Source organism: Trachurus japonicus, chromosome 9 (genome assembly GCF_045865225.1).
Source record: "Trachurus japonicus isolate A0001 chromosome 9, Traja_1.0".
NCBI classification, from domain to species: Eukaryota; Metazoa; Chordata; class Actinopteri; order Carangiformes; family Carangidae; genus Trachurus; species Trachurus japonicus.
The window spans coordinates 16,972,512-17,044,133 of record NC_140915.1 but is presented as its reverse complement, the minus strand read 5'-3'; the positions used below and the strand labels follow the sequence as shown (position 1 = coordinate 17,044,133).

At 42.6% G+C, this 71,622-nt stretch overlaps 4 protein-coding genes across 4 annotated transcripts in view; 3 read left to right on the top strand and 1 right to left on the bottom strand.

Annotated features, from left to right (window-relative positions):
- Window positions 1-20,507: 20,507 nt before the first annotated feature.
- On the bottom strand, window positions 20,508-34,224 carry prodhb (proline dehydrogenase (oxidase) 1b). The gene is made up of 14 exons (XM_085786285.1): window positions 33,762-34,224; window positions 32,517-32,698; window positions 29,284-29,318; window positions 29,043-29,195; window positions 27,694-27,758; window positions 27,481-27,597; window positions 27,239-27,312; window positions 26,684-26,765; window positions 26,187-26,279; window positions 25,566-25,712; window positions 24,125-24,300; window positions 23,096-23,194; window positions 22,856-22,944; window positions 20,508-21,805 (listed from the first exon to the last, which is right to left on the bottom strand). Exons 1-14 carry the CDS (start codon window positions 34,182-34,184, stop codon window positions 21,615-21,617), a joined length of 1,926 nt encoding a protein of 641 aa, XP_085642411.1. The 5' UTR covers window positions 34,185-34,224; the 3' UTR covers window positions 20,508-21,614.
- Window positions 34,225-36,381: 2,157 nt separating this feature from the next.
- On the top strand, window positions 36,382-57,264 carry scarf2 (scavenger receptor class F, member 2). Its single transcript, XM_085786284.1, has 11 exons — window positions 36,382-37,157; window positions 39,600-39,658; window positions 39,749-39,850; window positions 40,694-41,213; window positions 41,753-41,971; window positions 42,191-42,319; window positions 42,685-42,788; window positions 44,152-44,266; window positions 45,037-45,134; window positions 51,131-51,286; window positions 53,172-57,264. The coding sequence occupies exons 1-11, from the start codon at window positions 37,048-37,050 to the stop codon at window positions 54,401-54,403; spliced, it is 2,844 nt and encodes a 947-aa protein (XP_085642410.1). The 5' UTR covers window positions 36,382-37,047; the 3' UTR covers window positions 54,404-57,264.
- Window positions 57,265-67,485: 10,221 nt separating this feature from the next.
- On the top strand, window positions 67,486-69,699 carry selenoe (selenoprotein e). The gene is made up of 4 exons (XM_085786283.1): window positions 67,486-67,691; window positions 67,924-68,000; window positions 68,261-68,339; window positions 69,351-69,699. The coding sequence occupies exons 1-4, from the start codon at window positions 67,584-67,586 to the stop codon at window positions 69,492-69,494; spliced, it is 408 nt and encodes a 135-aa protein (XP_085642409.1). The 5' UTR covers window positions 67,486-67,583; the 3' UTR covers window positions 69,495-69,699.
- A 386-nt stretch (window positions 69,700-70,085) lies between these two features.
- Window positions 70,086-71,622, top strand: part of LOC146981233 (transmembrane protein 17A) — a 2,027-nt gene continuing 490 nt past the window's right edge. Inside the window, exons 1-3 of the mRNA XM_085788141.1 lie at window positions 70,086-70,351; window positions 70,946-71,052; window positions 71,367-71,480. Of these exons, the coding sequence (XP_085644267.1) occupies window positions 70,222-70,351; window positions 70,946-71,052; window positions 71,367-71,480 (351 nt within the window). The 5' untranslated portion in view covers window positions 70,086-70,221. The remainder of the gene's footprint in view (window positions 70,352-70,945; window positions 71,053-71,366; window positions 71,481-71,622) is intronic.

Sequence of the window (71,622 nt, the reverse complement as noted above, 5' to 3'; positions counted from 1 at the left end):
GACAAAAACATTGAATGCATTTCCTTCATGATATAAAACAACCACAGAACCTCTCAGTCTATTATCTCAAACTCATCATGTTTATATTTTGGAGTTTACTTTGATGACTTTCCCACCTTTTGTGTGGCTCTGCTATTTTCCTTGAAATTGGTTGCTGCTTTTTATTCAGTTGGAATAGATATAAAATAAAATATATATTTAGATATATAAAATACTTCTCAGCAATGTAAAATACTCACATCACATCAACTGTGTCCTGACGATGGCCGCTCCCATGTCTCACCTGTGCCACTTCATCAACACTAAAGGTTTGGAAATAAACACTGGAAAAATGTTACTCTTGCAACCTGACTCTCCAGACTCCATTAAAAAAATGCCAAAATTCCTGCCGGTCGAAGGTTAAATGTCACATATTACTAAATGCCACCTGAAATAATTGAACAGAAGGCGCTGGTAATTTGCAGTCATGTTGCTGCGGTTCGATCCACTCCAGACAGGTACTGTAAGCCAGGACTGGTTCTCATGCAAACAGGATTTCTTCTCCGACCGTATACTCCTGACTGTTATAGCTGATTACAGGCACATACTTGACATACTGAAAATGCCACCAGTGTGTCAAGAACAGGCCACAGCAGAATACTTATGAACGTGGAAGTAATGATGAAAATTGGCCCCAGGCTTACCCTGTAGGCAGGAACATCAGACGCCGCATCTACAGTATTTCTTCCATCTCATTTATCTATTGAGATAGGAAAAGGGCAGAGTGGCGCTGGGAGAACGCAGTTAGAGGCCTCTGTTGGATCAACAGTGATTGACTGACTCATATGTGGCTGATTGCTTGGATGGTTAATTCATGTAGAAATTGAATAATTGATCTGTGGAGTAATTGGTTCATACATTTATTAATGATGTGATTTTTTTTTTTCTCACAACGATGGATATCAGGATTTTTAACCAAAACTACATGAGAAAAAAAAACCCATCTGTGCTGTTTACAGACAGACAGAGGAGGAACGACACTGAGATGTGCGATGCGTGTGTGATTGCGGTTCACAAAGCGGGGAAAGCGAGGTTTGTGTGTTGTCGGCGGCGGCGGCAACGGCGGCATCGCACCTCGGCGGTCACACCTCTTTTAGAAATAGCTACAATCTGACAAACCTTTTTCTTCATCCCACACCTAACCCCTCTCCTCCACCGTGTGATGAGCAATGCAGCACGATGATGATGATGATGATGATGATGATGCATCACTCTGACACCTTCCACAATTCAACGCCTGTATACTTTCACCCAGCTCAAAATGTTTTGCCACAATATGTGGCCTGGCAATGATCCAGTTGTGTGTGTGTGTGTGTGTGTGTGTGTATATATATATATGTGTACAAATGTTCACAGTTTAGCCCGAGGCTGGTAATGAGCTAGTAAGCAGCAGAATCCTCAATGGGGGAGAGAGAGGGAGAGAGACGAATCCCTGGACTTCCACACGGCTGCTGGATAAACCTGGCCTTGCTGAGAACTAAGAACACCCACTCACATCTGCACCATCTGCTTTGTGGCTCAGTGGAAATCCCTCCCACACACACACACACACACACATACCCCTCCCTCACTCCCTCCCTTCCTCACTCACACACAAACACACACACCCTCTTCATCCCTTTCTCTCGCCCACATTTGCACACCCACACACTCCTCCTGACACTCACTCCCGCTTCCACTGATAGTGTCAAATGCTTAAATGCCAGACCACCTTCCACCTACCAGCTGCATCCCACATGCACAGCGAGTGAGAGGAATACAGATATGCCATTGCTAAACACACGCACACACACACACACACACACACACACACACAAGCATGCAGGCAGACGTGTACAGTATCATACTGTGCTGGAGGACAGGGTTAATCCTTTGCTTGCTCTGCCTCAGACTGTTCTCCAGCTCAAATGTTTCTACTTCACTGAAGTTGAAGCAATAGATGACCTTTTAATCCGTATCACTTTTTTTTTCCCCAAGTCAGGTTATTTCTACATGCCACAGCTTAGTTATCCACCCAATGCTGGATCCCATAAACAGTCCGGGCAGTTTGTTCTTGTATCTGCAAGGACTTTTTTTAATTAGCGAGCTCCATCATTAGGGAGTTTAAGTTTCTGTTTTGGGTTTGTTAAAATCTCACCTCATTCAGCTGGGAATCATCTATAATGGGTAAATTAGATGTTTCCTCCGTCTTCTTTTCCTAGTCATTGTTGGGGCTGCTTTTTTTTTTACCCTTCTTTGTTTCTTTTTTTGACATGTGTTTACTATCCCGGTATCCTGGATCAAAAGAAATATGAGCTACTCCACTGAGAAGAACGAGGCTGTATTTGCATCTCTGCGGATGGGGAGGGGAGGATAAAAGAAACATAAACATTATAGATCAATTTCCAGTCGATATCCTTTTTATGCACTGTGCTGTGTGAGCATGAGAAGAAGCTGAAGAAGTTAACAGAACAAATGTGTGAATTAGCGGCGCGTGTGCGTGATTTCCGAGACACGCCACTCGTAAACAAGTTGCACCTATGTAATTAGCGAAGAAACAAACTGTAATTTAGTTTAGAAAATAATCTCTATGCCCAGAGCTACCAACAAGCAGCTGTTGTGGTATGCTTACACATTAGCAACAGATTTTTCTTGGCATTAATGTGGATGGTTCCCCCGTATTTATTTATATATCACGCTTGCTACAAAACGGTACATGCAACGTTGTGATGCCTCGATCGCTCTTCTGCCCACAGAAGTTTTCGTTTCTTGGAGTAGAACTCCCCTTCTTTGTCTGTCACTTCTGTTAACAGCAGATGCATCACGTTTCTACTTGAGGCCTTTGGGTATAGTCAGAGAGTACTCACTGATTCATTATTGCACTCCTGTTTGTTTCACCATAGAGAAAAGGGATCAAACTAATGTCACACTTTGTCGATTCTTCTGACAAACTGGCACCTACATCCAGTGGCGCCGCCAGGATTCAATTTCAATGTACGCACAGAAACGGCAAATAGGCTGCAACAATTTTTTTTTCGGGGGGGGGGGGGGGGGGGTCTCTGTGCCCATCATGCCACGTAGCAATGGGACTTGTCATAATATACTGCACAACTGAAAATATTGTTGCGACCCCGCAGTAATGTTGTTGTGATGTTTAAGTTGTGTGATTCCTGACTGACTGTGAATGTGTACGGGCAGGTAGGCTATGGTTGGATGAGAAGCTGAGGGGCCGGGGTGAGTGTGAGGAAGACAGTGTGTGTAGGTGAGTGAGGAGGAGCAGAGGAAAAAGTGAGAGAGCTGTCAGATAAGTTTGTGTTATGTTGTTGTAGTTACGTCGGGTCGGACGCTACAATATCAATAACAACATGTGCTTAACATAGACGTCGGACGCGAAATAGCCGCGGAGCGGAGCCAGTTTCCTTTCGGTGCCGTTAACCGACTGTGCCAGATGCGCCAGAGCGCGCACCTCTGTGCCAGGCTCGCGCTCTGCAGCGGTTTGTGTTGATTCATCTTAACAGAGCGCGTGAGAGATTAACACACACAGGCTACACACATACGGGTTACACATACCCACAGACACACAGCTGATGGGCCGAGGCTCCCCCAGTGGGGGCTCAACCTGGAATCGGCGCTTATGAGTCCATAATCGCGGTGCAGACGAGTGAGTTTGGAGCTAGAGAGGAGAGACCTTCATTATCGCTGCTCTGCTGCGTGTTTGTGATCGTGGGTTTGGATCTCTCTCTTTTTTTTTTAAATGCCTGGAAAAGGCTCAACTGTCTTTTTGACATTTCTATACTGGACCGGGCGTAATCATCACATAGCGGTAGTGTAATAGGCGCCAGAAATCAAAAAGAGACAGATGACATGATGTAAACGACAATCACTGGCTTTTACGTTAGGCTTCCACTGATTGGTTTAACAATCAATGAACTCAGCACGTTTAGCCTGTTACAAACAACAAGCGTCTTTATCACACCCGCTCAAAATAAACAAAATTGCTTCTTTTTTTTTCCACCTATGAAAAAAATTGTACGCACAGTGCGTACAGGATTCCGGCTGGCGGCGCCACTGCCTACATCGCCCACAATGCAACAGACAGACTGACAGCTTGGACGGAGATTTGAGTGTGTTACGCTAGGAGGAAGTAATAAAGCCACGTGTTGTTTGCCTCTTCCAAACGTCTCATCTCCATTCGAGACAGTTTGTATAGATGGACGTACAGTAGTTGCTGCATCCCAGTGGTGCTGATCAGCCATTGTCGTCTTGGCAGCTCCTGACTCCGCCTTAAGAATTAGTGTTGTAGAAACTTTGGTGCATGCCAGTTTATGGCAAGCTTACTCCCACACACCTCTCACTCATAGTAGCATGCCCTCAATTATCCAGAGCTGAGAGCCTCAAAAATCATTTTAACTGGTGCTTTTCAGAAAAATATATGGCTACAGAGCTATAGAGACCAAAACTGTTTTTTTTGTAAACATCTCTGCTTCTGATGCAAAGTTGGATTTTAATATAAAAGTCTGTAGTGAGTGGTGCACCTTTAGAGGTAGCCTCTGTTCTGTTGCCTCCATGTTGGTTTAACTTTTCAGCTGCTTAGCTGTGAGCTCTAGATGTGTGGTACATTGACTCCGCGCCCTTCATTTTTTTTCTGAAGTTAGAGTGGAATCCCTAAAGGTTTCATCCATGCATACTTTTTTTTTTTTTTTTTTTCAAAAAATATGCATTACAACTCCCCAAGCTGTGTAAACAGGCTTTGATTCATGCACTGAACATGCTAGAGAAATTGATGTAGCGCAGCAAATGAGCTGTGATACCAATTTGTTGCAGTGGTCAAACATGGTACTGCAACAAACACACACTCAGCACCCGAGAGCAAACAAGGAAAATTCCCTCTTTTTTTCTCTCTCTCTCTATTTTGACTCTGTAAACCATGAAGGTTTAATATTTCGGGAACCTTCCCCAGAGCCCTGATGTGCTGTTTAGTGAGTGTGACATTATCTAAATGTGGAACTGGCCAGTGGGCTCAGGAACAGAGACGCTGATTCACATCTGTGGTGTGGAGCACAACAAGAAAGCGAGAGAGAAACACCTCTGTTGTCATATACTACACTCCGGGTTGGAAGCCATCTCTGGGTTTTATGATCCAGTTCCTCATGAAAGACTCCACCAGATGCCAAGGCCTGTTTGTTTCAGGAAGCAGGATGACTGAGACATGTGAATCAATCTTCTTGGCTGAAACCCCGAAAAACTCTGTTGTATGTCAGTTCATGTTCCAGATTTGAAGGGGTTCCAGGTTTCACTGGGCAGAAGTAACCAAACAGGCCTAATTTACTTTGGCTATAGGAGGTAGAGTGAGTATCCTTCACAAATCGGAAGGTCAGTGGTTCGATTTTCTGGTTCCTTCAGTGCACACATTGAAGCATCCTTGAGCTAGATACTTAAATCAAATACACAATCCAACAACTCCAAAACGCTCTGGTGGACAAGTTGTGACCTGCACATTCACCACGCTGTGAGATAATAACAGAACGTTACAAGATGGAGTCGTTTTCGAGGTAAATGCAGAGAGCACTTGCTGAAAAACTGCCCCCAACGAGAACGTGCAGGTCACAACTTGTTGGATTGTGTATTTGATGAGTTTGATGACGGAAACCAAGAAATCCCATGAGCCTCCGTAGCGTAGCTCTGAGCAGCTCGCGGCACTGCTCTGCCGTTTTAAAAATAGCTTGCACCGACAAATAAAGGTAACGAACCTACTCCTAAAATATAGGGATCATGGCAATGGGCTAATTTGACAAAATGTTGAACTATCCCTTTAACCTCCAAATGCCCCGGATACATAGTGTCATAAGTGCCATATATATATGAAGAAAAGAAGTTTTGTATAATATGTGTGTGTGAATGGAGTGGTCGATAAGACTCACAATGCACTAAACAGGCAGAGAGTCCATTTACCACAACTTAAGGTAAGAGGCTTCTTTACACATGGCTGAAAATATAGAAGCTTTCCAGAAGTGGATGTAGCATGAATTACTGTTATGTACATGAACAAGCAATAGACAGAGGCAAAATAAATGTTCATCCGGAAGAAACGTATGCTTGTAATAGATTGTGGTAGCTGGTAAATGGTAAAGGGGAGGGGGACTCATTTCCGCTAGGTGTTACAAATGATGAGATTAGTGTGTGTGCGTGTGTGTGACATTGTGAGGTGGGAGATGGCATGGGAGGTGGGCAGATTAGAGAAAGCATTGTAGCTATGGCTTCAGGTGAGGCCAGGTTTAAGAGAGGGGGAAATTGAAAAACAAATGGGTGAGAGGAAGTGTGAGTTTGTGAAAGAGAGAGCCAGATAGGCAGACAGCTTTCAATATCTCTCTTTAACGCCAACTCAAGGTTGGCTGAGGTTGGGATTGCTCAGACTGGAATCTGCATCGACTACTGCCCAGCCAATATGTAGCTCCTCTTTTTGTTAGTTTTTTTTTATTTTTTTCTATCAGCGCTGTGTCTCACAATTCTCTGCAGTGATTAAGCAACTGAAAGGGAGCGTGAATTGGGATGATGGGATAGAGAACGAGATGAATTTATGTGTGAGCGTGCGTGTCGGTGAATATTTTTGGGGCAAGGAGGGAAAAAAAAGAAAAAGAAGCAGAGGCAGAAGAATCTGCAGACAGAGACAGATGCGACTCAATGGTCGTGAATGCCTCTGTTTACATTTAGAAATAGTCTCGTACACCTCCGGCCACACCTCATTTCCCCTTTCCCCCCACCGGAGCTGCAGCGGTGTCAGAAGACATTTCAAGCACAGGTTCTTCTTCGTCAAGGAGAAGTACAGAAGTGGGAAAAAGTGCTTAAACACATTCTGTATCAGCTTATCCTTGTCAAACAAAACTAAGATAACGACAATCATGAAGTTTCTCTTTGCCCTTTGGGTGGTTTTCAATTTTTTTCTGTACGACAAATAACAGTGAATTTGCATTTAAAGACCAAAGAAGGATCTATTTTTCTTTTTTTGTTTTTCTGCATTTAAAAGGAGAGCAGGATCAACTCCAAGAAAACTATCCCCCGGGGCGTGTGTTTTCTACACTGATCTTACCGCATGAGTGATTGAAGTTCATCCATCAGACTCTGAGCGTTACAGCGTGAAGTTTTCATCGGCTACAAGCCAGGCTGTAAAAACAGTATGTTTAACAACTCAGGTTCTCATTATACTATGTTGAAAGCACATGAAAAGCATTAGTAGTATTTTTCTGTCTTGCTTATGTGGGCTGCTCAGTCTTATTATTCCCCGGGCATGAAGCAAGATAATCAAAACTTCAACTGTTTGAGATGACATTATTCACAAACCCACCACTTTTTCCTCAGTCAACATTAAAATGTAGGTGAAATATGATTTGATGTCACTCATGAATAATAATACGCTTGTACTTTTACAAGCTATATTTCACCTCGCAATAAGAAGTAGGTGGCAGCTTTCAGCTTTTCAAGATTAGTTTTTGACAAATAGTGAAAAAAGGGGGGGAAAGGGTTTACTTTGTTTGTGTGACAAAAGCTTGTGTGGCATATATTTCAACTCTTCACAGCATTTTTGTTTCTTCTGTCCGTCTGAGGTAGAACTTCCAAGTCTGAAACTTTTGGGATTTGTTTGTCTTTTGTAGAGCCGCACCAAGATGTGTTAATGTGGTGAAAATAAAAACAGGTAACCGAGAGTGTGAATTATTCAATGATAATCATGAGGCTGAACTTTTTCTCCAGGGTGAAAAGGAGGTGTTTCGGATAACAGTATTTTATTTGTTTATGTAAAGCTGACAAATAATAGTAGTGGATATTTCCCTCCTAAATGAAACACAGCAGTAGGATAGCATAGCATTAAATGAAGAATAACTACCATGTAATTGTACGATAGCTACTATGCAGCTGTGTTTGCGAAAATATGAAAAGATACTTTGTAGCAGTAATGAAAGGCAACGCAAGCGAACGTTAGGTAGCTAAACCGTAATTTCAGGTAAAAGTTGATAGCTAACATTAGCATTCCTCCTTAGATAGTCTATATGACATACTACTGTATGTATGTGCTACTGTAATTCACAAAATCTCAAACTTAGAAGTGCTTAGGCAAATTAATGGAATACTACTTCTACTGACTTTTCATTGAGGTTTAAAGGAGAATTTCCATTTTTTTACAATCTGGACCTTATTTCTAGCATAAATACGATCATTAACTCACCCAGATAACTTTGGTGTCATTACAAGTCCTTCCGACGAAACTAGATCCAGCCGAGAGCCATGTATAATACGAGTACACGGGGCAACAGAATGCAGCCTCTAAATAACGCATTATCTGCCGCAAAACTCGTTCATTTCACCAATATTTTGTTATGATATGCTAGTGCTATTCCCCTCTGAGTCCGGAGTTACCTGTTATTAACATCCGGGGTCTGTAGGTTGACCTACTAACCTCTAATCTGGATGATATCATCGACTAGTGTCAAGGCTAAAGAAATGCTACAGTCCATTTTCATAGTGTCTTAAATTGTGTAAATATTACAGTATTTACAATTACAGCTGAGTTTCAACCACAGTAAAAAGCAGTTTTTACCTGTTTTGGGTAAGTCTTAAATGGAAATAATGCAAGCTCTTGTGCTGAGGACGCTGAGTTAGAGGTGCTGATCTTGCAGGTTGGTTTTCAGCCAGACACGAGGTGGAAGGCATAGAGCCTCCATTTTCCCCGTAAGTAATTTAACCATCACAATCACGAGGCTGTTTAATTAAGGTAAAAATCTTGCATAGTTCCTCTTTAATCAGGCACGTGAAACCTCTTCATTTCCCCACTGAGTTCCAACCCTGCAGGAAAATTATCATCATCATCACATCAGTGAAACTCAAAAAGAGTAAGACAACATGTTATCTATCACATAATTAACAGAGCCCACGCTGTGATGCTGCAACATTCAACACACAAAACATCCCCCTTTTCACATTTTGCCTTTAAAACGTTATATCACAGTTTGATTCTTTTTCATCATGACAAGAATGACATAGAAGAATAATTAAGTTCAATTCGCATATATGGTACATGCAGCACATATGGAATTTGCATTACAAAGCAATAGATTTCGTATCCAGCTTCCACTGGGGAACAATGCAGCCGGTGCAGAGAAAGTGAGATCAAGGGGTGAGCCGGCTGCGATGCCCAAATGGGACGCACAAGACTGAGAACAATGGGCGTGAGGGAGGTCTGTGAAAGTGAAATCTCAGAAACAGATTTGTAAACCGCTGGAGCAGCTTGTAAGCAGCTTTCACTCAGACAAAACAATACTAAATAGTGGCGTGCACGCTCGCCTGCTTTTGAGACTTTGCACTTTCCATGAATGCATGCGTTTTTAAGTTGCAGCTAATGTCGTGCAACTTGTATCCTTCCTTGCATGTGTTAGTGGATATATACTATAGGTGTGTGTGTGGCAGAGTATGAGGCAGAGTATCCCTGTTAGCCAGCTTCATTGCATGTAAAGCGTGTTGCCTTTAATGCCGGCTGCAGGCAGCCCACGGTGCGTCTCAGAGCAGTGTGGGTATTAGCGGTTGAGTTACTGTAGGGAGGTACAGGAGCCATGCGGAGCAGGCAAAGCTATAATGATGATCTTCACCGTGAGTGATAATGAGTGCTAAGGTAATCCTCGCCTGGGACCAATGCACAAACACACAAACTAACACACACACACACACACACGAGTCATAAAGAAAATGCCACCAAGATGCCTCACAAACACACATCTTTAGAAGCGAAGCGCCCCCCCATGCACACTTTGCCTGTGTGTTATCAGTCCGGGTACCAAGCATGCAGGGAAATCAGAGGCGCACAATCTTGCCCCCTGGAGCCGAATTTGTGGCCCCTCAAAGGCCATTACGATGATACTCCCCCTTGTCCTCCTCCTCTTCCTCTTCTAACAGCTTTATTCCTTTATCACACAGACAATCAGGTAGATAGCAGAGCTCTGAAACCCGTCCTCCAGCTCAGCGATGGGGACCGCCGACCAAGGGCCCTCGCTAATGCAACCCCCGAGCCCTGGGCTTGTTAGCTGGAGCTGGAGCTGGAGCTGGAGCCATCTCTGAAAGGAAAGAGGAGGGGGAGGCTACTGGAGAAGAGTAGGGTAGAGGGGAAGGATGAGGAGTGCTGGAGGGGTGTGTGTTTGTGTGTGTGTGTAGAGCAGAGAGAGAGGACAGTGGAGTGTGTGGGTGTTGTTACAACCACGTCTGTGTATGTGTGTGTGTGTGTGTGTGAGTGTAGAAGAGCCAACAGTAGCACTTCCGCAGATGAAAGGAAGGAAAAGCGAATCTCTCTCCCATGTGTCATAAGTCTGTCCCTTTGAATGAGAGTTAAATCCATCAAGTCAAAGTGGAAGAGCTCTCTCTCTCTCTCTCTCTTTCTCCCCCTCTCCCTCTCCCATCCCTCCACCCCCACTCCCTCTTGCTTATTCTCTCTCTTTCTCTCTCACTTCTCCATCCTCTTTGATCTGATTGTTTCTCTCTCTCTCTCTCTCTCTCCCTCTCTCTCTCGCTGGACCAAATCAATCTGCCACCCACAGATCGTGTCATCACGGAAAGAAGACGAGGACACACGTGTGTTTGAGCCGGCCCGCATGACACTTAATGGGTATTTGCGCATGCCTGCATGTGTTTGTGTGCGAGTGTCGCCTGAGTGTCCCCTCGTCGAGCGCGACAGCAGTTTTCCTGCTATGCTTATGAATAAAGATGATATTAATCCTTAAAACATGGAGGAGGGGATTACTGTGTTTACTACGGTGCATGTCTGTGGAAATGGAGTGCTCTCACCCAGTGATGGTGATGGTGGCACGTTTGGGCTTCCAAGATGCTTTTTGAAATAGCAGAAGAAAGAAAAGAGGGAAAGACAGAGTTAAAAACAAATAAAGAAGGAGGAAGAAAGTGCTGTGTCTGTTAGTGTGTGTGTATACACCGGCTGTGTGTGTGGGTGTGTAGCTGCCATATGTTCTTGAGGTAATTTATGGAAAATTAGAGACATGTCGGGGTATTATGTTTCTATTTTTAGCACCAGTCTCGAATCATCGCTCGTGCCTTCGTTTGTTTAAATCTGCCACAGCAACTTGCCAATATTTCCTCTGTCTTCTCAAAATCCTCATCACAGTATAAGACAGAGTATTGGGATGTGGGGAGTGGTGTGGGGGGGGGGGGGGAGAAAAATTAAGAGAAGCCAAGCAACCGATTTCCCAAAATAGGTTGGTTTGAAAGCACGATGAATTTTCATACAGCCTTTTAAAAAGTGCTTTTTAGGACTGAGGATTGTGGAGGAGAAGATGCTGCTGAGGATCTCTTTCTCACACACACACACACACACACATAGACTGCTGGGTCGAGGTTCATAGAGGGGCCGTGAAGATTACTATTGCCCCCTGGTGTTTGCCACTGGGATAACATGTTTTTTTCCCTTATTCTACTTCTTCTCCCCCCCCACGGGCTTGCATCCAGAGGCTCACCACAACCACTGCTGAGCATTTGGCAAAACAGAAACATGTGGGTTCAAGTTTCCTCATATAAAGGCATCATGATCACTGTTTCAGTCGAGCCGTGGGTGTTCCAAAACGCTGAACGAGAACAGATGAGATGTCCGTGTCGTTCCCCTTCAAACGCCCTCTTTCTGTATAGCTCGTACGAGTTGGAGCCCACACAACCATGAGGGAGAGCGGGGGAATCGATGAAGATGTGACTTGGTTGTCTTATCCAGAGAATCCGTGTGCCGGCGCCTCACGTTCAGCCTGAGGTTGTGTAAGAATAAGGAGGCGTTCACTGACTCATCATCCCGAAATAAAACAAGCAATTATTCATATCCTGTTTGGAGAAGGATCAAATAAGTTACTACAGCTGACGCAGCTCACCTCCAACTGTTCCTCTTTTCAACTCTATACAAAGTGTCGACCGTATATTATCTGTACGATGACTCTTCAGGCGCCAAAACCTGTTCATTATGGCGAACAGAACGTCTAATTTAAGTGTGTCCTGTGTCAAATTACTTCCATTCACTCAAGAAACCCATTTGATTCATTCATTGATTCATCGTGTTCTGCTGAGCAGCTCGATCCAATTGTAGTTTTACTCAAGCTGTCACTTTGAAACGTTATTGAATAGGTCCATGCAATTAAGCATATTTCACAAGAGAGGCGAAAATGGAGGAGCAAAATGGCAAACGGTTTAAAATTTTGTACTTCATCAAGTTTGAGAGTTATTGAATTGTACAGGCAATGACATGATCACATTGTGTTATCAATATTAAATTAAGTGTAAAAAAAAAAAACCAACAACAATTGATTAATTCAGGTTAAAAAGTTTGCATGTTTGTCTGAGGTGGAGTATGGCTGAAAGAAAACTGCAATAAACTGCAGTAGACATATCATTATGACCATTAAGCATGCAACTTAAAGAGGAACTAAGCAGGATTTCTCCCGTGGCTATGCTACATTTTTACCTTAATTAAAAAGCTCCGGTGTAATTGTGATCGTTAACTACATGACTTGTGACTTGTTACGAGTGAGGCTCTCTGCCTTCACCTGGCGTCTCACAGCTGAAAACCAACCTTGCAACATCAGTGTAGTTACTCAGTCGCTGACCCGGTGTCCCAGCTCTCGTCTCTGGGCACCGCGAACAAATGTGCTCCGTAACCTGTAATCTTTTGTTTATGACGGTTAAGACTACACAAACACACATGCCGTAACATCGTATATGTTATGTAATGTTATCCACTGCTCCATTTATTGATTTTTCGCCAGCTTTGTTGTAAACAAATACACATGGGCGAGAGGAGCGTAACCAAAACAGCGGAAAAGCGAGCGGACTTGCATAGTTCCCCTTTAATAGTAACTGAGGGTGTATTCAGACCTGGCTCGTTTGGAGCAGTTGCTCTGAAACAGCAATTGCGCTCGGATGCGGGATAAAACAAGCGGGTAGAAAACACCCATGTGACGAAGGGGCGGTCTCGGCTCGCTTCCATTTGAGCTCTGGAGCGGTTGGTTTGTAGTGAGAATATAATCGACTCAGCAACCTGACACAACAAATAATACGCTGCTGATGTGCCATGATTCTCAACAACCGGAAGGGTGGTTCAGGTCGAAAATAGATGACTCAGGGTTGGGTCTGGTCGGATTGGACCTGGGCATTGAGACCTCTATTCCATGGTTTTTGTTTTTCCCAGGTAACCTCCTTCTCCTCCTTCCCGACGATTTCTAACGAGATTTCTTAGGAGAAAACAGTGGTTTGCGCATGGCATTTGTTTACAACTTTGTACCGCTTGGGCACTGTTACCTTGTGAACACAAATGACCCAAAAGAAAAAAACAATTGTATAGTTTTTAGCCCCTGAATCAGAACAGAGCAAACAGGCTGTGAAGAACATACAATCTGTGTGGAGCCATGAGGAGACTAAACACCACATTCCAATCTGCTTCTACATTGTTTTGCACCATTCGAGGTCTGACTGGAGCCGTGCTCCTCTGCTACAGATAACTGGCACCCGACTGGAAGATTTGCGCTTCCAGCTGCTTATCTCAATAAACCAAATTTTTAATATTTGCAAAGCATTAATGAAAGGCAGCAAGCATTGATTTGCTTTTACTTGTGCACAGTTTGGATGAAGACCTCACTAATATAATGAAGCAGAGAATTATCAGGCGTCTGTGCCGTCCCACTCTAGAGTGTTTTAGTGTCTTTCAGCATGTGGCTCCTGTTTTACGTTACATCATTTTGTTTTGCTTGACTGTAATGCTCTCATTGCAGTTTTCAGCCGCAGCAGTTTGCTGGAAATCAGTTATTACAGGTTTAAAAACTCACAAAATTTGTCAATAGAAGAGTTTGGTGAAAGGTTCTATTCACTCTAAAAATACCATTTTTATATATTTTGTAGATATCTACAGTTGATATAGATTGTGTCCTGGTTTTGAGATTTCTTTTTCTGCAATGTTTTGAAAAAAACACAATTACAAATTTATTCTGAAAGGTTGGACAAATAAAACCAGAACCATGTGCATTCATTAATCATGATCAGATATGTACCGAGGTCAGTGAGAAAATGTTTTGTGATACAAGTGAACCAACCCTTTGAAGACACTGTAAGTAATGCGAGCCTAAAGCAAATAATGCATGAAGCTAAAACAAATGCCGGCAGAGAGAAAGACAAAGGGAAGGGAAAGGTTACAATCTGGAAGTGGGTCAAAACCATAACATTCAGTTTAGCACAGTTTACTTTGGGTTTAGCTCTGTTGCCTTCACCAAAGCACCTTGGCATTATCTCCAACAAATCCAAACATCAATCTGGTCGATCGCTGTTTGTCTGCTCACAGCAGAGCAGCGAGAAAACCAGGCCGGCTGCTCGGCTCTCTCTGCTTTCATCTCAGCATCACTGACTTGAATAAATGTTCCTCCTACTGTTCTGGCATGACAATTGGATCCCCAAACGGAAGAGCACCATATCGTGTTTCCCTGGTATCATGCTATGTTCTATAGGCAGACACACACACATACCTCTATATATATATATATATATCCACTAACACATGCAAGGCAATGAATGGAAATCCACAGGCGCACAATGCAGACATAACCAAGCGGGCAAATGCTCGCACATGATAGATAAACAACATCACACAACCTCTGCTTTTGCTTCTGCGAGAGGACATGACACACATCATGCACGCCACATGACAACATTGTGGGATAGATTGTGGTTCCAGCTGACATAAAGCCAACTTGTTTTGGAGTCTGCCCTTACATATTGAACACAGTACGTATACTGCATTGGCACTGAATTCACATATATTGAACATAGCTCCTAGGATTTTGTTATTATGATTTTCATGCACCTTTTTTATTGGTAGATTCTGTTCTTTTTTAATGTGTGTCTTTTTTTTGTCTATATGACTCCCAATCCATATAAAAAAGCCATAATACCATTCATTTTATTTGTCCCCAATCTACAGATGTGACCTTCTGTTAGTATAAACCAACATCAACACAGTCCGTGTTCCTGAGTTACTGTAACTCTACTTGCTGATAAAAATGATAAACTGGTCGATTTCCTACACTTGTATGAAGACTCTGATTTTATTTGGTTGATAATATAAAAGTTATTTTGTCGGCATTTTGTTGTTGCATGGCTTTGAAATTATCCTATTCATATTATAAAGCATTAGATTCCTGTGTTCAATCCTTCAAAGGCAAAGAAAAAATCAACACAGTGGATTTGAAGTAAACTGAAGTAATGTCAGCTTGGATTTCTTTATTATTTTATTTATTATAACTTGATATGTAATTGTATATTGTCTTATCTATTTTGATCCTTTGATCTATGCCAGAGCATCTTCATTTGTCACAAATAAAAGCGCACACACGTTCACCGCCCTCACCCACAGAGGCCTGCAGCGCTCTACTACCTGATATCTACTGTATTATCTTTTCACTACAGGAAGATGTATGTGTTACCTTTTATCCCAGTTTTGTTGTGTATATACACACAATATATACCCACAGACACCATGTAGGTAGAATTGAATTCCGGCGTATACACATGCATGCAGCCACCAGTAAACACTCAACCAAAGTGTGCACACACACCAACATGGTTTTCTTCCCCGGGCATCAGGTAGCCAATTCATCCTGTGATGAGGAATTGTTCTTTTTCTTATTAAAAGAACAGGTGGCCATGAGATAGCAGTCTCATTTTTCACTGCTGCTGCACTCCATGAGTCCAAACTAATGATCAAAACATTGAGCCGCTTCAAATCATCTCTCACCCCAGACTGATAGATATGGGAACTGATGGAAGGAAGAGAGTGAGAGTGTGTGTTTGTGTGCAGGTGCAGGTGTGTGAGCCATGAATCTGTGACCGTGCATCCAAAGCTATATGATCTCTCAATGTTTGCATGTGCATCCGTGGCTATGCATGAGCGCCGTGATACATTTGTGTGAAAGCTGTGTCTGTGTGTTTGGGCCAAAGGTGGGAAATCTAAGCCTTCAGGGCGGGTATTTGAACAAGGATGTTTGGCCAGTGGCTGTGACGAATCGCTTGCTCTGCTCTTTTCCACACTGGTGGCAGTTTCCTCTTCAATACACACGCGAAAAAAAAAAAAAAAACGCCCATCTTCTTCTTCTTGATTTTTTTTTTTTTTTTTTTTCCAGTCGTGGCTCATTCGTGCTGCACCATGCTTATCGCTTTCAAAGGGAAAACAGTATGCATCTCAAAGAGAGGAGATGAAAGCGGTTTAATGATCTATAATACATGGGTGCCACTGGCACAGAACAAAAGGTTCATGTGTTGAATGGGATGGGGGGGGCGGGGGGGTTGGTGGAAATGGAAGAGTGGAAGAAATCAACTCGTCCTCCTAAATTGGGTGACTTTAAAGGGTGAGGATTGGGGGGAGGCTGCTGTCACGGACGGCCTTTGTGGCTTTAATATTTCCTGGACAGCTTTACTCGCCTCCAAATGAGATTAGTAAGAATAAAAATAGTCGGTAATGACAGGTTGAGTGAAAGGGGGGAAAAAATAGACAATTTTGGGGGTGTGTGAGGGGTGTGAGGTTATTTGCATTTTCTTATTCAGCCCTTCCTGTCACAAAAAACCTGTGATGAATGACAGCACTCATGATTTCAGTGATTTGTGTTTGATAAGCCCAGTGGTGACACCGATGGAGGCGGCAGCACGATGTGGAGCATTTGGCGTCTGAAATGAAAGTGTTTTCCGTCACGCTCGCCTGACAATGCGCGGGACAGGAAAACACAAACTTCCCATCCCCATTCCACCCCTTCTTTCTTTCTCCCACACCCCCCTCCGCTTTTGATCGTTTGTGCTCTACGTTCTGTTACTCTCTCTTTGGACAGATGAGATTAGTCATCGTCTGTCCCATCTGTTGTGTTTACGACTCATTTGTTTACTCACTGGTTCACATCAGAGCTCGCCGCGGCCAGGGGGATTCCTTCAGCGGCAGGACTCGGTCCAAACTCTGAGGTCAACTTAGCTCACTGATTCATTACGTTTCTCACTAAGTAGCTATGATGAACAACACAGATTCCCTTCATTTCTCCCTGTAATGAAAAGCAAAGTAATGGAAAAATGCCATATGACAGAGCCAAAAGGAGAACTGCAGACCACTTGTGAGGTTTTGACAGTGCTGTTTAGTGAGGTCGGCCAACTGTGTCACCAGCGCTGGATCCACTACGTTGTCAAACAGGACTAACAACGGCTAATTCACCAGAAACTGTTCGACAAGTGAAGTAGTTTCTTTGCTACAGGGGAAATAAATGCAAAACATGGATAGCTATAGCTTGACGGGACAGGTGGTGATTTAAAGTAGGCTACTCCTGTAACAGTTTCATATTATGTTGATGAGCAAGACAGACGCAGCTGGAGACTTTTACAGTCAAATAAAAGTCTGCAGAAACCCAAACTTGTCCACTTGTCTCCATTTTTTGATACGGTATACCAAATGTTGTTTTTCACATGCTCATGACTTCCATCATCCACGCATGTTTTTTTCATACCTGTGTGCTAATTCTGGATCACAGGAAGCTTATGATAGATTGAAAAAAAGAAGAAAAAATAATAATAAAAAGGAAATAGGCTACAAATAATTAGCAAAGAGCTAATCCTCTGTCTGAGATCACATTCTTCAAAGCTCCTTCAGCTTCAGGCTAAAGCTGGTTTACAGGCTTACAGCTGCTCCTTTGACACACTAAAGAGAGTGAAAGCAAACAAGTCCACATGAACAAATAATGTTAGAGACCAAGGTAAATAGTCACAATACCTTTTGTCGGGGTGCACGTGTTCTAGCTAATTATCTGCAGTGTTGTAGCAGCCTTTCTTCTTAATTTCTTATAGCTACATCAAGGATGAATTTCCACTGCTCTTGCAATGGACGATAAAGATATTTTTTTTCTTCTCTAAATTTTGATTTCTATACTGACCCCTAAATGCCTCAATTATCTATTATCTTACATGAAGTAATCATATATGATGCTTCCAGCAGTGCTAGTCAGTTAGCTTAGCTCAACTTGGCTCAAAACCACTTTTACAGTACATGATGAAGACGCTAGCTAAGTTAGCACCAAGAAACCACTGTTTGTTTTTGCCAAAAGGTATATTCTTGGCCATGTGCCTCAACCTAAACTAACTGGTTGCTGGCTCTAGCTTCATATGTTCTGAACAAAAGAAAAATGCCTTAAACGTCTTTTTTTTTTCTTCGAAAGCATGCTTCACAATGTCTCATTTAGACCTTTGAATGTTTTATTTGTGTTTTTTCGGAGTCAAAGTAGCTCTACCCGACACCTCACATCTTGTTTCATTGATTGGACCTCAGGGTTGATAACCCCTGACTCCAATTAACTTTTGTTAACTCCATTAGTCGAAGTGCAGGATGTGTTTTAATGATGTTTTCTAATAAGGTCAAGAACAACACAATGATTTATGTGTTTTTATTTAGAATATTTTGTGTTTGTTCTTAATTCTTCATAATAACTTTTGCGACTATTTTAGGACAAAGGTTACTTAATTTTTCTTGCCTCTGTGTGTAGATACATATTTCCAATTATTTAGAAACTATTTATCATTTAATTAACCCTAACACTTTCTAGTAGTTGCCTCAGTTGCGCTTTGTTGCTTTACTTTTTCTGTGTACCTTTATTGTTGTGTTGTGTGGCCAATTATTTTCACAGAGGAAATGTCAGTGTCTTGCCAAAAGTTAACAACCCTTTCTCCTTGTTAGACATCTGGGCCGAGTTAGCCTCAGATGTTGGTATAAAATATTGACACGTCTTGCAGCATTTTCACCGACGCCAATATGCCGAGTTATACCGCGCTTGTCATTCTGACTGGCCATGAAGAAATGATGCCGAGATCATGTTGCAATGCCAAGAAATACAGTCTAACTTGTCTATTGTTTAAGCAAGATCTCTCCTTTTTGTATTTCCATCCAAACTCTGGTTGTATTTGAACAGGGGGAATGAATGATTTTTTTTAAAACAAAAAGCAGCCACCTGTTGTCATACAGAATACAGCTTATTATGGTGAAAATTGACAAAGCAGCAGAACTGGATTTCCCTGGTAGTGTTGAAGTGGAATAACAGACAAAGGTCAGTCAGCGGGTGGTTAGTTAGTGAGTAGTCCTCCTATCATTGCTCCAATAACATGTGGGAGTACACTGATGGACTCGCAGATGATTCATTCTGTGGTTCTGCTAAATTGCTGGGGAGATCAAATAACTGAGGTGAATGTTAAGGTGAGGTTACATGAAAAATTGTTTTCATGAATCACTCTACTACTGTATATAGCAAAAATGATTTCTCTAACCTTCCTCTGCTCTCATGGAGTGAAGTAAAGTTTGAACATAATCTCTTACAGTGGGTGTGATTGCAGCCATTCATTTCAGTGTCCAGACCTGTCTTTTTATTTTCATTTCTTTGTATCTCTCAATTTGCTGTCAACAGATGAAAACACACAATATTCCTTGCTGCCTCGAAGCCATCATGTGCTTAATTAGGAGATTAAACGGCAGGGCAATCCATTCATTGTGCTACAGTAGAAAACAATCTTTTCAAAATTTAGAAACCTGCAAGAAACAACGCTCAACATGTTTTCAAATCAGCGGCCTGTCACAGTGCTTTGAAATGCGCCGGGCTGCCGTGTGGTCTTGGTGAAAAGCACAAAGTCAAGGGCACAGTTAAACAAACAATCGGGAGACGTCAAAACGTGTGTGCGGTAAAGTAGCCCAGAGAAATCGGTTACGTATATGCCATCCTTCACGTCCCGGCGTTAATACAATGTCAACATTCATTCCATAAAGTAAATTAGCCTCGGCTGACTCTATTACGTGCCTGCGTTTGAATGTGGGCAGAAGTGTTGATAAGTCTCAGAGAATATGCTGAGCCCATGCTGGCACCGGACTGACTTTTTTGGAGCTTGTGTGGAATTTTTTCCACACTATAATGTGTCCTCTAAATCATCTTCGCAGCTGAAGCTAACCAGGAAAACTCCAGTGTCGTGTAAGAAGGGATTTGTTGGCAAATGTATACCCAACGGCACATCTCACATCAAAAGTCGACTTGATTCTTAATTAAACCGATAGAATACAGCAGCAGTGACAGCTCTGTGGCGCTTTGCCTCAGTAAAACTTAACAGCCACTAAAGTTTCTTCTGAGTAATGATTAATGCATCCAATTTCTGTGATCTGTACTGAGCGTAGCATCATTGGTAATTAAATGATGGTCTACGGAGCACTGACTGCTCTCATAAAATGACAAGGCCATAATTATCATGAAGCTTGGTTACCCTCTGACTCAAATACTAATTGTGTATCAATAACCAAGCTGGATATGTCACAGAATTAAAACCCAAAACAACCCAAGCTTGTACAAACAGCTCGCAGCCATAATATTCAAGTCAATATCATCAAACCCTTCTTTTAATTAAAGTCTCATGAACACTTTGGGTATTGATACAGCAACATATTTATTTATTGGAAAAATTTCACACGTCCATAAGGGCCAACAAAAATAGAAGTACCCTCTCCCAACATATTTACATTATCAAAAATAAGAATATTTATAAAACATCACAGTAGCATCAAATCAAAAGTCAACCCTCTCACCTATCATCTTGCATACAATCTGTCCTGAGAAAACAAAACAACAATCTGTCACACACGCATGCACCTGTATTAAAAAGAGATTCACCCGCTGAATACTCAACACTCGCTCGTAACACCTCAGTGACCAAGAATATAGCTTCCTCCGGTAAATACAATATCACTCAACAGTAGCACTCTGAGAAGAATTGGGATGTGCTGTGAGGAACCATTTATTCTTTCTCACAGATTCATAAACAGGCCATCTTTTTTCAAACTGGCAAAACAACCTCAACAACACCGCACACAAATATATGTTACAGAGAGGTCTCCACGGGATACTGTGGCGGCTTTCCGAGAGTCAAAAATAATAATATAGGCGGGGAATATTGATGTTTCCTTTACTGCCATTTAAATCAAGCCTGTTATTTTTATTATTGCTGTCCTTCTCCAAGATAAACAGGGTGATAAAAACAGATGTCTGCCCCAGTCCCGTTGACATTTTAGGGAGTCCTTTTGGAGTAGTAAAGATGTCCACTTGATGGATACCAGAGCTCTGTAGACAATGGGAAGACGAAGTGGGGAATGCTTATGGATGCAGAGGGAGATGAGGAAGGGAAGAAATAGAAAGAGCATGGGCAGTGCATGTAAGTAAGTAAAAAAAAAAAAAAAAAAGGTAGAGGTGAGGGTGGGAAACATCAGTCAAGAACAGTATGGGGGAACAGGAAATGCAGAAAAACAGCCGTGGGATGACAGACAAAGAGTGACATGCAGAAACGGTCCGTCAGCAAGAAAACCCTGGGACAGGGGGAGAACAGGAGATACACATCCAGGGAGTGCTGTACTGAGGGGGAGATGGAACAGACAGCCACAGCAGCAGCTGTCAACCAGACAGATATGAAGGAGGAGGGGGAAAAAAAAAACACTCGGCACGTTGACACACTCTCTTCGCTGTCTCCTTCGCTGCGTTTTTTCAGTACGCTGGTCTGTAGAGAAGATCCCCAGAGGCGAGTCTGCGTTTCAGCTCCTTCCACAGCAGCTCCCTCTCCTTCTGGGCGCCCTTCATGAAGCCTCTGTTCTCCTGGGCTCTCCGAGACAGGTAGGGCATCACCTCATTGACCGGCCCATAGGGGACGTACTTATAGACAGGGAAGCCGGCCTGAGCTGGGGGTGGAGAGAGGATGGGATGGGATTGGATGCAACAAAAGGGAAAAAAAACACACAAAAAAAGGTCTTAGAGGACTGAGAAGAATGGCATAGATGAGGAGGATAAACAGATACATCAGACAGGGTGCAATTCCTCAACGAAACAACCGAGGAGATTTCATCATGAGTGATTGCTACAACCCGTCTAATTAAGCAGGTTTTCAGCATACGCAGAGACATGCTCATTTTTCTCTATTTGAATTAGAAGAGCTGCTGTTGTCTGTCACTCAGTCTCACATCCTGTGGCTGCTCCGTCAGGGCTTACTCTTTTCTCTGTCTTTCCTTTTTAAAAAAACAAAAAACTAATCCACAGTTACTCAGAAGGCAACAAAACACGATAAAACAAAACAAAGTCATGAAAACAACACCCTGCACCACAGCATATCTGGAAATTAAGTCATGAAAACTTGAGTAGAGCATCTTTAAAAACCCATCTGTGTAGTGAGCAGAAAAGGAAAAAATAAAGATGTCAACTCTCACTCTTCTGTATTTCATAAAAACTTCATTGTTTCAGGTTTCTTAGGCTGCTGCGTCCCCGGAGAAAACAACAAAGAAACATATGTGTCTGTTTACATCAGTGCTGGTCAAGGCTGTTTCAGGTTCAGCCTCACATTGACAGAGAGCTGCCTGCTGCTGCCACGTCTGTCTTTGACTGACAAACAAAGTGGTGAGAGCCGGCAGCAGCACTTCGTTAAGACAGCTCGTCAATACTGAGGTGTCTCGGTTCATATGTCACGTTACAGGCCTCAGACTGACATGTGCACTCTGTGTGGTGTGTGTGTGTCTGTCTGTGTGTGATGCACCTGTGTAACTCAGCGGTATTAGGAGGAGACGCAGCTGGGAGTTCAGATAGAGGAGGATGGCAAACACTGACTCTGCAGAGGCTGCAGTGAAACTGTCAAATCAACAGCTTTGTGCAGGGGGCAGGAGAGATCAGTGCCTCGTCATTGTCGGGCGGTTTGTGTGCGACAGTGTGTGAGAGTGTGTGTCAGTGTGGTGTTTTCTCACCCAATGGGAAACTGATCTGATCACACATGCCCAGGAGTTGACCGAAGTACACCTTGTTCTCTGTGGGAAAGAGACCCAGCTCATTCATTCTGAATGAGGGACAGAGACAGAGAGGGGAGGGGAGGGGGAGGCGGAGAGGGACACATATATAAATAACTTTGTTTATCCAGAGCCTGCGCTGTATTAAAAAAAAATCAATTGTGTTTTCAACCGTCTGCTTTGATAGGATTGAAGCCGTACCTCTGTAAGGTGTGTTTCACTGTGTCTTCATTATGGGAAGCGACCATTACGTTGGCATTTCTGTTGAGTGCAATCTCATCCAGCACATAATCCAGACACCTACACAGCCACACACAGGGAGGAACTGTTGTCTGTCTGATGGAAAATACCACAATTGCTCTCTGCTAAACTACGGGCTGTAAAATTTAAAACTCTATATGTTTCAGTACATTGTGTGCATAACGCGGCATGCATAATTCTCACTACTCATCCATACAAATCTTCCTCATTAGCATGATTCATTGTGCGATGCAGAACTACCTCTGCACAACAAAACAGTAAAATTATCCTTAAACACTGTAGAACCAATGCATTCTGGGAGGCCATCTGTAATCTGTTTTCCTGCTGGTGTAGCAGTGGTAATATGCATGTACTTAAACACCATCAGGCTGAATCGTACCTCACGCTGTGTCCGTCCTATGTTGATGTTTACCTCAAAATCCAATCGAATGCTTGAGGAGTTTGGCCTTTTCTGCTGTTTTTGTGCAAAAAACATATTGATCTCCACAGGTTGATTTCTTTTTGAGCTTGCCTTAATCCGGGAATGTCAGAAAACGGTTACAACACAGCACCCCCGGAGAGAGCTGGATGGGTTTCAGTAACTTGCACAAGAGCAACTCAACAGGGTGGAAGCTCGCTGCTGACACAACACGATAAAGCCGTAAATACTCAAACTGAAGGACCACTTTCCTAAATTTAAAATAGCTGTGGATTTGTACCTATAAAGTGGGCAGTTTAAATCTGTGAACCACATGGGGGAATTGGAGTGGCACAAGTGGAAATAGTGGTTTTGCCTGGATTTGTTTTTTGTGCAAAAAGCTCAAGTCTAAATTGTCTGCTATCTTAATAGAAAACAGTTCCAGCCGTCACGATAAAGAAATGAGAGCCTGGCTTGGCAAAAAAAAAGAGATCAAACATTTCAAAGTGCAGGTTTGGAGGTTTGGATGGTTGTCAGCAGCTAACAAGGCAGAAACAAGCCTTGGCTCCCACCTGTGGTACATTCTGTTGGTCGACTCATAATCAGGGTTAATAGGGTCCTCGTAACCGATCTCATTGGCCCGCTCTCGCTCCTGATACATGTAGGCCCCGCGCACCAGCTTGGCAGCAAAATACCAGCCCTCCCGCCGTGACAGCTCCACGTCCATGGTCACATTGTCGTAGGCCTCCTGCAGAACAAGCAGATGAGACAATTCAGTTTTCAGAAAAAGGTCAGTCTTTCTGTTTATTAGGATTAGTAGGTCCTGTTGGTGCTGTTTTCCTAGTGTGGTCCCTTTCCTCTTGTGCTTGCTTGTCCCCAATGTTTATGTGTGTGTATGTGTTAGTGGGTGCGGCCACTCCACTTCCCACCTGTCTCCTTCCGCACCTGATATTCATCTTGCCATCGACACCACATGCCGCTGCTGTATAAAAAGACCAGTCAGCACACGTTTTTTTTTTTTTTTTGCCAGATGCTTGGGTCACCCACAGCGGTGCCTTGCTACTTTACTTTCGCCTGCAACTTTGCCCCTTCTCCATCATCCTGCCCAAACTTCTGTGCCTCCTCTCCCCCATCCTTTTCCACTGCTCTACTTCCCATTTTTGGGTTAGAAATAATAATAAAAAAAACGATTTCACCTTCAACCCTGGGATCTGCAGGTCCTGGATCAGAGATTCCTTACAGCTTCGAGTTCGGACGCAGAATTGAGCAATTTATCACATTTCCATTCTTACTAACTACCGCAGATCTAACTTGTCAGCTATTACAGAGCCTAATGAGGTGATAAAACACAATACAGTTAAATTATTCTTATCATGTCAGCCTATCTATTCTACCTGACCACGATTGCCTGCGAGCAAAAAAAAAAAAAAGACACTCTGGGACGCAAAGTCAGAGTGATCTTGTAAAACCATCGATGGGTCTCAATTAGTCAAACAGGATTGTGCTGACATCACTCTGTGGTTGTGTTTCTACATAAATTACTCTCATGGGGGATGGAGGGGGGGGGGCTGATTCTGATATGAGCAACATCAGCAACGTATCATTAACTACAGCAGCTAATTGTGACAAAGTGGGGCCTACAGTGTGCCTGTTATTATTCTATTACTTAAACGTGTCATTTTTTATTTCACGATAACACTGTATGTTATCTGATACGAATATAGCGAGGCCACGTCCTTTAAATAGCATTTGCAAAAAGAATGATTGACACTCCACTGCAACTTAGACAGCGTTTCAGTCGGAAGAGCAAATTGAAAATAAAAGTAAAGCACTACATTTCTGACCAACACCGTGTAATGTGATTGCAGAAGTTACACAGTATATAACAGTGTGGTCTTAATCCAGAGAGTTACAGCTGCATACTGTGATTGCATGATGTGTGTGTGTCTGTGTGTGTGTGCAGTCAGCAGTGACAGACTGGAACATCTGGTAGTTATTTCCAGCTGTTCTTACCTTCAGGTAGCACTGGTATGTGTTGAAAATGACAGGCTTCTCTCTGTTGTAGATCCTCTGCATTTCCACCGTCAGTCTGTTGATGGCTGGCTGGAGGTAGGTCTGCTCCGCATCCACCATCAAGCGAACGCCGTTCTCCAGGGCATGCTGGGACGAGGAAGAGCTCATTAATTTGGTATAAATCACGTAATCACGGCGCTTGTTAATCCAAAGTTTCATTAAATATAGCTGAATGAATGAAACTCTTTTTAACTAAACAAATGTGATCAGTGCTTTTATCCACACATACATGCTGATTTTTGAAATCCATATTAAAACTAGAGAATACATTTCCTAAAGGAAATACGGGTGAATGCTGAAAGAATAAATTATTGAAAACAATGCTGCATTAAGTGAAGAAATTGCTGAATCAATCATGAAAATAACACAATAGCTTACACTATTCAGAATGAATATATATACATATTGATAACTGTGTGTATACTGTAACATGCCAGCATGTTGATAAACTTGTCCCACAGTATGCGCTTGATTCTTGCTGATTAAACACAAATGTATTTGCTATGTACTAATTAGGCCTGCAGTAATCATTCCTCATGTTGGTAGTTGGTGTGATATTACCTTGGCTAAGATCTCCATACGCTGTAATATCCTCTTCAGTTGTTCCTCCTCCTCTGCAGTGAACTTCTCCAGCAGAGGCTCCAGCTCACCTTGCTGAGCAAAATCCCCAGGAGAAAATATACAGCATGAGATGCTAATGAACCCGGTATCACACAGCATGAAACCTGTCAGTGTTTCTTATTATATTCGCCCTTCAGCCGTCTTCAGTCCAAGGTCAAACAGATACGTCGAGGCCAACGTGCACAAAGTTTGTAGAGCCAATAATTAGCCAGTATCTACATTCATGCAGCATCACTGCTATGCGGTTAACTTCCCTGCCAGTGTTGTAAATTAAATACATAACATTTTTGGGGGAAAAAATCAACCAGCAAGTCGGTTGTCATCTCCATCAAGGGAGTTTGGGTCTTGAATCATATTTAAAGATTAAGTGTGTTTTTTTGCTGGCTGCATTTTTCATCTGGGTTATTGCCGCTGTCTGTCAGTGTTATGCGACTGACCTTTACATTCGGGACAACCAGGAGGTCTGATGTCTTTGTCCTGTCATCTATGAGGCTGTTCCAGTCGAGCATGTCGATGCTCCTGTCAGGGCAGAGGACAGACAGGTGGTGTGGCAACAGCATATCAGTGATTCTAAAATATTATTAGTATTATCTTGTTTTAAGGAAATGCGCTGGCATAGAAAAATAACTTCAGTATAACATGATAGTTTTCCTTACTTATAAAAACAATCAGAGGTGTTCTATCTCTATTGTCACTAATTACCGTATGCAGAAAAATTACTTCATATTTTAAATAACAACTATGATAATGAGCGATAACAAGAACAGATACGATAAAATATGTGCTTTGTTGTTGTTTTGCATGTTGATACAAAGGTGGTGATTTAATGGTGTTATTCAATAATGTCAAGTGTAACTACAGCAAAAAACATCTAAATCCATTAGGACACTATTTTATTGGATTAATTTTCCTCTAAAATGCATTGAATATAAAACATCAGCTCATTTGCGACACTCATGTTGTCCTGTGTATATTCCTGTGCTCTTTCTTACCCTGGTGTTTCCTCCTTCCTGCCAGTGAACCAGCCATGGTAGTCGCCTTTTGCACCCGCTTTGGTCAAGAATTCCTACATAGATATATAAAGATCTGAGCACTGCACTTCACGCGCACTGTAGTAACAGCTGTAGCAATGTACTCATACTGTGCATGTCATAGAAGTGCACTGTATATGATGTATCACTGTAATTAAACATCAGCAGCATAAAACTAGAGGACAGGGGGGAGAGAAAGCTACCTGAAGTTGTGTCAGCTCCAGCCGCTGCTCTAAGGCTTCCATGCCGTCTTTCTCCTGCTGTGACGCCAGGAAGGTGAAAAATCGCTGCCATTTCACCAGGATCTCTGAGAACTGGAGCTTTTTTTTTTGTATGTATATAAAAGCACAATGTTAGTGTATTCTACCGTGTCAGCAGGAGAATCTGTGAGCTTTTAATCAGGCCTCGGTGCCTACCAGAAACTCAGGTCGTCCTAGAGCAGTCATTTTGATTGCAGAGAAACCATCCATTGAACTCCCACCTACAGGATTATCATGACAGTAGATGCATGTTGGAGTAATGAGATTAGAATATTTAAAAATAGCCTATAATAAAATAATAATCTTTTTTTTACATAGCAATTGTTTCACAAAAAGTTTTTAAAAACATTCAGGTCTCAGAGGAGAGACACCAGATGGGCCCAATAAGACTGGGGTTTGTATCCAGTCAGAGCTATAATATAAGGCCATATGGCTAGTATGTTGCCTGGGTCAACAAAAGAAGACGAGTTTATTATTATTACCAAGCTGATGTCAAAGTCCAATACATTTTCTGTTTTCTCGCCTCCTCAAATTCATTCTCCATAGGATTTTTTTTATATTCTGCAGAGAAAAGAAATACCACACCAATCCTGATCGAGCCCCATGTTTTGAAATATAATTTGCCCGGGTCGTCTCAAAGCTGTAGGAGGAACAGTGAACTGAAATTTGAAGCTGAAGCTGAATAATGAAAGGAAGAAGAAAGAAGGAACACAGAGGATAACAGTGCCTTGGAGCGTTAGCCCCATGGTATTAATTAAAGACTTTCACAAAGCAGTTTTTAAGATGTGACTTAAAAGCAGTAACAGGTTCAGCAGGTAAACTGTTCCCCAGTTTAGGTTCTTGGTCTGCAAATGCTCGATTAGTAGCAAGACATGTTCTGGGATCGAGCAGCAGAGCGCTGCCTGCAGATCTGAGGAGATGGCCAAACTCATAAGGGATTAAAAAGGTCCTTGATGTAGTTTGTAGGTGGATAATGCAAGGCTTTGATTAAATACAAATACAAAAAGTAATAGGTGGCCAGCGGAGGAAGGCTAAGACTGGGGTAACTCGTTTTCTAGAGACCATGAGGATTCCTGTAACTGCATTTTTCAAGTAATTGCAGTCCCTACAGTAATCTAGCTGAGAAAAAAAAACACGGAGGACCCATGTGAATCATTAAAATATAAATCAATTTGAGGTGCAGGAAACATGAGTGGACTTCTTTCTTCACCTGGTCGTTAAAATTGAGTCAAAAAAAAAGGACACACATGATTTCTAGCTGTAGACATAAACAAACAAGGCTCCGAGTTGACTAACAATACTACCAGAAGAGCCAAGTGATGCGAACATGAGGATCTCTGTCTTGTCGCCATTCATTTGAGAAAATTTGGAGAAATCCAGCTCAAAATATCAGCGAGACAGAGCATGAGCTGGATGAAGCTGCCAGATATAAACCAGCATAGAGCTGACAGACGCATTGTAGACATGTTCTGTATAATAGATGTAGTTTACTCCCTGTTTATTACCAGATGCTTTGATGCATTTGATGAAGGTTTCCATATGCTGGTCACATTTGGCCTCATCAGCATGGAGATACGTGTGGGCTGCTGCGGTCACTCCCCCACCGTGGTCCCCAAACTGTTTATGTGCTTTATGTTTTGTCTCTCCGAGGTCCGTGCCTGAAGGTGAAAGCATATTTGTATGCTTATTACTTATAATTACATCATATACTGTACCCACAAATGGGAACAAAACAAGGCAGCTTACCTATGCTCTCTTTCTCTGCAGTGGCTGCACATGAGCTGCAATAGAAGAAGAAATGCAAGAGGATAAAGTGAATGAGTGTGCGCTGACTTTGGGAAATATTAAGATGTGTTTGTTGCATCATGATTACGGCAAAACGTCAAAACATTTTGAGAGTTCAATTTGGGAACTAATAGTTTGTTTTGTGAAAATGTTGGCCTTGTGGCAGCGGGATGCCAGAGGCTGTCTCTGTGTGTAGTGACGCTATACATGCTGAACTGTCCCGCTGTCAGCCTGCTGACCCTACACAGAGGGCAGCTGTAGCTTCACTCCACACTTGACATACCCCGGCCCACCCCCCTTCATCACGACGCACTGGGATCTCGTGTAACTATCAGATGACTGAGCAGGAAGCATGCGGGTCACCAGAGACCTCAGCAGGTTTCAAAGCCGGGAAAAACAAAGACAGTTATCTTCTTTGAACATTACATTTGTCAGACACTTTGACTGTAGAAATGAAGTGTGACAAAGCTGCAATGTCGTAAACACATTCTACTTATTTGCATATTCTCTTTTAATCTAAAATGTCAAATCGTCATTCAGGCAGAGGACACCTAACTGTTTTGATATTCAAATGACATTTAAAGTAATGTATATATGTATATATTCTATATATATATGTTAAAGTTAGGGGGACAATTTACAGCACGCACATGCCAGTGTCTTATGAAAAGCCCATAATTTCTGAGATTTAAAGGGACAACTAGAAGTTTTGGAAAGCAAAGTGTTTTCACACTACATTTCCCATGAGCCTCCGCACGCACGGTGAAATTCTTGGACTGGCGCAAGATGGACAAACTCTTGAAAGCATTTGCCAAGAATGTTTTCATTAATCAAGAACATAAACGATGTCAACTAGTGATCCGGTGGCATTATTCCCATGACCCGCCGGGCAGCGTCTGGGAAACCAAAACCAGGAAATGCTGGGCGACTCGACCACTAAATAATAATATCAAAATAACTATAAAGACAAAACAATATATTTATCGAAAATGGGCCATAATGTAGATTCATCCACATTAATATGAGACTCTTTTAAAACCAAAAGCAAATTCCTCGGGGTCTCTTTAAAATACTGGTCTGAAAAAAACATATTACAAAATGATAAGACTTTATGCTCTGGGAACATGTGATGGCTTCATAAATAATGAAATAGCTGTGAACATTTTTCATCAATAATGAAAAGAATCATGAGTTGGAATTGATCCAAAGAAGAAAGAAGGAAACCAATCTCACAGTTTTGAGTTGTATTGAATAGCTTGTGTTAATAACCCTGTTGTTAAAGCCTCCAGTGAGATTAGTATCAGGTATACACATGACATGAATTTTATTCCAGCTATTTTCTGTGTGTGTGACACTGCCAGGAATTACAATCAGGCCTGAAACTGTGATTTAAAAGATAATAAATAACCCATTATATTTGGTAATGAATTTGACTACCAGCACAAAATATTAGTTATTGACAGCTTTGTTACAGCAGTGTCAGAACCAGCATTAAAAAGCATTAATCAAGTATTATGGCCTATGAATCTGAAAGCTGGGACTGGTGAGTATAATGTTCTCAGTATCTCAAAGCCAGGCCTCTGTTCCTTATGTCTTCTTTCTGTTGCAAGGAACTGACTAATGTTGTTGTTGCTATCTTGACAGATCATTGGAGTGCCTGTCAAACCCTGCTGTCTGAGATCAAGCTGACTTAATATGCCTTGTCCTCCACCCTCCAGGTTTGAAGGTGTATGTTCGGCAAACAAAGGCTTTCTAGGCTGAGGTCTGATGCCTCTTTTGATGTTTCTGAGCAGGCAACTCTGAGACAAAGTAGATAAAAAAGCTGAACGCTGATATCTTGTTACTGGTGATATTGTAGAAAAAAAGAGAAAAAAAAACCTACACTGAGCTAAGGTACAAGAAGGGTCAAAAAAGTCATAGCAAAGGGCTTGGCTGGGAGCTTTATCGCATTTCAAAATGTGATAACGCTACAGTAATAGAGGATGTTCTGTCTGGCATAAGGTGACATTGCAGTCGGCTGTCACTCTGTGTCTGCAGACGGATACGTTAATATACTGCCTAACAGCTTTGTTTATTTACTGCATCTGGCCTGTATATAGAAACAGAGCGGTTCTGTGGTGTGTAAAAGGTTAAGGAGGTTATTTAAGGCTGGGTTTTATACTTTTGCTAAGTAAATCTGACAAGTGCACTTTTTTCACATCAATGAAATGGACGTTAAATAAATTCACTTTGGGAAATCTTATTCGCTGGTTTGACTGTGGGCCAACTCCTAAATGGGCCAAAATGTGCAACTTTTATTTTGGACACTGAGATGTCCTAATTACTCACAATGCATGAATGCCCATAGCACAGACTTAAGTAACTTTTCCACTGCTGCTGCTGCTTGAATGAGATGAGGTCTGTACTGCCATCCAAATTTACATCAGCCCACAGATCAGATAGCCACCGCCTTGTGCTCTGCATGTGATAGGATTCCTCACATGTGAGAAAGTCCCCAGAGCCAACCAATCCAGAACAGGGGGCCACGGCCGAGCCAGCAAATCATCTTGTTATAAAAGGAGTTAACGTCCTGGGTGGTTATAAAGGTAAATCTATTTTTGGCATCAAATGAGAGGAAAGTTTTAAACTGTGCCAAACACTGACAAGGCAGGCAGCTCTTTTACATGTTAAAGGGATAGTTCAACATTTTGGCAAATTGGCCCATTGCCATAATCCCTATAGTCATAGCAGTAGGTTTGTTACCTTTAATTGTTGGTGCAAGCTATTTTTAGAACAAGTTGTTGTAGAGTTGTTTTCGAGGCAAATGCAGAGACTGCTTGCCGGAAAACTACCGGAAAACGCGCATCAGCGGTTTTGCATGAATTTAACTCGAAAACAACTCTGCCTCGCAACGTTCTGTTATTATCTCATAGCGTGGTGAATGTGCAGGTCACAACTTGTCCACCAGAGCGTTTTGGAGTTGTTGGATTGTGTATTTGATGAGTTTGATGAGGGAAACCAAGAAATCCCATGAGCCTCCATAGCGTAGCTCTGAGCAGCTCGCGGCTCTGCTCCGCCATTCTAAAAAATAGCTTGCACCGACAATTAAAGGTAACGAACCTACTGCTATGACTATAGGGATTATGGCAATGGGCTAATTTGTCAAAATGTTGAAGTAACCCTTTAAACGTATGGTAATAACAAAAGTGTCGTACTCGCTGATGTCTTCCTCAACGCTGTAGTCAAGAACAGAACCGACCCCGAAGGCCTGATTCTTCTGGATGAGCGGTCTGATGGCCTTGGAGTCCTCACCAGCTACAAACTGACCGTAAAATGTCATCTTCATGAACTGGTTGAAGGCTCTCTGGCCCATGACCTTCTTACCAAGATCCATAATCTGAACAGAAAAAGAAAGGACATTATTACCACATTAGACAGGTTTATGATAGGATATACCTAATAATCCATATGCTTAATATCATTTGAGCCTCTTTGTGTGAGTCATAATTGCCCCAGAAAATATAGGTCAGGCCATGTCTGGGCATGTTTTGAAGGCAACAGGTTTATCTATCAGACTATACTGTAGGAAAGGCGACAGGCAGCAAGTTGATCTTTGAAGAGCATAGAATTCAAATCATGCAGGCCTCTCAACTCCTCACTCTGCATTCGATCTTTCCACTTGCTGTCTCTAGTTTCCACTGACTCCATGGAGGTTACAAAGTGTGGAAAGTACATGAATGCATTGCAGCATGGACATACGGTATGGGTTAAGGTGTACGTGTCTTGTTCTTGTATATACATTATTCTACAGTAAAAGGTTACTGCCACTGTAGCCTATAGGTTACGTAACTAAGGCCGCATGCTTGGAAAAACAGATTGTAACCTGAGATGTGGGTGTTACACTTGAGCCTGAGGCACAAACAGTGTCTGTGGCTTGAAAACACAGACTCACGGCATTCAGCAGCATAAGGTCTGTTGTTCAGTCTTGGCAAAGCAAATGCAGTTTCCTTCTGAATGCAACATATTATCCCCTTTCCACATGTAGTGATATCTCTCTATCAGGAAAGCTCTACCAAAATGGCATACTGTATCATGGTCTATGTAAACATTAGGGTTATTATCAGTTACAATTCCAACTGCCATGCATTTTATGAATTTGCTCTAGGTTATAAAGTCACCAGACAACTTTTCTAGTATTTTCTGGTTCCTTTTTTTGTTCTGGCACCTGCTTTTAACCATGATGTCAACCTCCCTCTATCCTCTGTGCTGTGTGAAAATGTCACACTGGAGTAAACAAGTGCGCTAAACTTTATTATTACACGGCCATTGATTATTATTATTATTAGGCCTATTACCGAGGAGTTTAACCTGCACAACTGTGCATTAGTAAGTGTTGTCATGGTTACTGTAGGGTACAGGCTGCACTGTTAAAACTAACGTGTGATGAATGATGTAATTACCTCTTTATTTTTATCAACCAGGAAGTCATAGGAGCAGAGTTTGAAAACCACCAAACTTCTGAGCAGCTCTAATGAGTCTTTGCTCTTATAGGCCTCCTGGCTCCGGTCAAAGTCCACCACCAAAGTGCCGGTGTTGGTTCCGTCTCCCCCTCCTCCGCCGGGAGACTCCGACCGAGCCGCGTCATGTTGCCGAGCGCTGCCCCGGCTGCTGCTGTCATGGTCCGGCTGCTGCTGCTCCGTCTGCACCGGCGGGGTGGAGGTGGAGGTGGAGGAGGTGACGGTAGACCGGAGTCGTCGGCTGGAGAGTAGCCATGATTTGAGGGAAGAAGTCTCCGCCGCCGACCCTGTCCGCGTCAAAGCTGGAGCGGCTCTGACATGAAACATCAGCCTGGAAGAGGTAGAGATACACCATAGATAGACCATAATAATATGACGCTGCTGACTGACTGTCCGACCGGGGACACAGTTACTAGTGTAAACACTCCTCCGCGTGCCAAACAGTCAAATTAGCATCATTTGGTTGGTGGAGAACCTGTGACGTAAGAGTTTAGTTTCTCACTCCCTAAACTTTTTTTTTTCACTCACCTGCACAGGTGCACACACTTCTTTTTTTCTCTTTAGATAGATAGATAGATAGATAGATAGATAGATAGATAGATAGATAGATAGATAGATAGATACTTGTACAAGAATACCATAAATAAATAGGGTGTCAATGACAATAGTGCACTGAATTTACACTTTGCTTTACTTTATATACCCAACACACTTAAAATTTGAATTTATTTGTGGATAGCCCCTTGAAATGAGCAGCCATCTCATTTTAGAGGAGGTCCCACTACATTTACAGTCACGACAACAGACATAACATATAAATAGCTCTTATCCATCTGCCCCAAACCCACTCCATCGACCACATACATCAAACAACCATGACATAAATTATACAACATGGCACAATACAACAGAGCAGAGCACACATCGTATCCACTATAGAACAATACTATGACACAATACAATAAAAAACCATACCATACAATACAGCTGCCATACATACACTTTTTAAGTATGTTCTGTGCTGATACATATTTTTAAAAAGTCTTAAATTACAAATAATCTGCTCATCACACCCTTTCTATGTAAATCAGACTCAGTATTTGCCCTCACATGGCCACATTAGCAACGAGTGACTGAGTAGTAATTCACATTTTGGCATGATAATCTTCCATGCAAATTATCACATGTTTGAGTAACATCTGAGTAATTGCAGCACTCACAATTCACCCCTGCAGTAGGCTATCTTTGTCAGGCATTAATTATACATTTTAAGAGAACTTTTGCGTAATTTGTTCTACAAATAATGACATCAGACATAATTATTCTTTAAATATGTGTTAAGACATTTATAGAAGACCTGTCAAACAGCATGTGTCTCTTTTGAATGTTGCCAGTTAAGTCTGTTGGCATAATTATCACAACTTGTAAGCCTGATAATAAAATGAAATTAAAAGGTGTCATAAGATTTTGTAAAGTGTTAATGAATGACTTCATTTTGGATCTGAACTCCTCCTTAGACCCCATCTTCAAAATAGTTAGTTAATAACATATGTAGGAGAACAACATTTACAAACACTTAGCACTTTAACAATTACAAATGAACAGACCATGTCAATCGGATGTCAGTTCACATAATGCTGAATCCCTACTGATTTAGAGCTATGATGGCAGATGGTAAACCATCCAGAGGGCAGTGATGTTGAAATACTGTTGTTGTGGGTGTTTGTGGTCTTGTATTATTGTGTTTGTGATGATGCATGTGATATGGCTTCAGCATTTAACTGAGTGAGATAGGGAGTGTGGAGGCCTATATATATAGCCTTTTGAGGTGTTGTTTTGTGTGGATGTTCCAGTTCTTGATTTTGAGCATATTGTAAAAGCATGAAGAATATATGAGAATTTGATGAACAATACTTTTATGCAGCAGAAGAAGGAGATTTGGGGTGAACATGCATTGTGCAACTATCTATTAAAAAAGAGTATTGGACTGTCTGGATGTCAATCATCTATTATAATCAATAAAAAAAAAATCTGATATTTTTCTCGGACATCCTCTGCAGCAGCTGTCAGGGCTGAAGAAGAAGAAGCCTTGGAGTTGTATTTACAGGGTTTAATCCAGGAGGTGCCATATGTGCCAGAATCACTTTGTTCCTGTTAACAGATGGGGGAGCCATTGTTTCACATGTAGTGGTTTCACTCTTGCCCCTCCACCCCCACACTAAAAAAAAACAGCACACAGACTTTCTTCATCCATTAAATTCAGATTGTCTTATATTAATGTTTTAAGTAGGTTACTATTCTGCAAATCACAGGCCATGTTAAAAAACCTGTCATTTTAAATGTTGTGTGATGATGCTTAAAATGTGGGACTGTATAATTATATTGACAACAGTGATAATTTTTTCTTCATATGAGATCAATGTTTTTTTTCTTTTTAATTGCGTCCATTAACTTTTTGTGTGTTAGAATGAACAAAAAAGCGACGAGGCTTTTTTTTTTCTTTTTAAAGCAGGGCCATTAACACAGACCCTGTTGCACACAGGCGTATGTAAATTTGGTGGCGCACACATGGCGCTCAAAGCCAAAGATAGAGTAACAAATCAGGAATTTCCCTCCTGCCACTCCTGAGAGCGCAAGAGAGGACAAAAGTTACGGATTATAAGCGCGTCTCCCTCAGAGAGGACAAAGCAAAAGGCAGCTACAAAATATAGTTTTTGTCAAGATTATCATCAATCCACAGGTTTCCGGACGCGCTGAGGACTTTGTATTGGAGAACAAAAAACAAAAGAAAAGTTATTCCTGTGTCATTATGAGTCTGGACCCATCCAGTTTTGCATGATGGCTTCTTTCAGAAACTTTGATGGGATAACTGGCGCACAGCAGGAGAACATGGTTCATGAAGAAACCTGTGATTGTCGAGTTTTGGTGTTGTGACTTTTCTTATGCTGGGATTGTTGTCGCGGGACACTTTTTTTTCTTTTTTCTTTTTTTTTTTTTTTAAGTTTTTGCTGCTGAGTTTCTCAATGGCGTAGGTGGTGGCGGTAAGACTTTTAAAAACAACCGTACAAACCCAACAGGATTTTCCCAAAGAAAAAGTCTCATCTGGATTAATGTGCGTAAAAGGAACTTGGGGTGTTTAAGACGCAGTGAAAAGCCACCATCGTTAGTTTTGGAGAAGGGGGAAATGCGGAGTAAAGACGGCGTCTAGAAGGATGCTGCTGCTTGTACAATGGAAGTGAAGAACTCTTTTGCTGTATTTGCGGTGGTTTGTCTCTTCTTTTGCTCCACTTTCAGCCAAGAACTCAATCCCAAAGGCAGGAATGTATGCAAAGCACCTGGGTAAGAAGAAATTCTAGGAGTTATTGAAACTGGTTGTAGATCGAAATGAGCTTGTTTGTGAGTTTCCTTGTGCCTCATTCTGCTTTATTCTCTCCAGTCAGAGTTGGGGTAACACTGAAAACAAGTGGCATCAGTCAGTTTCGAAGTATTTTTTGAAATGCATGAAAAAGGAAAGTGTTGTAAAGCTAAACATGAGACGTTAATAACGTCATAAATTGATATATTTTAGTGTTGGCTGCAGGAATAGCGGTTCTCACTGAAGTGAATCACCGTTAACCTGTTGAAATCAGTTTTTAACACATCAAGAAGTAACATCGTCATTTACATTTAACTTTGACTTCTCACCTTCTCTACATATAACATGTTTCATTGTATATCAGGAGGAGGTGGAGCCCATTGAAGAAAGCAGCTATACAGATGTGTGCATCTGGAACAGATGTGTTGTGTCGCTCTGTAGGGGGCGCTCTTATTGGCCTTCACAGCTTTCGTGGCACAGTTTGATAACCACACAGCTTTTGGGGAAGTTTGTAAAAAGATAAAGGGAACATATTTTGGCCATTAGTTGGTGGTGTAAAGATCAAATGTGAAAAATAAATCATCTCAACGGTTCTTCTAGTGATCTCTAGGAAAACAGCTGAGCCTGTGTGAAAAAAAAGAAAGACAGAAAGAAAGAAAAACATCCAAGTCCACAATTGCTGACTGCAGCATCCAAGCTTGTCGGACAGATGTCTATGACTCTTGAAACTGTGGTGAGGCAAGAAACAGCAAAATAGACTCAAGCTTATCCTCCTGTATGCTGTAACAGATGTGTGATAAGAAATCATGTGCTTACACTTTGTTGAAGCACTATCTCTTGTTTCCTGCAACAGAACTTGACCTACAGACTTTGAAACAGATGAGTCTGAAAAGTAAAAACAAAGAAAAAAAAAAGGAGAGAATATTTCCTGTGCAGTTAAAGTTCTTGGAGCAACACTGAAAATAGCTTATCAGAAAAGCCACAATGCATTTTTTTTCTTTCTTTCCTGTGCATTCAGAATGAAATGCAAAGTAAATTGTGCTGTCACCTCATAGATATTCCCATGCTTCAGAGGGCAACAAATTGTCATTTACCCCCCCCCCATACTCCCCACAAAAATACAGCCTATTCCTGTGCTTTGTGAAGTTTTCAGTGTGATATATATATAGCACTGGCTTCCAGAGCTCTACAAGTTTGACATTTTGCCCTATTTCCACTATTCAACATTCACTGCAGTGAACTCTCCACTCATCGCTCACTTGTTTTTCCCATTATGCCTATTATGTTTTTATTTTTTCTCTGACTTGAATCAAATGAATAGGGGGAAGTAATTCAGCATTTATCACCACCAGTCAGTTTTTCCAGTACGTGTCAGAGCATTGCAAAATCAGCTGCTGTGCTGTGGCTGGATTGGTAATACATCCCCTAACTGATGATTGTTTTCCAGAATCGTGTGTTCTTAAAACCGTCTGGGAACAAAAAAAAAAGCTGTTAGCCATGTGATGTTTTGAGTACTGATGCAGAAAAAATGTGTTTTTGAATCAGTGAAAGCGCAGCTATTGAAATCCTTGGCAAAAGGTAGTTGGTACATTCTTTATGTAATAATGAAAGGCAAACAGGAGCTCCGCTTTGCTTCTAAACATTGCATTAACGCCACAAAATAGTGAATGTAATCTTTCTGCCTGAGTGCTGACATGGATTGGCGGCAGGTTAAAGGTCAACAAGGGTCAACTGCATAGGCTTTATCTGTCGTTTGTCAGAGTTTGGAGCAGCCAGAGCCAACTAAAAGTAAAATCAAGCATCGGGCTATATGTGGTAAAATTGCTTCATCCTCCTTCATAACAAGTGAAAGGTCTGTGTTATCTACCACGTGCCTATTTTGGGATACACAATTTAAAAAAGCAGCATTGCTCCTTGCTTACTGACTGAAAGCAAACTGCCGTCTTCAAACGCTTTAGGGGAAGCTGACGTGTTGCAGGGGCCCCGCAGAGGTCACAGGCGTGGGAGGAAGAAGAGACGCATCCCTCCTTTTCCTGACAGGGCCGAAAACATGGCTGCTAAATATTTCCCTTGAATATTCATACTGCTCTTTGAGTTTTTCCCCCAAAGGCTGCAGAAAGCTGAAGAATCCGATAAACTGCAGATTCGCGGGCGGGGGAGGGAGGGGGGTTAAAGGCTCCTTTCAAGTACACTCGGATGTGAATGACCCATATTCTGAAAGTTATGCAACCATGTGCTAAGCATATGTGTCATGTTCGATGCCCGGCATACGTTTGCAGAATTCGGTAGCAGCCACATCAAGAAGAAGTGGGAGATCAAAGAAGCATGAGTTGTGTGTGTTTGTTTTTTTACTGTATTTCAGTGCACTGCTTTGCTTCATCCTTCCCCCTCTCATTTTGACTCTCTTCTTAACGTTGTTTCTCCAGGTCACCAGGATGGGTGTGCTGCGGCGGATGGGGGCAGCTAGGGGATGAATGCCCGACACGTATGTACCGTACTTTTATCAATGCACAGTCACACAGCTCATTGTGCACGCCAGTTGAATAATGTGACCTATTCCTGCCTCCGCCCATAGCTCTCTGTGAAGGCAACTTCACCTGCAAGGAAAATGAGGTGTGTGTCAGGCCAAACGAATGCCGCTGTCGTCACGGATACTTTGGCGCTAGCTGTGACACGAGTAAGGAACTTTCTTTCTTTTTTTCCATCAGCATTTCTAACTTTTCCGGCTTGACTATGGTGTTTAAAAGGTCCAATATTAAGTCTACTGAACATAAAAAATAGGATTAGAAGTTACATTTTTTGAGCTGTTATGACCATAAAGTACCAGCAGCAACAATACCTGTTGGTTGGTCCAGCACTGTTGGATGCATTACCTTGACATTATGTAACAGTATTCATAGTGATCACAGGATGAATCTGAGGTGTCTGTAACTTCTCCTCTAACATCACCAGCAGATTGACTTACAGATTGGTTTGTAAGGGGAAAAATCAACAGCAAACATACTGATATTCCCACTTAACATGAATTGCAAAGTTTTTGTTTGTCTAATTTGTTTGATTTATCACCAAATACCTACAAATTTAAAGCTAAAATTGCAGCCACAGTGGCAAGGCATCTTTATTTATATAGCACATTTCATACCAAAGTAACTCAATGTGCTTTACATAAAGACAAAACATTTAAAATTTTGGGGGCGGGACTAGATAAGCTTTTGCTTCTCCCGCTTTCCCTTTCGGTCATGTGTATTGTATTAATTGGATTGAGATGATGTGTGATGATGATGACTAATTGACATGCCCGAAATGAACCAAATAAATAAAAATAAATAAATAAATAAAATGAACAGCATAAAAACAAATAATAATAAAAAAACCCTTTGTGAACATCAAACCTGCTATGTTTTGCTATGTTTTAATCTGCTGCAGCTAGCATGGCTGTCACTGTTACTCTTGTGTAAGGATATTGTAAATCAGAAGATGTTTTGCTCGCTTCCTGATTACCTGACTTGTCCTTTAACAGAGTGTCCTGCCCAGTTCTGGGGCCCCGATTGCAAGGGCAAATGCAACTGTTACCCCAACGGCCAGTGCGACGACTTGACCGGCCAGTGTACCTGCAACCATAATCGCTGGGGGCCAAACTGCGAGAATGCGTGCCTATGCCAGAAGGGCAAATGTGACCAAGACACGGGCAAATGCACGTGCCATCCTGGCGTCTGGGGTCCCCAGTGCAACAACAACTGCTACTGCAGCATCAACTCCGTCTGCGATGCCATGACAGGGCGCTGCCTGTGCACCCCCGGCTGGACGGGGAGGAACTGTGCGATCCAGTGCAACTGTAACGGCTCGCCCTGCGACCAGTTCACGGGACGCTGCCAGTGCCGAGAGAGGCTGTGGGGCCCCCGGTGCGAGCGCTACTGCCAGTGCATCCACGGCAAATGCAACCAAGCCGACGGCTCGTGTACTTGCACACCAGGCTACCGTGGGAAGTTCTGCAGGGAACCATGTCCTGCTGGATTCTATGGTCAAAACTGCAGGAACAGGTGGGGAGGGGGAAAAAAAAAACTTGGCTAAGCAAATGTACCATTTCAAAAACACAGGAAACATGCAGTTTTACAGATGCCTTGATGTTCTGGTCTCTTGTCTGATCCATGGTGGTGTGGTTTTGTGGTTTTGATAGGAAATAAGATTTGATATATATGCTGCAGCTGATAACCCTTAAAGTATCTGAGCATGTTTCTTAATGGAGCAATAATAAAGTGAGATTTAGGGGTTGGTATTCGCATTATCCCATAATCATCAGCCAACATGTAAAAGCAATTCAGGCTAAGTGCTTTACCTTCCATGGACTGGACCGTTCTCACACGCCGCTGTTGCTATAAACCAAAAAGAACACAGTGAGAGTTCAGTGTTGTTTATCTCCCTCTTTAAATGATCATTAGAGCAAACATTTTAAGCATGCAAATACAGATGGCTTTCATCGGGTTTCAGGACCTCTTAAGAGTTTCATTGCATTTGGATGAGATTTGCGTAAACAAGATAAATGAGAATGATTTTCTCTGTTGTGTTTGGCTGAACACAGGTGCGGGCACTGTAAGGGCCAGCAGCCCTGTAAGGTGACGGAGGGACGCTGCATCACCTGCGACAGGGGCTGGAACGGGACGAGGTGCGATCAGCTCTGCTCCAAGGGCTTCTTCGGCGAGAACTGCCAGGAGGTGTGTCCCACCTGTAAAGACGGTCACCACTGCGATCCCATTCATGGCAAGTGCTCTCACTGCAACCCCGGCTGGATTGGGGACAGGTAGGAAAAAAAACTGTGAAACTGTGAAAGACAAATGAACAAAACAATATTTGTTTTCCTCTCCAAAGAGCTTTTTATTATTACAAAACACTTAATGGCTGTGCCTCTAACTAGTAGCAACAATAACACAATTTTCCACACTGTGAAAATGCCCATGACGCATTCTTGTAATTTGGTCTGTAATGACTGTAATCACGGCATTCCTTGTGTGTGTCATAGGTGCGAGGTGCGCTGCCCCAACGGCACGTATGGCGAGAACTGTGAGAACAACTGCAGCCACTGTTTTAACGGCATCTGTCACGTTGTCACCGGAGAGTGCCTGTGTGACCCGGGCTTTTATGGCACCTAGTAAGTCATAAGACACCTCACACTCCAAAAAACTCAGTTTCTTTTTTTTTTTGGGGGGGGGGGGGCTTTGGCAGTGAACACAGTCAGAAGGATTGATGCCTTCCATATTGCATTCGTCACACACTTCTACATCTTGGGAATTGAAGGAGTGAGCTTTTTCTTTTTTCTTTTTTTTTTGAGGCATGTTTTTACAGATACTGATGAAGTACACTCTGGGAATATAAAAGAGTGAAATTCCTATTAACTCCCATCACATAATAAAAAATGCTGTGTTTTTTCCCTCCTTTCCGTGTCCCATTTTGCACATCTGTCACTTGGATTGAACATTAAACAGATGTTGTTTTGGTCTCCTCTCTGTATTCAAGCTGTAATATGACCTGTCAACCTGGCCAGTACGGAGTGAACTGCAACCAGACCTGCTCTTGCCATGACAAGAACTGCGATCCTGTGTCCGGTGCCTGCTATCTTCGTAAGAAAAACCCTCATTTTTTTCAACACAGTAACCACATGTTTTTACGGCACTGCAGTCAGAAACTAGTGCTTTCGCAGTCATGCACCTTCTTCTGAGACAGAACAGATATTTTCTTTCATGTTGCACATACAGAAGCAGTCTCAAACCCTGTGAAGCTGTTTGTCCTAAAAGCCAGATGCCACTGGTGCCGCCTTTGTATTAAATATCTATTAGTTGGCTGTATGCGCCGAGTACCAACAAGCACATCTATTCAGGTCAGTGTTTGTAGTGGGAGTGTTAACGTAGCGGGGCCTTGATAGCGTTTCCAGACCCAGACCGGTGTCCTTTTTATGGCTGTGTTTGTTGGCTTAGTTCCTGCTCAGCTAGAGAGAGAGAGAGAGAGAGGAAGGGAGAGAGGAAGGAAGAAGAAAAACGAGAGGGGGGGATGGAGAAATGGGAAGAGAAAAAGAGGACTTGGAAGGGGGACAGAGAGCAGAGGAAAAAGTGATGATTGGAGCGCAGGGAGGGGAGACGATGATGACGGTTGTGTGGGACGTAAAGGTAGCAGAGATCCTGATTCTGGCCTGTGAACACGATGACCAGCGGCCGTGTTGGTCAGCGATATCACGTTTACCTAAACCCCGCCCCCTCCCACACACAAACCAGAAATAAAAACACGCCACGCCCCCAGTCTGCCCAAATAATCCATCTCAACTTCACGTGACAGCGGTAAAGACCCTTTAACTGATGGCTTACCTCTCCTCTGGTGTCATCTGTCCTTGCGAGCTCTGAATGTCGTCCACACTTATGCAACACAGCACTTATCATCTTTTGGGGGGGTGTATCTCACTTGAGGAGGGAGGGAGGGGGACCTAATAAATCATGGAGTTACAGCAAAAGGGAGGGGGGGTGTAGTAAAAAGAGGGGTGGAGGGAGTAAAGAGGGGGGGGGGGAGAAGTTGCTCGCAGGAAATCAGCAGTGAAAGGGTAAGTGGTCCCGTGTCTGCAGGGAGATAAGATTAATAGTGAATTATTTGTGGAGAATTTTAGCCTGTCGCAATCTCATTTCCTCCGAGATGCTTCACGTCAGATCAGCTACTGAGAATCAATTATTAACGTGGCCCCACGCTCTATCTTTATTACCGGAGCTAACTATCACATCAATAAAAATGATGCACAGTGAGTTTAAACCGAACGCTCAAAGTCGTTTGACTGTAGTTTTAGAGTAAATCATAATGATTTTCTAATGTGCCGGGTTTTTTTTGTAAGTACTCAGCAATGACAAAGAGAGAGGTTTGTTGAAACTGGCTTCTCAGAGCTGCTGCACCAGCACCAGTGTGGCACCACCACCCTGAATTCACTCTCTGCATCTCGTCTTTCAGAGCCCAACCAGCGGATGGGTGTGATTGCGGCTGGAACGCTGGTCTCCTTTTTACTGATCGTCCTCTTCTCGCTGCTGTGCTGCTGCTGCCTGTGTCGACACAAAGACGACCACAAGTGAGTGACAGTTGGGTATCTTTTGCCTCCAGGAGGTTTAAATAGGTCATAGAGAAAAAAAACACTTTCTCCCAGCTTCCTCTCACAGGTGGTTAAAGGGATTGTTCAACATTTTGGCAGATTGGCCCATTGCCATAATCCCTATAGTCTTAGTAGTAGGTTTGTTACCTTGTCAGTGCAAGCGATTTTTAGAACGGCGGAGCAGAGTTGTTTTAGAGGTACATTAATGCAAAACCTCTGATGCGCATTCCCGTCGGGGGCAGTTTTTCAGCAAGCAGTCTCTGCATTTGCCTCTAAAACAACTCTGTCTCATAACGTTCTGTTATTATCTCATAGTGTGGTGAATGTGCAGGTCACAACTTGTCCACCAGCGTTTTGGAGTTGTTGGATTGTGTATTTGATGAGTTTGATGAGGGAAACCAAGAAATCCCATTAGCCTCCGTAGCGTAGCTCTGAGCAACTCGCGGCTCTGCTCCGCCGTTCTAAAAACAGCTTGCACCGACAATTAAAGGTAACAAACCTACTCCTAAAACTATAGGGATTATGGCAATGGGCCAATTTGCTAAAATATTGAATTATCCCTTTAAATAAAGCAAATGCATATAATATATATTCTAAGTACGTTACAGCGTAGAGTTGCGATGTTGAGCAGACAGAGAGCCCTCAGAAGAGGCACAGGGCCAGGTTTAATATGCCTCTTCTGAATGATTCATTTGGGTTTCCATGGCGTCATCCCTTTTCAATCCTAACCAAGACAACTCTACCAACAGCAAAAAAGCCAAGCGGATCCTGTGTGGACGATTCAGCCGAATCAGCACTAAACTTCCCCGTATTCCACTGAGGCGACAGAAACTGCCCAAAGTAGTCGGTAAGCCCCAAAACTCTCCTTCTCTCTCTCCTATCCCACCGCAGAGCTGCCGGAAACTGCTTCGGTTTATGTAATCCTTCTCTCTGGTGCTTGTACAACACAGTCTGTTGAAGAGGTTGCATAAACTTAAATCAATAAAGAAAGTCACACCTTGGCTCTGGTGCTTAATCAGGTTAGTTATTCAGATTGTGACATGATAGCAGCGCAGATGTCAGACAGCGTAAAAGCAGTCATTTCAGCGTCTGTAAGCGCTTCGCAGCTGAGACAATGACAGCAGCGCGCGGTCGTCAGAGTGAGCATTTTACTTCAGAGCTACCTTCGTCTGCCTCTTGAGATGATGAATAGGGTTGAAAAGTGTATGGTGGCTGCCAGGCGAGTATGGGGTTTCATTTGAAAGGAATGCACTGGTTTTAGAGCCCCTTATTATTCTTGGCACCCTCAAATGCCATGTGTTCATATTATTACAACCCTAAACTGGGGCTTTTCTTTTTTTTGTTGTTTTTTTTTTTCTCCCCATTTTCTTTTGCTCGTTTCCATCGTCTTTTTTCGAGCTGACGAGGAGGCTGTGTTATTAAAAGACAGCCAGTGGTTGTCGGAGGGGGTTGGGGGTGGGGGAGGGGGGGCCGGGTGGTGGTGGTGGTGGTGAGTGATGCGCTATCAAAGGCCGCTCTGTTTGGGTGGACACCGCGGCTCTGCTGCTCTCCATGTGGAGGTCTCGTGGTGTGTGACAGATCTGTCTGTGACCCCGTTTTTTTTTTTTCTTTTAAAGCAGACAGAGGAGATGTGCTGCTGATCTTTGAAAGCACATCACACACATAGTATAACGTGGCCGTTTGTGTTCAGAGTGTATGGTGAGTTGTGAAAATACACAACTATCTGGAAAACTGACCTCCCGACCCTCTCAGCTGTAGAAAGAGACCACCTCTCTTTTATCTTTATACAGCGCAAATTATTATCATTTGTAGTGACAGCTCATGCAGTTGCAGGATAAATAGATCGCTGTGTTCTTCGTCAGACCACAGCAGCTGTAGTTTTCTATCATATAGGCTACACATTTCTATAAAGGACATCCAATAAATTCAATACATTCAATTATTCTTGTCGCTGTGTGGGACTCATTATTGTGCAAAGGTTTTTGTTCACTAATTTCAAGTGGGAGATCAATCATGTTTAAACAACAGCACTGGCAGATTATCGGGATGACATTTGTAGTCGTGCCAAAGCAATTACTCAATTAAACAATTAGTTCTCTGACCAAAACCTAATGCACAACAATTTTTTATAGGCTGTTTATCGTTAAAAGCCATTTATCAAGAAAACAATGCCACACAGTCACAGTGGCATGCTTCCCACTCCCCCGATGTGATAATTTGCCGCTTTTTGTTTGTTTTGTATCTGAAAATCTTTGGACTGAAACAAGCAAACCTCCAAAACAAATGTCAACTTAGGCTTCAGAGAGCTTGTAATGGGATTTTTTCTTGACATCTTGTAAACTCACTGATAAATTGATTGGTCAGCGTTGCGGAGCCTCCTGATTGGGTGATGTGGGTCAATATCAATGTCAATCTCAAGAGGTCTGTTGGAGTGGGTGTGTGGCGTGGAAGCAGTTAAAACATGACGACCTGCTTTCTGCTCCTTTGTGTGAGCAGCGCGTGCCTCCTCGGTTATCCAGCTGATTATTTAACCAAGAATCTGTCTCCAGTGAATTTCACTTCGGAAAATAACAGAGTTGTGGGACAGAGTTGTCTTTGTCATCACAGTGAGGGACATCAGTGTGTTTGTTTCTAAAAACCCTGACCATGTGAAGCAAAGCGCCAGAGGCTAAATGTCAAAGGCCTTTACAAATAATCCGTGTCGCATTTCTACATTTAAAAAACTTTTACTATCAGAATTACAACATTTTCAGAAAACAAAGACGAGATGGACCAATAAGACTTCAGAGAAGACCTCGTCTATCCCAACTGATCATTGTCTGTCCTCTGCTTCCTGATTTGTCCCCATCCAAATGTTTGCTGCCCTGCTTTCTGTTAGGCTTACCCACAGAAGTGTAGTCTGCCAATTTTAAGACAGCCTAATGCCGACTGGAGCTACACACACACACACACACACACACACACACACATTCCAGAGGGGGCCCAAGGGAGGTGGAACAGGAAATGGTCAAATTTACCCCAGCCTATGTCAGAACTGTGATTTATCCACACCAGGGTCACTGGCAACAGATGTGGCAGGAGAAATGAAAAAGCAGCATCAGAGGGAAGAAGTGAGGGAGGAAGAGGAGGAAGACGAAGAGGAGGAAGGAGACAACATTTGCTCCTCCATGTTGTAGCATTGGTTGTGCCTTTTAAAGAAACAGCCACATGAACGCAGCGTCACCTATTCCCCTTTTGGCAAAGCTACCCACTGTTTGCTTGTAGTTTGGCATTCCACCCTGAGTGTATTTACTCCACGCCCTGCAGATCACGTCTGTGCGGCATTCCTCGCATCCTCTGTGTCCAAATGCTTCCCCCCACCGCGCAGGGTGAGCGCTGAGAGGAACACCACCTGCTTTTTTTCATCTTTATTCATCCGGGGGAAGGTTGGCCTGGTTTTGCAAATGTGTTTGCACTAACACGCTCAGGTTCATTTTCATGCAGTTGTGAGCTGCTTAATGAAAAAACAACCACCCCCTCACCAAAAAAAAAGAAGTCGTAATGTGTTAACAATTGGGATCAGTGTCTGGTCTCTAGGCTCTGAGGTGGCCACGTTGGATGTGTAATGTGTTTGGCTAAACTGTTTAGACTTGTTTAGACATGCAACCCTGACATGGGCTATTTCAGGCTGAAACATATTGATTCGTATTATTATTGGCAACCAATATCCCCCACTCTGTGCCCAGATTTCCGCAGCTGGGCCAGACATTTGAACCAGCAGACCTTCTTACTCCAGCTCTCTCCAGCTCTCTGCAGCCTCTAGACTTCCACTGCCCCGGGTCTATACACATGACCCCCACCTCCCCTCCCCTACTGAGCAACTGTGGTGGTGGACCTCTGCAGCTGGGATGTGTCAATAATGCCCCGTTGTGTATCGGGCCTCCATGTAGGGAGGGATCACAGTGGCATCCAGTCTGCGGAGCGAACTGCCGGCCCCGCGGTCTGGGAGGGAGAAAGCTTTCAAGGGCAGCAGTTGTTCATTGCTGTGTTGAACTAATGCTGCAAAATGCCCATGTGTTAGCTTGTTGACTAACTTAGCTGAAGTCTCTGCATAGGTTAGCTGCTCCACATTCCTCTGTCTCCGTCTATCTGCCTGCTGCTGCTGCTGCTGCTGCTGCACGGCAACGACCCTGCAAGGGCAGAAGTGCAGATAGTGCAGATTGCGCACATACGCCGTCTCATGCATTTATTTATTCTTCTCGCTAATATTTTTGTGTCATCGACTCCTCTAGATAAATATTTTTCAGTGGCCCCTTTTATATACTGTATATTGTTATTATGTACTGTATATTGTTATTAATCTTCTGCATCCACACAAAGCTGATTTAAATCTAGTGAGAATAGAAGAGCCATGTTAGACTTTGTGTAGCCACTGGAGCCCTAACTAACCACTAATGCAGTGTTTTCCAACCTTGGGGTCGGGACCCCACGTAGGGTCACCTGGAATTCAAATGGGGTCGCCTGAAATGTCAAGTAATTGATAAAAAAAATTACTGATAAAAATATTTTTTTTAACTATTTTTATTTTCTTTCTAAAATTATGATTGAAAACACCACACACTATCTTAAACAACTGTATTCTATACTTTAACTTTCTCTAATAAAAATCGAGTTCAAACAAAATGCAGCATATGAAAATATCTGAGCTGGCACATCTTGATTTGGTCGCCAGGAATTTGTGATGTCAGAACGGGGTCACAAGCCAAAAAAGGTTGGAAACCACTGCACTAATGCATGGCAAACAGGAAATCTTTAAATAATTACATAGAGGTGTCCTTGGATGAAAATATCCTGTACATATATACACACACTTGTTATTTGGTCTATGTGTACTTAACTTATCATAGACATGTTGCACCTGTGTTGATATTATCCACCCTACAAGTAACACATACTCAAACATGTAGGTCAGAGGTTTACATTACTTGTTGGGGATAAAACTTTTTTTTAAATAAACAATGGTTTTACATAAAGATTAACCTAATTGAACTCATAATTATATCTCAGCATGTCACCAGACCTTTTATCTGAGGTAGCAACCTGCAGCTAAAAACTGTGATCTGGAAAAGTAGATAAAACACAGCAGCATCAAAGAAGAAGAAGAAAAAAGACACATCAGGGTCCTCATGAAATGCTTTGTACGAAAACATGTAGCACATAGACTCACACACTACTTCTGATTTGACCGTGACTAAATCTGTTTGCTGTCTGAGACGATGTTGAAAGCAAGAGAGGCTCAACAAAGAGTCACATGGTATGAGGCAGACGGCCGGACATGGTGAGGAAGAGAGTAAACATCAGAGCAGTTTGAGAATGAAAAATAAATCGGACATGTTCAGTTTACGTTTTATGGTGAGAGGAAGCTCTAAACAGATTTATTGAGGTCAAGCTTTTCTTGTTCAGTCGCAATTTTAAAAGCACGGGCATGTCAAACACTAACGAGGGACGATGCGGTGGGAATCCAAACAAAGCCGTATGAAATGTGAGTATCATGGGCTTTCTCATATACTGATATCACAGATGAAATACAAAGTAAATACAGTTTTTCATCTGACACTGCACAAGCCCCGCCATAGATCTCCTAAAGTAGCTTGTCTTGTTTTAGATTCAGTCAAACAACAACAGCTAAGAAGCTGGGATTTGTTCCTGGCCAGGGCACAGTTGAGGGATTCCTTGCATGGAGGGTTTATCTGAGGTCTAAACAAACGGATGGACCCATGTGTCATCGGGCATGTAAACAGGAGCATCTGATGTGGTCGGTCATGTAGAGTTAACGCCCAGAACAGTTTATGCCAGAACCATTCATGCCAGATGGGAAGATCGGCCGCAAGTATCTCTCTGAAACCACAGCTGTCCTGAGACTGAGGGGTCAGCAGAACACTGCAGTGTCTGAAGGAGGGAGGAAGGAAGGAAGGAAGGAGGATGGAGAGAGCATGCAGGAGGGAGGGAGAGAGGGAGAGAGAAACATGGCTTGACCTACATATCATTGTGGGAGAGGATTCTGTGGAAGATGATGACAAGAGAAAACAATTTCAGTTTACTCAACATTTTGCTCCACATATAAATATGAGAGAAAACCACAGTAACACATGACATGACATCAATGTAGCAGAACTGGCGAGCAGGTGTACACACTTCTTCATATGCAATAGTTATGAAGCTAATAAGCTTAACTTGTGTAGCAGAGAGATGAGATTGGTATCATACCTCTCACACTCACATTTTAAAAGCACTTTAACTTTACTTTCACTCATATTACTGATAGAGCTAATAATAAAAGACCCATACTCCCATACTCAATATTTTATTTATTCATTCATAGATGAATGATTCAGTAAATGAACTTCGGCGCCCTCGTTGCTGTCTGTGGCGATCTTCCAAAGTGACTTTTGGTTCCCTGTTAGTTGGGTTCAAAGGGAACTGTTGTTGACCCGCCGTGAACGATTTCTGTTAGTCTTGGGTGAGTTGAGACTTTCTGTCTCATATGACAGTCACAGTGCTGTTTCTTGTCTTGAAGATGAAACCTGAATCGCTTTTTGGCATCGATAAATGAAAATACTGAAGAGCTTATGCTCCATAAAGAATCTCTGCATTTGCTTTCAAAAAACCAATAATGTCATCAGACTATTTAACTCGCATGCAAGACCAATAAAACTATTTTTTTCCACAGACTCACTTAAATCAATGCTTTGTACAACTCTGCTGCCGTTGTGAGAGTGAGTGAGAACAGACTGTTGTTCTTGTAACACGGTACAATACCCTCTGGCTGACCTTTTGGCTTCTGCGTTTGTTTTCTGTTCTCAGTAGCCCACCACGACCCAGAGAACACCTTCAACTGCAGCTTCATCGAGCCCCCCTCGGTGGCCGAGCAGCCCTCCCCCTCCTCCTGGTCGTCCCAGGAGTCCTTCTCTTCCTTTGAGAGCGGAGACGAGGGGCCAGTTTACTGCGTGCCCCATGAAGGTGAGTCATCCTGAGGATAAATAAACAATTTACTTATCTAGAATGACGCACATAAATCCATAATTTGTCTTTGGCATGTAGGGGCCTTGACACACACACACACACACACACACACACACACACACACACACACACACACACACACACACACACACACACAGACATTGATGGACATGTTTCTGAAGAAGTCAAGACCCCCTCTGTGCCGGGCAGTGACTCACCCATTTCTGTAAATCTCATTATGGAGATAGTTGGCCCTTTATCATTTGCCATCTAGCTCCAGGTTTTGCTCTAAGACTATTGGGAGTATAAACAGGAACTGGAAGAGTCAAGTCAGCTTCTGACACAAATCCAAACAGTGACTCGGCCCTTGAAGTTTGGTGGAAAATACCCATTCCATCACTTTCTATTCTGGACGTCTGACGTTGCAAGTCAAGTTTTGTTTGTGCAGATTTTTTGTGCATTTGACTGATATATTTTTAGTGCTCCCTGAGTAGTTTGGTTTGGTTTTGTTCTCATTTCTCCTTGTGAATGCTTCAAGTGCTTTAAAACAATTGATCCTCAGTAAAAAAAAAAAAAAAAAAAAGCCTCAGGCACAGAATGATTACAGTAAACATCATGAAAGAGTTTTGAATTAGAGTTTGCACAGATAAGATCTTTTGCAGTGGAGCAGCTCCAGTTCTCAAGTATGTGTACACAAACTAACAAATGAAGCGGTGCCGATATCACTCTTTAAGTGATATGTGCAAGTGCTTTTTTTAATGTGGGAGGAACATAATGTATCTTTACAGAGTAAACAATGAAAGTTGCTGTTTTATGGAGGTCACGGATTTAACACATTCTATATAGGTTTTGTTTTATAAAGCAGTGTAGTCTCTTCTCTACAGTAATGTTGTCGATGTAATTGCTCAAAATCAAAAAATAACAAATTTGCACACGAAACAGTTTTACAATGGTGTGGGAGACACAAAATGTCATCAATAATCAAGTAGAAAAAGAAACAGAACAAAATAAAGACAACAAACTTTTTACTGCCATAAAACAGTCGTTTGAAGCAAAATGACAATAAAGTGAATGAGCAAGTGTATTAACTTACTCAATAATGTCTGGAACACAAGCAGTGCCTATGGTTGTGATAGTTGGCTAACATTAGCCAATAATAGGGCTAATGTTTAAGCTAGTGATTGTACTTGACCAGTAGTCCGTAACTGTTGACTTATGGGCCAGAACATCTGCTAACACCTGGCCAGGTCATTTTAATCATCACCTAATGTTTTGGCTATCAGTCAAAATAGAGAATCTACCTCCGACCCACCTGAAGTAGACTTTTGACATTTTGTCAATGTTGAGAGAAAATCGATATATTCAAGAATCAGGCAGTGATTGTTGCCTGATTGATGGTTTTAGTGATTTTTTTTTTCTCTATTTGCAACAAGTCTTTATTTTCAGCTACTTTGAACTTTTACTCTGAAAAGTTCTTAGAAGACGTTTGAATGGTTTTCTTGCTCCAGTGGCTCTGTTGCATGCTTAATAGACCTCTGAAACAGCAGGCAATATGGTGTGTGAATGAGAAATAACAATAACTGTGGGCCAATCACAAAGTGTACAATAATAACAAAGCAAATTCCAACTGCATTTTTTTTCAATCAATTTCTAAAATCTGTGTTTTAAAAATTGGCCTGAGGCAAAACATTCTTGCTAACGACTACACCAGACTAAACCACAACGTGTATTGATTGAAGTTTTTTAGTTGTTTATGAATTTTACTTCGCATGAAAGGTTTGATGGATTCTTTTTTAAAGTTTAAAACACCTAAATGAACACGAGAGAAAATGTTGATGACTGGATTTATAATCCTTGACTAACGCCTGCTAATGATCCACAGAGTCTGTGACTGAAAGCAAAGAGAAGCGCAGCCCCAGCCCAGCAGCAGAGAGGCCAGAGGCCGTTCCTAATGAGGAGGATGCTGGGGAGTACACCTCCCTGAAAGACACCAGTGTCACCAAACCAGAGGGCAGTGAGCAGCCGCTGCTTAAGTCTTCAGACAGCGAAGGCTCCACCAGTGGTTCTGAGTCCACCACTGCAGCTCTCTACGCCCGCATCGCCCGCCTCTCCAAGCAATCTAAGGAGGATGACAGTAGCGGCAAGGATGGGGATGGTACTCCAACACCAGAGGCCAAGCGCAATGGAAAACCACCACCTTCACCTGGCAAGCCCAAACCACGGCCACCAGACCCATCCACCAAGCCGAAGATATCATGGATACATGGCAATACCACAGGGTCTCCCCAGCCAGAGCAGCAGGGGCAGGGGCAGGGGGGAATGAAGGCGCTGACGGTGCCTAAAGAGAAAAAGAGGAGCTCGAGCGACGGCTCAGCCAAGAGTGAGGAGCGTCAGAAAATGAAGGACAAGAACCGCGAGCAGCAGAAGAAGCAGGAGGCCGACGGTTCCCCCAGCAAACACAAACCTCTGCGAGGTAAGAAGTCTGGGGACGAGCACAGCAGCCCCAGCCACATGGAGCACATTAACGGCGTTGTCCAGAATGCCCTGAAGAAGATCAGTAACTTTCACAGTTCCTCGTCCGAGAAAAAGAGTGTTGACAATCCAAAGGAGACCCCCAAGGAGCCACCCAAGAGCCCCAAGGTCATCCATCCTCATATGAACTCTGAGGCTGCCACGCTGCTGGCTGCTCAGCTGAAAGAGAAAACCCAGAGCATCAACAGGAATGAGGGAACAGGCCTGACGAAGACCAACGGCCTCTCCACACCCAAGGGAAACCGGGAGAAGCCCACACCTCCACAGAAAGCCAAGAGGACCCCCTCCTCCGGTGGAATGGCCCAACAGGGCTCCACCAAGCCCCTGCTGCCCACCACGAGCAGCCTCCAGAAGATGGTGGCGCCCGTCACCGCCGACCTCGGGAACCCCGACGCCAAGAGCCCGGAGAAGCAGGACTTGAACGGCTCAAGGTCAGGGGACTCAACGCTGGATCCTACGCCAAAGAAGACTCCGATTAAAAAGCCGCCTAGGAAGAAAGGCAAGGAGGGTACTTTGGATACACCTGAAAATAAAACACCCCAGCAAAAGACAGCCATCATGCCACCACAGGTAGTGAAATAAGAAGTTTCCAGAGACTAATGTTGTGATGGATTTAAAAAAAAAAAAAAAAAAAGACTCAGATGGATTTGTTGATGAACCACATAGTTTTTCAATCAAGGAATTTAAACGTCTTCCTGTGTGAGTGTGCTGTGACGTCAGGACCAGTCAAAGAGAAGTGAGAAATGCTTTTAAATCGAGGGCATATTGGTGAGTTGTATTATAATGACCTCTATTACACCAGTGTATTACATTTCAAGAATCTTTTTTATTGTGTGTGTGTGTGTAACAACTATGTATGAATCTCACACCACAACCTGTGGCTACGCCGGACACAACTGTGAGAACAGTGGCGCTCAGACATAATCCATAGTTCATTCATCTCTATTCTTCTGCAGTATGTCCACCACTATATTTATATATGGGTTGCTTTTTGAGGTTGCATAACTGTAATTTGCTATGCAGTTGTCAGGAAAAAAAAAAGAATAGCTATATTAATGTACGCTCTCCACAGGTACTGAAGGTACTAAAAATACCAAGGAAATTTGGTTACTCTGAGGATTGCAAGCTAATTGTTTATGTTTCTCATTTCAATGGACCAACTTGCACAAATACAGTTAAAGATGTGTCAGATATAATCCTCCTTTTTTTGGCATAAAAGCTATTCTTTTTCGCAGATGACGATCTACGTTTATTTACCAAAGCAGGTTTCAAGTTGCGACCCCATGCTATTAGGAATGTTCATTTGATGCCCCAAAGTATGCACGATATGCTACGTTTAGGACTTAAATGATGTGAGTCTCTTTCAAAGGTCTGAATATTTTTTACATTTTTAGCAACAACAGACTCTGAATCTCTCTTCAGCACCCAGAGATACTAAATCCTGCAAGTCTGGATGGTGGGTCTGGGTGGGTGGGTTGGTGGGTGGGGCTTGGATGGACCTATGGCTGAGAGCATTGACTGCTTTCTTGTGACATCACAAAGTTGCTGAAGTCCAAACAGCTCATTCAAAGGCTTAGTTTCTGAATACGGGCTGTGTGCATTGCTATGTGGACTGACCACTTTGATACTTTTCACCCCATTAATGTAAAATTTGGACCTGCTTTATGATCAAAAGAGTGGGACATATAAATATGGGACCTTTAATTCCTGAGCTTTATTGTTGCTCAACTCATTTTTTGAGGCCCAAACTAGCTTTTTGAACTTTCCACAAAAAAGGGGACTATTTTTTAAAACCTCTTTCATACCTCTGCTAATACCAAATCATCAGAATGTGCTCTTACTGTACGTTTTATTCAGTCAGCTAAACCACTAAACCAAAAATGAACCCCAAGCTATCCTTCGTCCTCACTTCATGTCATGCATATAAATCCCTTCAAACACTCGCCCAGTTCCTCCGCATTACAGCAACATCTGCAGTTTCCCTACTGTGTGCTGCATTCAAGAAAACCAACTGCAGGACAATATCACCCTGTAAATCAGATGCAATAGATAGTTTCGTTAGAGAGGTGGCTGTTAGTAGAGCTCTCCGCATATCAGTTTACAGGAGGAGACAGCCATGTGTCTTTATTTGCTCTTTCAGTTTAGCCGAGAAACTAGGTCAATATCATTTCACAAGAATTTGTTTATGCCATCGGGGTATTGTATGAAAAAAATGAAAAAACTGTCTTGTGAAAGATGTTTTGTCCCCTAAGGATCATATTATCTTAAGCTAGCAGATCCAAGCTGAACAAGGTGCTTTCATTTCATTGTTTCGTTGTTCATAGGACTAAATGGTACCGTGCCTCGAGTGTTCAAATGTGCCTCAACTGTGGATCAGTTTAAGCAGAAATGAGCTACGTTAGCCTAAATGTTGTCGCCAACTTTTGTTTCAAGTGTTTGAGGTCAACCAAGCAAGGTGGGGGTGGGGTGGTGGGATACTGAAACTGGACGAATTCAGTTTGCCAAGACGACAAAGCTTTGTTTTTTGAGTGACTGATGGATAGCTATTTTGAAAGTAGCACTTGAAGCATTAGGTTATGAACAATCAATTATTGTTAAAGTGATGCAGAAGTCTGATTTTCATTGGTATTCTTTGGGCTGAATGGCTAATTTGAAAACTTGTCTTGGTTTTACTTGTTTTTATCAAGGTACAACACATTTCTTTGGTTATTTTTTCAACATTTTCTACTTGTATACATTGTGTACTTTTTATTATCTTTGTAAGCTGTGCTTATATGACCTTTTTTTTAGTCCTTCTGTTTTCCTTGGTGTTAGTGAACTGGCTTTCATGTTGTATTTGCTTTTTTTGTTTTTTTGACATGTTGCATATTTTGGGCTCTGAAGCAAACATACATTATGAGTACTCTCCTCCTGTAAAGTTTACATTGGCTTTGTAATTGTTCTCTGTTGATGTTATTGTTTGTATAACACTTAACTGCATGACGCAGAGTGTAATTATATGGCATTAATAGCTGCACAGGAAATCTGTAATCCTCTTTTCTTGTTCCCTCCAGTTGTTATCATTGCCTCCCATAAAACCAAAAAAAAAAAAAACTCATACAGAAAGGATTGTACAATACTACTATGATACCACTGTTGAAACAATTGCATATACCTAAAAACCATAACATTGTGTAATAATGACGCGGCAACTTTTATCTGACTTGCCCGTGCCTGTTTTTATAGGTTTACAGTGCTTTTTTTTTTTTTTTTTTTGTAAAGATGGGCCTGAAAAGCTGCAAAAACATTACCAAATGTGGGCCTAAGGTGTATTATGTCTTTTGTGGTTTGTTTTTAGCAACTTTTGATTTCCATTTTGTGTATGGTCATTAAATCGGTGTTTCCTCATTTACTTCTTTGGAATAAAAAAAAAAGCAATACATGTAGCTCTAGTCAAACCTTAACTTAGAAATCTGTTCTCATTTAATCAGCAGCCGTCATAACACTAATTCACCCAAGACCTCGTTTGCCCTCATGGGGTCATAACCTCTTGCTTGGCTTCTTCCACTGGTGTCTTATTCCGGTGTGCTATCAACTACAACAACAATAAGGTGAAAGGGGATATATTGAGTATTACACCACATAAATGTCCTGTTGTTTTCTCTGAAGAGATTCATTCAAACGCTGATTGATATTTGACCCTTTTCCTGTGACTCTGGGCTACCGGTGCTGCTGAGTCGCAAGAAACCAGGCAGGAGTCCTACAGAGCGGTTCAATCACAGCGGCCTCTTCAAAGAGCCCGAGGGGAACTAGGGGACTGTTGATTTGGCTCCTTCAGGATACAGGGGAGAGGTGGAGGGGTGGTGGTGGAGGTGGGGGGGCACAAGAGCTCCTTTCATAGGGGGGAAAACATTGGAAACTCTGTGCTAAGGAGTTAATCACGCGCTGAATATGTGTCCTCATCTGGCAGGGAGAAGAGGGATATAACCAAGACTAGGCCACAAGGCAACGAGGGAGGATGGATGGATGGATGTAAGGATGGATGGATGGATGGATGGATCATGGGTCATGTGATGGGTAATTGGAAACAGGAGACGGAGTCGCTTTGTTTCGGATTCTTTTGACATGGTGTTCTGCCTTTTACATACATGTGTATAATGGATGCATGTATGTTTGATAAAGTGTTGAGTTGTGTAAAGTCTTGTTATGGCAGTAGAGCTTTGGTCTGGTTTTGATTCCACCTCACAGACTCAAACCTACTTTGATGTAGCCAAAAGGATTTATTATATTTTGAGCTAACACACAAAACTAATATGTGAAATGTTATACCTTCTACATACCATCATTGTTGAGCATTTACCTCAAAGAACCCCCCCTGTTCACCAACACATGGCTGCTCATCTGGCTGTAGATGTAGTCCTGTTCTTGGACTTTAATAGGTCACAACTTGGATCTGGTTTAGGTCGCCGATCAATCTTCCTTTTAACCTCCTTTTTACAGACCGTCAACCAAACAGATACTGGAATCTGTCTCCCTTTGAATCATCCCGGTTTTTCAAACGCAACATTGGCTCGAATTGTGATTCATTGCGAGGATGGAGAGGAATGTTGACACAAGTGCCTCCGTCTGCCCGTTCCTCAACTCGCAGATGGAGGAGACTCTCAGCTGAGCATACCAACACATGTTCTCTGGCTTTTCATCCCTGACATGTTGTGGGAAAGGCACAGCTTGAAAATGTGCGTTGCGTGTCACCGCTGCAAAACATAAACTCTGTTGATTGAGCATGTGTACGACTTGCGACGGATTTCTGTGCCTGCTTGCTCTTGAATGGATTTAAATGGAACAGGCCTGTGCATGATTATGGGACTTGGCCTTTTTCACTTTGCCTCTGCAGCTTAGCTAAGGGCAATATTTTACTCATTTAATTGACTTGCTATAGAAAGTTGATGTGTGAAATATAAATTCTCTTTGGCTTTGCAGCACAAAAACAACACACACACAAAATGGTGACTTTATCGGGCTAGTGTAGAGAGCCTGGTCAAAAAGTCAAGGGTAGGAGTGTGGGAAGGGGAGGGGGTTCAGTGACATGTCGGCTGCCAGTCTAAACACGACTTGGAGCTGGGACGTTCTGGCTTTGCCAAGTCTATAGAAACAGCGAGGCTTTAAAAACTCAGGCCCTATGAGTCAGCCAAAAGCCCTGGACTCAGAAAATCTATTCCAGTCCCTGCGTTCCCATGGCAACGGGAACAGATTGGAACCACATCTGGTAGCTATTCAGTCCCTGCAAGGAGAGGAAGAAAGAAATTTATGAGTGGGGGGAAAAAGACAAATATTTTCTGCAATGCAAAGCAGAAAGAAAGTGGAGTCGGGTTTCACTTAAAAGGGGCTGAAAATATTAATTCTACCACGGACCGAGTCGAGAGCGGCTTCTCAGTGCCCGTGTATAAGTTCAGGATAATGGATTAAAACTTTGCTCCATTTGAGTTATAGATCTTGAAAGAGGCGTTCAGTGCCCAGCTGCTTCTATTAGCATGCGAGCATAAAGATCTGCTCCAGGATTTTTCATCTGCGTATAAAGAGACTTTTTCCATGCAGATCCCTTTTTATTTGTTTTTTTTTAAAACAACTTATAGATGAAATGCTGTAAGAGTTTGTGAACCTTGCAAGTTATTTTCTTGCAACACCTCAATGTAACAGACAGTCTGAGACTTTGACATATGCAAGCCCGTTTTGTTCTGGTGTTCAAACGGCCGACAGTTTCGCTGCCTGACATAAATGTGTGTCTGTTGCTGCCCGATTTCCTGAAATGCAGTCATTTCCCAGGCTGATTCATTGCATCAGACGCGGCCGGAGGAGCTTCGAAAATGCTGTTTTCATCTGCTCTCCCTGTCGACGCGCTGTCTGCAAGAAAACACTGTCTAATTGCAGTCCTCCTTTTACACGTTAAATGTTGTTTCTCAGCCCTGTGGAAATGCAGTAACTATGAAATGACATTTACTGGAAATGGAGCTGGTGCTTTTCTTGAGCCAAAACCACTGAGAACTGAGGTCAGTGCACAAACCAGAAGAGAGAGAGAGTGAGAGAGAGGGGGGGTGGAGGGGGTGCCAGCATCAAAGTTTATAGATTTCTAGTGACATCTACGCACTCGCCGATTTAAGACTGTCATTATAATAGACCCGCAAGTCCCTTCGCAGTGGCGTTGGGCTAAAAATGGGGGCTGCTCTTAATGCGCAAATTAAGCGCAACTACACAACAAGCCGACCTCCCAAATAGATGCTCAGACAAGCTGGCGAAGAGCTGGAAAGTAGGTCAACGGAGCTGGAACCTGGAGTCATGGACGGACAAAACTTATCAGTACTGTGCTTAAAGTTCAAGAAAATGACGAGTTAGTTCTAGCGAGAGTGAGAGCGAGACCTGCTGTGCTTCATGTCAGAGCCACACTGATGCATCAGCATAAACCAGCAGAGTTAACTCCTGGAGGACACATACACACAGTGGATGTGGAAATACAAATGAATATGAAAAGCCAGCAATGTAATTACGCCACAGTTTCTTTCTCTCTCTCTCTCTTTCTCTATCCAGATGGGGATTTTTTTCCCCTTCATCCCCCCCCCCCTTTCCTTTCACATGGACAGGGTGTGCAAACAGTTGTCTGGGACTTCAAATTGCCCTGAATTTTTCCCCCTTTGTCAGCATAATACTATGGAACGAGTATATTAGGAGGAGAAGATTTGGATGGCTAATAGAAAGCAGATCAGTCAGATGCTCCCTCCCTCCCTCCCTCCTCCCCTTCTCTCCCTCTTTCTCTTTCTTTTTAACACTCTCTCCTTCTCTTGTGTGTTTTTTTTCTCTGTAGCCTATTTTTCCTTCTCCCTCATTCACTCCTTCCTCTCTCTTTTCCTCCCTCCCTCCCTCCCTCTCCGGTCCTTTATTCCCTCACACACCCATCCATCCGCTATCTGTGCAGTAAAGTGGGACTTCATAATGTGGCTTGAGGTTTCAGCTTTCACATAATTCCACAGGCTGACCCAAACTTTTTTTTTTTTTTTTCCTCTCTCCTTGCCTCTCACTCGATCTAACCTGGAGCAGCAGAAAAAGAAAGACAGCGAGAGAGAGGGAGAGAGAGAGCTGCTGCATTACTCCACATTTTGGGACGGAAAATGATCACAAGACTGAATGTGTCTGCCCAAGGAAAATAAGCAGATGGTTTATGTTTTTGTGCGCTGAACCCCAACTGTCCCTACAATCAGCCGTTGCTGTGACCGACATATTGGAGCTTACAACGGCTTTGTTGTTTGAGATGTAAACTTACACTTCGCTTCTTTTTTTTCTTTTCTTTTTTCCTCTTTTCTTACCAAAGTCAGTCACAGAAACACATGTCGATGCAGAAGTAGCCTGCAGGAACATTTTCCCCTGTTTTTCAGCCTGCATCAGATTTGCTTTATCACATCTTTGTGACTCACAAAGGCCAGGTCAGGATTATTCACACCCCCACCCCCTTTTTTTTATTTTATCCATGGCTTATTTAGTTAGACACACTTTGATAACAGCCTGTGAAAGAGAAGTTGCAGTTACTTGTATATGGATGCCAGGACGTATTAACTGTATGTGGGTTGAGAGTGCAGTGGCATGTGAGGGGAAGTGTTAGCTGTGTATTTACCGTCACTGTGACTGTGTGTGCTGGTGTGTACATGACCCTCACAGCCCTGCTCCACTTCACAGGACAACACTGGAGCCATTATGGGGAGCCATGTGTTTCTGATTACCCAGGCACAGATTAGAGGGGAGGGGAGCAGCGGTTGCTTGTCTGCTTGCCCCCCTTCCCTCTAACCCCCACCATCCCACCCCCTCCCCCAGCTCCTATGATGTGGCCAGCGACTGGACATCCATCAGCACCAAATCCCTCCACCGTTTCTCGCCCTCTTCTCCCACCTCAACGCCAAATAATGTGTCCCACATCCGCCGTGATGTCACCTCCTGGCCTTATCCAATGGAGATGTTTTTAGAGGTAAATTCATGCAAAACCGCTGATGCGCATTCCTGTCAGGGGCAGTTTTTCGGCAAGCAGTCTCTGTATTTACCTCTAAAACAACTCTGTCTCGTAACGTTCTGTTATTATCTCATAGTGTGGTGAATGTGCAGGTCACAACTTGTCCACCAGAGCGTTTTGGAGTTGTTGGATTGTGTATTTGATGAGTTTGATGAGGGAAACCAAAAAATCCCATTAGCCTCCATAGCCTAGCTCTGAGCAGCTCGCGGCTCTGCTCCGCCGTTCTAAAAATAGCTAGCACCGACAATTAAAGGTAACGAACCTACTGCAATGACTATAGGGATTATGGCAATGGGCCAATTTGCCAAAATGTTGAACTATCCCTTTAACCTGTTCTCCATTTCAGTATGTAAACACAAAGAGTCTTTGTCATCGAAATTATTCCCCACTTGACCTACATAATTGTACCGACTGCCCGACTGTAAACACAGTCGTGGCTCTCGTGTGTGTGTGTGTGTGTGTGTCTGTGTGTTGTGTTGTTGCCTCAGCCATATGATACTCATTTGACCTCCATGTGGGGAAATTCTCTGTTGATTTGTCGTCCACTCAGAAGAGGTCAGGGTCAGCTACGGAGCACAGTGTCCCAGAGAGCGAGGAATCAGTGAATAGCTCAAGGACACTTCACCAGGGTGTGTGTGTGTGTATGTGTGTGTTTGTGTGTGACATCCATGTGCAAGATTGTTAGACCGAACCCATGGCCAACAGATCAAGAAAAGAAAAAAAAAAACTAAACCAAACTAAAAATTACAAGCAATTTCTTCATATTATTTATCATCAGTGTCATGGAGCTGTCAAAACTTTCTTACAAATGTAGTTTTAATGATCAGGTCCAACAACAAAGTGGTATTCCAGCTGTGACAGATACTTTGGAGTCAGAATTTCTACTGGTAAACATATGTGGTTGTTTTTTGGTCTTCGGTCACTTTTTCATCATCCTTTCTAATGAGGCAGATGGTGTTCAGCAACAACTATGTGAAAGCTTTGTCCTTTCAACCCTCAGGATGCAAATTGTGTCAAAATACATTTTTTATGAAAAATAACAGGAGTAGAAATAAGAAGAGAGAGATGAGAAAAAAAAAACTTAATATGGTTTAAGAGAGCAACGAGTTCAGTGCAAGCTTAGTCACTGTAGGTTTATTTCTGCCAGCAGAAGAAAGTCATTTATCACCATTTTAGGTATGATTACCGAGATGAGTTGGTGCCAACTGTTGGCATCGTGTGAAATTCACCACTGTATGGAAGAGGAAGAATTCAGATCTGATATGTAAAAAGTAGTTTGGGAAACTGAAAGTAAAAAGAGGAGATTGGTACTGACTCTTATACGCAGTCATCAGTTTTAATGTGGCCGTTTGGGGGGGGGGGGGGGGGGGTAGCTTATATGAAGCTATAGGCAGCCAGTTAGCTTAGCTTAGCTTAGCACCAAGATGGGAAACAGAACCCTGATATATACAGTACTATAATATATCTTGTATGGTTCAGCCAATAAGAATAAACACGGAAAAGACTTATATTTCTATATTGTGCATACAATATTTTATTGTAGCTGGTTGAAGTGCAGCTGACTTTAAAAGGCCACATAGCCTTAACCCCCTATGCTGTATTGCGTCCTATAACCCTAACCCTGACCATAACATCTGACCCGAAGAGACTCTAAGTAACACCCATGATCCTCTTATGTCCAGGCCTCTTGTAGCTCTCTTCAGAGTTCTGTGTTTTAATACCCTGACCTTGACCCTACCTCTAACCCTAATGCATTACCGAAAGTTATCTTGACCTAAATAAAGTAATACTGACCAAAGAGATCAAATAAATTGTTGCAAATTGACTCAAAGTCATACGGAGGTACCTGGAGGTGCAGGTAGCTCAAAATTACATGTAAACAAATGCATCCAGTTACTGTCCAACACCGACTGCACCACGAAATATGACCATACCACCAATCTGACCTTTAACAGGCCTAATGATCTTGATGAAAAATCATAGTCGTCTTTCACCATCACCATCAACTTGAGCCACTGTAAACAAGGTCAGCAGCAGCGAACCTCCCTCGCCGTCGTCATCTCAGCCTGCACAACACAGCTCCTCTGCCAAAGCCAGCAGCGTCGTGCAGCCTCCTGCGGCCTCCTTATGTGGGGAAAATTGGAGCCATTTATTTTAGGTCGTAGGTTCAAGCTAACCACAAGCTCAATCAAACCCGGTGACGTTCTCCTTTTACTCTGTGAGCTGCAATTTTTTTGCTTACAGTTACAGTCACATACAGTAAAGACGTTTCACTCCATAGCCTCATCGCAGTGGGGGAAAAAAAGCTGCATCATGACAAATAAATACTGCAAATAATCAATTTATAGGGTTTTAATTTCTCTGTATAAACAGACCTTATCATGCAAATGTAATGTTTGGTGCTGGATAAACAAATCCCAAGTGCAGGAAATCATATTTTGCACCTTAAAGCTGAACTTCCATGAGGTCAGGTACAGCATACAGCGGCGAACACACATCATTAACAGTGTAGTCTTAATGAATGAAGCGCTCCACATGGCCCTCACTTCCTTCAGCGCTGCCTCTCTTCTTTATGAGCAGACAGGAGCACAGCAGGCAGAGAGGCAGCAGGCTTCCCCCCAGGTGCCCCAAGGCTCCAGACAGACAAGCACACACACACACACACACACACATGGACAGATATAATAAATTATTATACTAAAACCCTGCTTTTTCTTTAAATGTACAAATACTGAAGGCACAGAGAAGTACACTTTATCACAAATCATGAGAGAGCAGCAGACACACAAACTAACGTCCTGCTGGCTGGTGTGGCAGCATCCGGTGTTTTTTTTTTTGGAGAAACAGGAAGCGCACGCACGCCTGTGTGTGTGTGTATGCGTGCGTGCGTGTGTGTCTTTATAACAGGCTCTCTGAAGGAGGCAGGATAACAGTGAGGTGTTTCACCATTTGATCTCACGCCAGCTGCAAGTGTTGCAATTTGCAAAAAAAGGGAAAAAGAAAATGGAAAAAGTTGTCGTCTACTTCTCTCTTTTTTTTCCCTCCACATCCCTCCGGTTATAAATGACAGCATTTTCCCCCTTTGTCAGCAGAATATTAATAATAACATCCAATGTTGGCAGGCACCATGTGATGTAAGCTGAAACATGCTGATTGTGAACACATATGGTATACATCCACACATATAGACTGAGGAGTCAGCCGCAGCGCCCCCACCCCCCACCCCCACTGCTCATTACGTTCTCTCTTCTATCTCATCTCATCAACTCTCTCTTTCTCCAACTCAGCCTTTTAAGAAAGTTTTTTTTTTTCCAGGTCAAACACAGACTGAGTGAGTCACTTTGCAAAACTCAAAGATGCAAACTTAAAACTCCGACAAGAGAAGTGTACAGGCCCACGGATTTACGATGGCTGCCAAGGGGAGGAAACCCAGTTAAAACAGGGGGACTGTTTTACTGCCATTTGACACATAATCTCAAACCGTGGAGCGCAGGACTCTGCAGAGCTGCAGCGCGTCTGTGTCTGGAAAAGATAGAGATGGAGAGATGGGTTTTTTCTTTCTTTTTTTTTTTTTTGCTACAGCATTCCAGGCAGGAATGGTTTATTTTAGTTGGAAACATAATTGTCTGTGGCTAGGTTTGGAAGTACATCTTACCCGCCAAACTGCCAGGGAGTGTAGATGTGGGTGTTACCGCCCTCTTGCGGTGACCTAATGTATTTGCTTTTTCATAACACGCAGGAGTTGGGTAAACTCGGAGGGGAGAGACTTTTTTTTTCGTTCTCCCTCTTTTTCTCTCGGTCTTTTTCTTTCTCTCTCTCTCTCTCTTCCAGGGTGTTAACACAGTGCAAATGTGCTGTGCTGTCATAAGGTCTGATTTCATATACGAGTACACAGTGGAATTAAACATCGCTTCTCATGCAAACTACAGCAATATGATGAATACACAAAGCAAAGAGAAAGGGCAGAAATGAAACGGGCTGGAGCCTTGCCATGTAGTTTGAATGGGAAACACAATGGTGTAAATTTACATCAACCTACACACAGAGACTTAAAGTAATGGTTTGATATTCAATTGTGTTCATTTATTCACAGACAGAGTTGATTTAGAGGTAAATACAGAGACTGCTTGATGGAAAACTGTCCGTGAAGGCAACGCACATCAGTGGTTTTGCATGAATTTCCCTCTAAAACAACTCTGTCTGGTAACGTTCTGTTATTATCTCATAGCGTGGTGAATGTGCAGGTCACAACTTGTCCACCAGAGCGTTTTGGAGTTGTTGGATTGTGTATTTGATGAGTTTGATGAGGGAAACCAAGAAATCCCATGAGCCTCCGTAGTGTAGCTCTGAGCAGCTCACGGCTCTGCGCCGCTGTTCTAAAAATGGCTTGCACCGACAATTAAAGGTAACGAACCTACTGCTATGACTATAGCGATTTTGGCAATGGGCCAATTTGCCAAAATGTTGAACTATCCCTTTAAGACACAGGTCAAAGCCAACTCCAACACCAGAGATGGTAGTAGAAAGCTAACACAAAACGAAGGTTAAATCAGCTATATGCAATATCTTTGTACAAGTTGGTGGTGGAGACCAAAAAGGAGATAAAAGGAAGACCTATTGCCGTGGTCTACATTTATGAGTATGGCCTTTGGCTTGATGAACCTGACGAAGGCCGAGACATGATTCAATCAGCAAAACAATAAAAGAGGATGTGAGAAAAATGAGGTAATACCCTGAACAGGAGGAACAACAAAACTGGTGGTTTACCAGAGGAGGAAGCTGCTTTTGAGTCATTTCAATGGAGATGGCCTGGCATCTACAGCTGAGGCGGTGACGAGGTGGAGGAAGTGACAGCTGAATGACAGCAGAGACAGATGAAGTGTATGAAGTGTGACAGCTTTCGAGTGATTGGCTGAAGACCACTGTGTCAGGCTGTGATTGGTTGACAGCAAGAAAGAACAAGAGCTGGAGATAGTGGGACATGTGAGATGATCTTCCTGTCTGAACTTTAACCCATCTTAATATGTGACACTGAATGATATATTGATTTCATTCTGTGACATATTTGAGGATGTTAGATGTCGTCTTTGCTGCCACCCACTGAGTTTAGGTTTCCTTTATGTCGATAATATGGATTCTCTCCAATCAGATACAATACACTCCCTGAGAATCAAAACATTTTTGCACACAAGTCACGCAAGTTTCTCCATATACACATACCTGTATACACGTATACATATTTGGAAGTCAAATCAGGTTGAGCTGAGTTTTTGGCTGTCAGCAGCTATGAGAGTGTGCCCCATGCTCTGTGTGGCCATCAACCACCTGCAACTTCAGTGTACTGTATGGGAAAAAGTGATAAGAGCGCAGATGTTGTGTGGTTTCTGTGGAGCCCCAGTGACATCTGATGTGGAAGAAACTATCAACCATAAAGCCAAGGGGGGCGCTTGCATGGCTTATGAAAAATTAAAAACAGCATAATAACAAAGACAACAAGATAATGAAGAGTATATTGATCGGTTTGCAACATAACAGCAAATTACAAAGAGTAACAGGTATTTAATTGAAGAAACTGGAATAAATATCTTTACCCAGGACGCTGCTCCCCTGTGGGAACAGTTCATGGACCTGTCCATCCTGAGAAACTGTCCAAGTGAATGTAAGCTTTGGATATTGTTGGTAAAAAAACCTTGGCAAAAGCACTCAGAGCACTAATTTGTCATAAAGAAAACGATGTGGGCCTTCTTGGTGCTCACGCTGGCCCTCGCTGTCAGAGCTTCAGAAACGACCAACAACACAGCAGCCGAGGAGGAGCCGGTCATAGCCAGAGGTAAACTGATGGTGAGTAAACACAGAAATCCAAAAACATTTGAAGATTGTATATGGATTTTAATGTTAATAGTAATTCAACCAGCCAATGGGGGGAATGTATTTGTGTGCTATCATGTCAGCATGTTCTCTGCTGCAGAGATATGAAAACCTATTCAAGCACCTTTGATCATACATAGAACAAAGCACCCACGATGCTGTTTGTCATGCTGTTTTAACAACTGTGTGTTGCCGTCCGCTGCAGGCTCCCAGTGTGGTCGGATGAGGCATAAAGAAGCTGCCCGAGCTCCATCATTTTCTCATGGAGCGATGGGCTCTTTAGTATCCTTTTTTTTTCCATGTTTCTTTTAGGCGTCTTGGTGAGATGTGACCTTTCCCAAAAAAAGAGAAAAAAGAAAATTCTCATGACCTCTTACATAGACAAAACAATTTCCAATTTCCAAGTAGCAGTGCCAGCTCCAAAAACTCAGCTTTTTTTTCCCAAGTTTCCAAAATTAAAGTTGAATGAGAATGAGACAGATGGCTGCGCTTTGCTCTACCTGTTGTTTCCCCTTGATCCTTTCTTTTCCCCCGGCGTACAGCCACAACTTGGAGTATGACTCATCAGAGGAGAAGAACCCCCGTCTGATATTCTATAACGAAAAGGACGAGGTTGTAAAGGTGAGATGTTGGGAGCTGAAGCGTCTTTTACTCATCACGCCTCGTCGTTGTGATCAGAAGGGGGGGGAGGGTGGAGGTCTTATCTCTGGGAGTGCCAGGATGTCAAGACGGATTCAACGAGAGGAAGTTTTTTAAGACTGCCTCATCTGATATCAGATCCTGTGTCAGATATCAGAGTCACACAGACAGACAGAGTGCGTTTGAAAGAGCGAGACAGAGTTACGAAAGAAAAAATGATGATGGCAAAAAAAGGGAGAGTAAGAAAGTGTATAAATTAGAGTTTCTGACAGCGGAACAATATTTTTTTAAGCTAAAAACAGGATACTTGGTATGAATGTTGATATAAATTTGAACATTTTATGCCCTGAAATTACAACTTGTGTAATGTTTCCCACAGACCTTTATTTTTGTCAGTGTGGAAAACGACGCACAATAAAAACTGTGGCACTGAACCCAACACTAATGAATTTCTTCTAAACACACACACAGTCACTGCTGACTCAAAAGTAAACGGCTTCTATACTTTACTTCTATCATGAGTTGAGTTTTTAGCTTTTATATTCGCTTCTAAAGTTTATGTGGGAGTGTTTTTTATGATTATTTTGTCTCTTTCAAGGTCTAAAGTTTGTTGTTTTTCATTTATTGTTTCATATTGTGGGCGCCTTTTGAGGCGGTAATGTGAGTTTAAATGAGGAATTATTTCAGAGACTAAATCATTGAGCAAAAATAAATGAAAACAAATGTGCCAGAGGAAGCTTTATATCAGCCGTGAGTAAACAACTTTTAATAAAAATCCAATTTTGGAAGGCCATATTAATACATCAGGATATCCCTAATGTGAATCAGGCCATATTATTTGTCTGTAAACATATACCTCACTGTTTTACTCAGCATCACAGCTTCCAAGCTTTTGACCATATGTCCAAATGCATGTGTGTGTCCTTCTGTGTGTCCTTCTGTGTGTGTGTGTCCTTCTGTGTGTGTGTGTGTGTGTGCCTCCCGACACGTCAGACTGTTCGCGTGAAGAAAATGAAGGCCGACGAGATCAGCAGCCTGTTGGACTCGCTGGGTTTCTACAAGAGGTCCCAGAAAGGGGAAGAGGTGCCAGAGGAGTTCCAGCATTTCCCCCTGCGTGCCCCCAGGGATGAACTGTGACGACACCTTGTGGCCAAACTCTGACGCTGCACCCCGGTCGCATTAATGATGTGTGGGGCCCAAAGGCCAAAGAAATAAAGCGATAAGGCCAGGCACCACTCTGAGGACTTGCTGGCCGGGTGCCACGTGCAGGACGTTAGTCAGTACTGTGTCATTGTGTTAATATGATGAATGTGGATGGATTAAACACCAGAATAAATGAATCTGTGTGAAAATGTATGCCTGTTTTACTGCTAAAAATGTATAATTGTAGAAACCACACATAAAAAAACAGAAATTCACATGGTGATAACACTCCTGTGTGAAGTTAGAAAAGACTTTCCTTAATGAAGATGCATTATAGTGGTTCTCATTTGGTTCCATACTCTATCTCTGTAGATCTTCAATAACTGTTAAGTTCTATAATTAGATAAACAAATTTAATGAGCATCATTGAATGGTCACTAAGTGACTAACAAACCGCCATGCTGCTGCTGTTTCAGACCTTAATCCTCGGCCCGCCTCCTTCACCATAATCTGATTAGCAGTAGTGTCTGCCAACATGCGTCTGTGTTTGAGTGTGTGTCCATTTGTATCAGTGTGGTATGTGTGTATGTGTGCCTGCCACCGTGCATTTGTGTGATTTAAGAGACAACAGGGATTAAGCAGCAAGAGACGGCGAAACACAGACGCAAGTTTTTTGGACCGTTAACATTGGCTCGGTGATGGTCACCCTGCTCTACCCACAATGCCTGTGTTTTACTCTCCTGTGCCGGAGAACCTGCACATGGGTCTGTCCTATATGGGAGGAGGCTCCGTGTTCACCAACAACAGGACAGCAGACAGCGACTTCACCAGGGACCAGGATGACGCGTTTGGTTCGTCACTACAACTATAATTAATATTTTGAAATACATAATGATACATTATAGTAATAGATTACATGTTAATTCTGCTATAATCAGTTGGGATTGGAGGAAATGTTGCAGTTGCAGAATGGTCTGGTACAGATTGATTGATTTTATCTGGTGACCGGGTCTGTCACTGTCATATGCATCTTCATATCATAATATTAATCAATTTCCTCCTTACATACTCAATAGCTTTGTTTCAAACAGTAAAATTAGAACCACTAGCCTAATGCGTGTTTGGCCTTTTGTAAAGACCATGTCACTTTTCATACACTGCTGCTTTAAAGAAAAAGTCACATTGAAATGTTGTGACTTCCTGATCTCACATGCTGCTCACTGACACTGAACTTACGATCAACCTTAAGCTGGTAGCTGTGATTATGTTACATTAGAGGTTAATTCCCTTTTAATGAGCCATGTGCTGTACATGGGTTTTTTTGTCAGTTCTCTGTTTACCTGTTGCTTTTGCTCTGTGCTTTTATGATGAGACAACTGTGGGAAATAAAACATGATTTATGATAGTGAGGATGTTCATTAATATGATGTTTGTTTATATTGCAGTGGTCAACGAGCTAGCGTCTCACCTCCCCCTGCAGATGCTGCTCTACTTCAACATGTTTTACTTCCCTTGCTGGTGGTTCTCAGCTGTCTTCATGCTGGACGTAAAGGTAAAAAAAGAAAAAAAAGAAAGCATCACACAAACTGTTGTGCTTTCAGTGACTATTTCATTCAGTTGAAGTTTTATCAAAAGCAACTCCACTTCAGTAAATAAGTGTCAAATTGGAAAACTTGCACCTCTGGCGCCATCTACTGGTAGAAATGAGAAAAGCTGAAACCAGAACTTAACAGGGAAATTAAGTACAAACACTTAACTAACCCTCAACCCAAACAATAACCTCCAAATATATATATATATATATATATATATATATATATATTGCATCTGTATTTCTCAGTAGGCCTGATTTTTCTCTATTTGCAGTTCTACCATCTGCCAGGATACTACCAGGCCCTCCTCATAACCGGGATGATCCTCCTCACAATCATTGAAGTGGTCCGACTTTATCTGGGCTACATCGGCAACCTTAAAGAGAAGGTAGTTCAAACCTACATCCTCTCTGCAACATGACAAACACAGCTCTCTCGTGCTATCGTTTCCTGAATTACACAGTGCTGGAAGTGACTGCTTAAGTATTCTTCCTGCATGTGTAAACAATCAGATCTTGGCTACAACTGTC

Excerpts from the sequence above, each read along its gene's own strand:
- prodhb (XM_085786285.1), bottom strand. The coding sequence starts at position 34,184 with ATGGTCTATCTATGGTGTATCTCTACCTCTTCCAGGCTGATGTTTCAT. Across the intron at positions 27,313-27,480 it reads TGGAGCTGACACAACTTCAG|GAATTCTTGACCAAAGCGGG; the intron begins GTAGCTTTCTCT and ends ATATCTATGTAG. Across the intron at positions 22,945-23,095 it reads GTGAAACACACCTTACAGAG|AATGAATGAGCTGGGTCTCT; the intron begins GTACGGCTTCAA and ends TCCCTCATTCAG.
- scarf2 (XM_085786284.1), top strand. The coding sequence starts at position 37,048 with ATGGAAGTGAAGAACTCTTTTGCTGTATTTGCGGTGGTTTGTCTCTTC. Across the intron at positions 41,972-42,190 it reads CCCGGCTGGATTGGGGACAG|GTGCGAGGTGCGCTGCCCCA; the intron begins GTAGGAAAAAAA and ends TGTGTGTCATAG. Across the intron at positions 44,267-45,036 it reads CGACACAAAGACGACCACAA|CAAAAAAGCCAAGCGGATCC; the intron begins GTGAGTGACAGT and ends CTCTACCAACAG.